We start from the raw sequence: 60,948 nt of genomic DNA, 5'->3' as shown, positions 1-60,948 counted from the left end.
AGTTTTAATATGAATCTTATTAATATTAATTTTATTTGAATCTCATTCAAATAATTTCTCTCATAATATATAGTTTTAATTTACAATTAACTATATATTATAATGTATCAATATACATATAATCCCTTAAGTAATTTGAACAATTCAAATTCTTCCAAAACATTGATCCTCGTTTTACCCGTTATGAGCTAGCAAGGGGACCTAATGGACCTACAGATCAGAAGCTCCAACGATGCAAGATTAATTGGTCAAACTCATTGATCGAGTTAATCAAGATTCGTTAACTACGGGTCATTCCACTAAAGACCCGCAGTTGCACTCTTCTCACTGCAGAATGTTTTCGTGTCCATGGATATACGACCATTAATGACGAGTCAATCCTTCACGAGTGCTCGTAACTCAAGTTGGGTCAAATTACCGTTTTACCCCTAAGTTACATCTTACTCCTTAAACACCACTGCTCCTCTAATGAACAACCCGGTTATGGTCCAACCAATAACCGGAAGTCCCTGTCAGCCAATGAGAGGGCGGGACCCCTTGTTCAAGTCCCGGAGTCAGCATTTAAGGGAACACTCACCTACTCCCCTAAAGTCGGGGAGGAGTGAATTCCATCTTGTGAAGTTATGTTCCCAGCTCCTCACTCGGTCTCGTCCCCAAAATGGTAGGAATGTTGAGTCGGCGACTCGGGCCACTCTCACCCATACAGATCAAAGGACGAGCCTTCACGGGCAGGAGTCCATAACTCACTCAGGATTGAGAATGAGTTGCATGGTCATCCTAAGAAATAGCAACCTATTAGTTAACGGTGTTACATCTAAAGATTGCCTATTTCGTGGTCCGGTCTTATACAAACTCATTGTATAGGATACCCCCACTCGCATGTCTCCACACAAACGACCTGGATCGAGTCGTCTATAACTTTTAGAGAGTGGGCCGTATCCATAGTGTTGCCAGGATAAGGTATCCAGCTTTGTCCATATACTATAGACCCTTTAGGTTATTCACGGGACATTATCCATTCATATATCAGAGGTATATCAAATATATACCCTGTATATCAACTATATACCCAGTATATATACTGTCCCGATTACATCATAAATAACCTTGGATGTTTAGTTTATTGGATTTTGGATGATGCAAAGCTATGATTCAACAACAAATTTATTGAATAAAACTTTATTAAATAGACATTTGTTTTTACAAAATACAAACTACGAGTTTAGGGCAACACACACAACAAGATGCAACCTCCGATGATTCTAAACATTGTAGTTAAAACTCAAATGATCAGACACCAACCAATCGGATTTGCAAGCTGGAGCTCCTAAGACCTCAGATCTGTATTGATCGACTTCTTTCGGCACTCATCCAAAGATAACTCAAGCTTTTGGTAAGGGTCAGTAGGTAACAACCATCTTAAATCTCTTTTTTAGCTTGATTAGAGTATTATGAAGTGAATTATGGCCCTCTTAATCGTCTCTAGTATTTTTAATTAAATTAGAATTGTATTATTCTATGTGATGGTGATGTGTTCTGAAATCTTGTTGTGAAGGATCTGAAAACATCTATGGTAGTAGTGTTTACATAATTCTAAAGAGTAGGGGTCTTGAAGAATTCAAGTTTTCATATTGTAGTTTATGCAATATGTTCTTTGGTGTTTGGAAATCATAATTGAACTCCAAAATTGGTTGTGCTATTGAAAAATGGATGCAATTGAATCACGAAACCTGTAAGCTGAAAAGGCCCGTTGGTTGGCTTAGAAAGTTTAATTGCTATAGCTTAGCTTGATTTTTTTCACTTTCCTAACTTTGGCTTTTTATATCATGCAACGCATTAGAGACATTTGGAAGCAAGTCATTTTTGTTGTTTCAACTTTCAGGTATTTTTCTTTGAATTTGAGATGTGTTAATCCTTTTCTATCGTATTTACTAACAAGCAAAATAGTGGAGCCGGAGAGTCTTTATTTGGGATATGAGCAGTGATTGCCAAATCCACTTAAGGTGCAGAAACATTGATCCATGTTCAATGCAGCATCATTAGCATATATTGGTGATTGCATCTACGAGGTGCGTTTCGGGCTCTTAAACTTTTTGGAATTGATATCCTTTTGGAATGTAATGTTTGTATTTGATGTCTGAGTTTGGAAGCATTATATTGAAATAGATAGCAACTTACATGTCTAGAATTATGTAAATATATGAAATGTGAAGTTTGGTTGTCCTCATTGGCTTACCCAATACATCTTATCGATCTATTTATATCTTTGCTCATTGGAGTGGTAAAGTAACAAGATTTTGGTCTTGAAACAGGTTCAATTGACAACATTTCGTTATTTTCAATTATAAGAGTCATGTCCTTTTTCTTATTGGCTCTTGTGGCTATCTTTATGGAAGGTGTCAAGTTTACTCCTACATACCTTCAATCAGCTGTGAGTAATTCATGAACTGAAGTTCTATAGAAATTTTCTTTAGTTTCATATCTTGCTCTTCAATGGTAGTTTCTATCATTATTACAAGGATTGAATGTGAAACAAGTATATACTAGGTCTCTTCTCGCTGCCCTTTTCATTCATGCATAGCAAAAGGTAAGATTTCAAATTTCATGGGTTCTTTCTATTATTTGCAAAGCTCATGAGTCTTGAGTTGTCTGCATTTCAATTTTTAAGTTTCTTTTCTGCCTACTGCTTATATCTCTTTAGCATAAAGGGCTTTCATTTATATGAACATAACTTTTGGGAGGGAATTGAAGATCTCTGTTGTTGTTAGTGTGCTGTTGATATGTTGGAGAACTTATTTTTTAATCTTTTTTTATTTTTCCTATTCGAATTTGTTTCTGATTCGGTGGGTGTAATATTATTAGCCCTTATTCTTTTGTCTTATTTTATGTTGTTTATTAGTTTTTATTGAATAAGACAATTATTTTGTTTACACAACTAGTTCTTAATCGGCTATAATGGTCGACTTATTATAATAGAAAACTTTAATTATGTTGGGGGACTCATACCTTGTTGAGGGTAGATTAGGACATGTATGTTGTCAACTATTGAATTAAATAATTTGATGCCACACCAGAAGTGCATAGTGCCGAGAAGAAATTGACGAGGTTTGAACTGAATGAACAACTTTTGTTGAAATATTTGTATAGGCTTACTTGCAGAATTTATTTGAATGTTGTTACTTAATGAAAGATATTAGTTTATGAAATTTTTGTGTAAAATGTTGTGAATATTGCTAATCAAACTATGATAAAGAAGAATTGATGTGTATTGTGGTTGATGAATTATATTAGAGGTGTATTAAGATTTGTGATGGTTAAAATTATGTTGGAGGTGTTATACTTATATTATTTATAATTTTTCACATATAGTTCAATTTGAAAAAGTCGTATACTTAAGCCGAATTCGATGAGGTACTATGAACCGCATTTGTTACGAACTACGCTTAGTTGGGTCATAGAGATAGTAAATATAGTTTTATTACTTAGCTTTTAATATGTGTAAAACCTTGAACATCTATTTCAATATACACTAGTGCTAGTATGACCTTTTGTTGGTACTTTTTCTTATTCTAACTATCATTTTGCATCAGTCTTTGAAGTTAAAACGTTTAACTTAATGACTCATAGTTTTATATAAACCTTATTCCAATTATGTTCTTTCTATTTGCTTGGACTTGTGTCTTGGACATTAGGTTATATTTAGATATATTGTTCGAAATGATATTTCTATTGAATATAGGGATCTATATTAAGATCCATGATGAGTTGGAGATAATATTAATCTTCATGAAGGATTATATTACCTCTCAATTGTGCAGGTTTAGGTGCATTCTTTTTCTCCCAACTTGTGCATCACTCTCAATTGAAGGTGATGTACATGTACATCTCAAACTCTTATATTTCACTCAATAATTCATATTTGTCTTCTTTTTCATTACTAAAGGATGTAGAAGAAGTGTACGTAGGTTGATTTTTGTTTAATCAATTTTGTTGTGTTGGAATCTGTATTTGCAAAGATTACTATTGTGATAGGCTCCTTGTTTTTTTGGATGGTAAGCAGATTCTATGGTATTCAGCATATGTGATCAGATGGAAGGAACATATTGAAGAAACTAATAGCAATTAGGCAATTAGCAACCAGTTTAAATTGTGTATTCTCTGTCCATTTCAATCTCATATTTTGATGTGTCTGAGTATAATATGAAACTTTTCTTCTACAGAACGTGCAATATCCAAGCTTACCCATACACGATAAACCATGGCGTGTACATCTTTATTTTTCAAGTTAGATCATCAAGGTAGTTGAGGACTTAGAATTCTCTCTTTTGTATTAAAAAGTGGTGGAGGGATTACGTCGAAGTTAGTTTCTTTGATTTTCATTTTCAACCTTATCAAATTAAAGTTTTTTTAGAGAGTGACTTTCTTACTTTATCTATCTTTCGTTATTCATTTATCTAATTTGGGTATTGTTTTTTTATTAGGTCTTTCACGACCCCAAAGACGTCGACAATTATGAATGCAACTAATTGATGGATGAGCTTCGTTGTCGGGGTTGGTGTGTAGAGAACATGTTTAATTCTGTAATTTTGTAATTTGTGTTTGAGAATACTATTATATTCTAAATTAACATATTAGCTTCCTTGTTCATGTTTAATATAGTTCAACTTTGATATCTAAATTAATATATTTGCGTGTTCGATCGACAATTTGACTATATGATATTTCTATTACGTGACATCTGCAATCAAAATTAAATACGTTTTCTGTGACTCTTTTTTTATTGTCACAAAATGAAATCATTAGTGACATTTGTAAACCGTCACAAAAATATTTTTTAGGACAATTATCGACCGTCACTAAATATTATTTTCGTGACGTTTAAAATCCGTCACGAAAGAATGTCACGTGACCTTGCCTCCCCTGTTGAAGGTCTTTTTGTGACCTTGTATCATCGTCACGAAATCATTTTTTGTGACGCTTTATGAATGTCGTGGAAGTCTATGTCTTTCATGACGGTAATTAACCGTAACGTGTATTAATTTTTGTAACGTTTTTAAAACGTCTCGTATACCTTTCGTGATGGACGTATACGTGACGGCGTTAAAAACGTCACGAAAGATTTGTGTGACGTTAAAAAAACGTCACGGTAAACCGAATTTCTACTAGAGCTCTCTCGTTAAAGTTTTCCTCTCTCTCTAAAATTTTCTCTTTATAACTTTTCTTTCAAGAATTTATCGTCCTCTCTCTAACACGTCTCTCGCTTTCTTAAGTCTCACTACTTTTCTTTTACGATCTCTAATTTGTCTCTCTTTCTCATAGGTTTATCACTCTCTAAATTTTCTTCCTAATATTTCTATAACTTTTTTCCCTATCTTAATTATTTCTTTCTAACACATCTTTAACTTTCTTCTCTTTATCTATATTTTCTTTTATTTTACTCATATAATTCAATTCATCAAGGTATAAATAACTTCTCTTCAAGTCTTTAGATTCGAATTTCCATCTCATAATTTAAATAGTAATACTTAGGAAAAACCTATCTTTCTTAAAATCTCTTCCTCTCTCTAACATCTATTTATCTCTCTAACTTCTTTTTATTAAAAAATAAAAGTAGTTATCAAACATGGTTTTTAAATTTTTAAAACAAAAAATCAAAAGTATAAAAATAAAGAAAAAAAAAAAACAGACATTATCGAACCATTTAAATGGTTACAATTTAGTCTCTAATATTAAAAAATAGGTTAGATTTAATAGAATTGTGACGTGGCAAATCCATGTTTACAATGAAATGGCCAGTTGTACGATTTAATAAGAGTTGGTTGAAATAATCTAAACCAGTTTAGGATTAATAAACAGAATAATTATATATAAAAAAATACCTCCTCCACCTCGACTTTTTTCAGTCAGGGCATCCCGCCACCGACTGCCTTCTGAGTTATCCAACCCAACTCCAATGCTGACGTCGTCGTCTCCGGCACCGCCTCCATCTTTGACAAAAACCTCGTAGTTCCACCAACATTTCATCCGTAGCATTTTCAAAACACAGCTTTAATTAAAAAGGCCAAGTTTTTATTGTACACATGGATTTGCCACTTCACAATTTTGTTAAATTGTAATCAATTTTAGACTACAGGAACTAAATCGTTACTTTTGAAAATTTAAGAACTAAATCGTTACTTTATTCAAAGTTTAAGGACCAAAATTTTAACTAATAAATTACAATGCAACCTATAGCCTGGTCTAATCGATTTGTGTGTACTTTAAATGATACCAAGAGAGATTTATCATTAATATGATGATGAGAATGGAAATTAGAAAATGGTGAATTTTCGACACTATAATAAACTATAGTGGAGAATAAACAATGATATTTTTCAATAAATAGAGCTTGGCATAGCAGAAATCAATAATAAACCACTTAAAATTTTTTAAAAATATCAAATGATAACAACAAGAACATATTCCAAACGATTAAGGTATATATCATGAACTAAAAAGTCGGAAGTTCCACATGTAGATTATGGGGTGGAGTGAAAGATCCCGTGCTATGCATTTATGTACCGTTGATTCTCAACCTTTAAAATACATACATCAAACCAATTTTTATATGCTCTTTACAATCATGTAAGAGAGAGACAGCTATTTTCATTTCAATTTTGCTTCCCAAGATTGGGACAACAGCATGCGATTGAAAAGATTTGAGCACAGCTTCCAAATCTCACATCTTGTAATACCTTTATCAACATTTAATCAAAATATTAATTACTAAATTTCTTTAATGATGGAGGTTCCAACTTATCCTTTATATATTTTAGTGTAATACTTTAAAAAAACCAGGAAAAGAAAATAAATTTTACCCTGTTTTGATTCCTGTGAATTCACCCACTAATTTTAACGAAAACAAAATGTAGAAAACAAAAAGAAGAAAATAGAAAAAATTATTAATTTAAAGAAAACCAAGCTTTACATGATCATGCACAAAATCGATCATTAAATAATCCAGGTATAACTTACCAATTTTAAATAAGGAACAAGTCAGAAAATTCTTGAGAGATTGGATAAAATTTTACGTGCTAACTTTTTATATACATGATCTTTCCCATTATAATATCTTAGACAACTTTATTAATTAAAAATTGGTGCAATTTTGTATAATAGAAAATTGTCAGTTTTCTGTCATCGACATGGAATGATGAATCATGAGTAGCCCATGTTTCTCCCTACAAATTGCAAGAATTTTGCTGCCTTGTTGATGGTTGTACATTATATATTTCTGCACACCAAAGACAGGGAATTTGCTAGTTTTTCAATATTACACCTCCAAAATAATATAAATTTAGCAATGTTTATTGTGTTTTCTCTTTTTTTTTTCTCTTTTTATGAAGGAAAAATTAAACTACGTATGATGATTGTTTTTTTTTGTTTCTTATTCCTTTTTTTTAATTATATAAAAAATGTATTGGATAGCTATTTTTTGTTTATTGTTCTCTCAAATGTTGAATTATTAAAAAAAAAAGATATTAAAACTTTACATTGTATATTTGATTTTTTGGTATTTATTATGGAACTTTTGTCACGATGATAAAGTAATTTTTTATTTATATATTTGAAAAAATTGGAAATAGGAACAAAGAAATAATAAACCAAATTTTGTTGTAATTTTAGGAAAGTTTCTAAAAAAAATGAAAAGAGAAAGATGACTAAACACTTGTATTTCTTAAAAAAATAAAATTGTGAATAAAAAAAAAGTAGAAATGTTACATACTTAGACACACATAGTCATCCATGGAGCCAAGATACTTCAAAGATCTTCATCTTTAATGCTTCAACTCGAAAAAGCACATTAAAATTAATTAATAACTCCAAATATGTTCATGAATTTGACATTGACATTGATATAAAAGGTAAAATAGCATTTCTACAGTACCGGAAAAACAAAAAAATTCGACAAAATATAAAAAAATATCAACAAGACATCACTATTAATTAATAACTCTAATTTCAAGAGTATTAAATTTCATGAACATATATTTATATGTTCATGAATTTGACATTGGTATAAGAGGTAAAATAACATTTTTATAGTACTGCCAACAAAGAAAAAAAAGACAAAATATAAAAAATATCAACACCACATCACTAGTTATCATAAATATAATATTCTTTTAGAAAAAAAAACATGAATATAATATTAATATTAATAATATTAACTTATTTAAAAAGAATGAAATGTTCCTTTGTTAATTTAAATATTTGTTATGAATTTTTTATTTTTATATATTTTTTTAAAAAATATTTATTACATCTATATTTTATGGTATTTCTAAATCAATATTTTCATAAAATTGAAAGAGAAAATTAAAAAGAAAACCATAGTTTTATTAGAAAAATTAAGTATCTGAATTAGTAAATTTATGCTAATATCTTTTAATTCATTCAGAAATTATACAAAATAATCTTATAAAACAAAACTTATAAATTTTTATTGATTTAAAAAAACATATAAAAACTATTTTCTTCTTTTAATTCAAAATAAATAATTTATAATTGTTATTTTGTAAATTTGTAAATTTACGTTGTAAGCATTATTTCTTTAAATAATTATATCCACAAAGTATCTACAAACAAAATAATATAATAACAATATAATATTACCATTTTTATTTAATTTATTTTTTAAAATTGACTTTTTTTTTCCTTATTATCAAATTTAAATGAAAATTAATAATTTTTAAAAACTTTTAGTCAATTATTTTTAAAAAGTTTATCTCATAACAAAATTATTCCTTATAAAAGAAAAAAAGTTGAACTTATTATTTCAAACTTTATTATTATTTATTTATACTGAAAAAACAATCATACTTCCTGTCCATAAAATAATATCAAAAAAAAAATTTAATATCAATATACTTAGGATCTGATGTGTATGAAATTTCAACTCTCTCCACAAAACAAAACGTCAAACAAAGAATATAAAATAGTTACATTGAAATAATGGGTGATGAAAAATATATGTAATCTACCCAAGATACTTCTTCCCCAGTGGGATACTTTGCAAATTAAATATATATTTTTTTCTCTAGAAAATAGAATATAAGATAAATAATTATATAATGCATATGATATAACAGTCAAAAAAATGAATGAGATCCACATTATCAGGAACTGCGAACCCTTCAATTTCCTCTCAGTTTCTCACCTTGATTATATATTATTCATGTGCATATATCCCAATATTGCCCTTCACTTTCTCCCCATTTCTATATATACAAATTTTGGAAAACTGCATTTGTTAGTATATATGCGAAGCATTTGTACATGGGTCTCATTATTTCACTAAAATATTACGTAATAATAGCATATCTTAATGGTCAAGACATTATCTTGTTGGAATGTAAACAAAGAGCATGATCCATGATATATAAATGAGGACAATTAATATCTCTATTGGTTTGAGAACTTTTGAGTGAAACCAAAAGTAAAGTCGTGAGGGGTTATGCCAATTGTTGATGCGTGGATTTCGGTCCTCCGATTCTCCTCCTCGCACCCACCAAACTTGTTGATCCAGGACAAGTACCTGCAAAACCAAATCGAGCTAAACCGGTGTGACTCTAGTCACACGAGCTCCGATGCTTAAGTTAGCAAGAGAATAACGTAAATGTAGTCCACTTTTTAGATCCCCCTTACCTCTAAGGCTGAATCAATACTTATAGCGTGAAGTTGTTCCAGAACTTTCCTTAGCTAACCCTAATTCACCGTTGCAGGGCCTGGGCGAAATCGTCGATCGAAGATGGGGGATCGCTGGCTGGGCCGTGGGCCGAGCACGGCTCGGGACCGAGTCCCGGGTCAGGGCCGAGCCCCAGGTCGGGACCGAGCACCGGGTCAGGACCGAGCCCTTCGTGGCTCAGTGGGCTTCCCTCCGGTCGCTTTTCTCTTTTTCTGCCCCAGCGTTAGGTCATTCTTTGGACCAGCCCGTTACGTCACGGGCCGATCTCCCCCAATCAGACTTCAACTCCTTGTCTCATTTCGAGTCGTTTTTGTTCTCCATAACACCAATAGCGGACAATATCGTACTATTATGGATATACTTAGGTTACGAGAATTTTTAGAGTAAAATTTATTTAGTCTCTCTACTTAAAAGAGTTTTTAGTAAGTGTCCTTAAAATTTCAATATATTGAAGACTAAGTCTATGAGGGTTGTTTTTTTTTTTTTTAGAAAGTGTAAGTCTATGAAGTTAACTCCTTACACCATGAAATGCTTTGAAATAGAAATTAATCCATTACATAATCTTTAAATAATATAGTCAGCATGCCACATAAGCACTAAACTAATGTAGATAATGTCATAGGGATGATGCAGGTTTCGTTTCAAAAATTGTCACTTGCATTGTTCCAACTCAAAAAATTTCTCCTCTTTTAAGATCTATAAATAATATTAAAAAAAACTTTTAAAATAAAAAACTTAACACCTGTCTGGTATCAAGGGACGTGTTACATTAATGACAAGACAACAATATGTATGGTAAGATTAATCCATCATTTTATAAAGTTAAACCATTAAGAATGAATAAACCACCATTCAATCCAAAAGTTTAACCTGATGAGTTGGGTAAATTTAATTCATATATTGGATATTTAACACTCTCCTCACTTAACACAAGACCTCACATTCCAATACCATGTTAACAATGAATAAACCACCACTAACCCAAAAGTTTAAGCTGATGGGTTGAGTCAATTTAATTTAACACAAAAATATTCAAATATTTCTATATTTGGGTGAGACGACAAGAAAATGGAGTTGAGATTGAAAAAAAAAAACTCCCAAACTTGATATTATATTATATGAGAGAAAACTTCAAAAGTGATTCTCACTTTCCCCATGCTTTTGGTACATCAAAATTTACAAACTCTACATTATTAAAAAAGCAAAAGGTAACCCAAAGAAAAGGGTTTAAACTTTATACTTAAAGAAACACACACAAAAAATGAAGACAAGAGAGAGTGATTATTATTATGCTATGCATGGCAAGTTGGCTCAGAGTCCTCCAATTCAATTCCCTCATCAGCCAACCTCTTGTCCTTGTACACATACCACTTTGCACAAAACAAAAACGCCACCAAATTCAGCACACTCAAAATTGCCAAAAGCCAATAGAAATCATAAAGCTTCCCTTTGTTCAGATTGTCTGGAATCCATGGCTTCCCATTTGCAGTCACTTTCTGCACAATTGTGACCAACAATGTGCTGAAGAAAAACCCTAATGAAAGTGTGCTTAGAAATAGCCCTGTGCTCATTGTCTTCATCCCCTTGGGACACTCTCTCAGGAAGAAATCCAACTGCCCCATGTACGTGAATGCCTCACCTACGTAGGGTCGAGTTGGAGGAAGAGATAAAATTTTACATTCTAACTATGTATGTATTGAATTTACGATAAGGTAAATTAAGGAGAGGTAACTTTGACTCACCTGATCCCACCAATAAAAATTGTGGTGCCAACCAGAACACGCTCAATGGAACTTCTTCCAGTGGCTTCTCCACCAACCCATTTGCCTCCACCGCCCTCAACCGCTTTATCTCGGTCAGTGCAGCAGCGACCATGGCAAGTATCGATAGAACCAAGCCGAGCCCGACCCGCTGCAGTGGGGATAGGCCTTGTGGGTTCCTAAGCAGTTTTGCTGTTATCGGGATGATGAAACGGTCGTAAATCGGAACAGTCAAGAGGATGCTGGCCACGAAGAAGACGGTGAGGGAGGCCGCCGGAATTTGGAACGATCTTCCGACGTGTCGGTTCATTGTGGTGGCTTGTGACACGGAGAAAGTTGTCATTTGGGCGTAAATTGTCCAGAAAAGAATGGTGGTTGCCCAAATGGGTAACATTCTAATCACTAATTTTACTTCCTCTATGTCTGTTAGGGTTGATATGTTCCACTTGTTTACCACATTACCAAAAATTTCTCCATCTTTGATCGCTGCCTTGTCCAAAAACCTGCCCAAAAAACATGTTCAATAGGTCTTTTTTATTCGATTAAAAAAAAATTGTCCAATGTGTTTTTCTCTTTTAACTATTGAATTGGATGTATGATTAAGAAATAGTTACAGTATAAAATCGTCAGCTACATCGTGGGCTAGATGTCGAAGAAGAGTCCATGTTCTAACATTTTATAGTGAATAAAAAATATCCTTGATCTATCTTGTCCAATTTTAGGTAACTTCCAAAAGTAGAAAATGTTTTTTGTCCCAAGCTTGTCTGCTAATTACTGTTGGTTTAGGATATAGTTTTTGTTTTTTTTTTCTCTCTTGGAGCATAATACGTGGCCAAAGGTACAAATTGGCTTGGATTTTTTGGCCTGTATGTAGGCAAACGTATTGGAAATGGCCACAACTATGTAATTGAAAGTTAATGCATGATTATGTAAATCATATTTTCGATTACATTATACCAACTACGTTGACTATATTTCATTAAATATCGATTGTATTATTATGATTTTTCAATTTTATGCAATAGGTTTGCGTTCATTTATTGAGAAATTCTACATCCTAGTATAAAATTAAAGAAACAAATCGAATAAGTTTTTTCTGTGTTAAATAAAGATATTATATCGGAAAGTTAATATATCAACATAGTTAACGGTTAAAGTATTAATAAGTCAAGTTTATAAAAGTAGAAAAAAGCCAACCTAAATTGTTTGGTGCGGGGGAGCTTCTGCTTCTTCTTCTCAACTCCATTGTCGACATTGTCGTCGATATCGAACAACAACAACGGATCAGACGGCAAATCCAAGCTCCTCTTCTTAAACGCTGCAACGAACACGGCGGCGATCTGCGTCAACGGGCTGCCGGCCAATTTCCTAAAACGGTACCGTCTAGTTCCCGACAGGAACACGACCAAACCCAACACAATGGCACATGCACATATCCCATAACCCCATTGTCTGCCCACGTTGTCTTGAATGTAAACGAGAATTGTCACAGCTCCAAGTGAGCCGATGCTTATGAAGAAGAAGAACCAGTTGAAGAACTTGCTCATCTTCACTCTCTCCTCTTTGTCGGCATCGTCGAACTGATCGGAACCGAAGCCGGAGACGCTCGATTTTAGGCCGCCCGTGCCGAGCGCCGTTAGGTATAGTGCTAGGTAGAGAATAGCCAGCTGCTTGCCGTTCGCCGGAATGCATGGGGTGTTGGTGAGTTCCGGTGAACATTTTGGAGGTCGGAGACTTGGAATTATGGTGGAGATTGTCAAGATGGTTACACCCTAATGCCACAAAATTTAGATAAATTCTCAAACTAGTTTTTTTTTTTTTTGGGAGGGGGGGGGGGTTAGAAACATTATGTATTATTAAATTATTGCCGGATAAAACTTAAGCCGTAATTAAAAAATTAAAAACTTAAGTAATAGAAGGGAAAGTGAATCTTACAGCTGCTTGAACAGTTGCGAAAATGGAAATGGTAAGATACCTTTAAGAAGAAATAGATAAAACAAATAAGAAAATAATAAATAAATAACCATGGAAATAATAAACTTAGTAAGAAGGAAAATGAAAATATATATAATAAATAAATTTACCGGCCGAGAAAAGTGTCGGCAACAAAACCTCCGAGCAAACAGAGCATGAATGAAGTGCCGAGGAAGTTCGTAACGTCGTTAGCCGCAGCCGCATTCCCCAGATGCATTGTTTCCGTCAAATACGTCACCAAGTTCACGGCGATCCCCAACGTCGTCAGCCTCTCCACGGCCTCAGTCCCTGCCAAAACGCAGCGTTTTAACACCATTATATCAACCAAAAACCACGTTAAAACAACCGCGATTTCACTATTAAAATTTTGGGAAATAAGAGAGAGATATGCCAACGATACAATGCAGATAAGTAAACATCTAAATATTATTTGATACTGGAAATTTCTGGATCTACCACTTAATAGAAAACGAGAGAAGAGTGAGAGTGGGGACGGACCTAGAATCATGGCGGCGGCGACCCAGCCACCGGTTTTGGCCCGGGAGGCGGGGTTTCCGGTGTAATCCCAAGCATCTGGGAGAGTTTTTTGTTGAGGAAGAATGGTCATGGTCATGGCGTGGCTTTGAGGTGAGGAAGAAGAAGGAATTTTAATTGAATGGATATGGTATTTGTATTTGTATTTGTATGTGGTGAAATGGGATGCAGATTCTGAAGGACCTTAAGACCCTTTTTATATGGAAACTTCATTCCGCTTGACGTTTCGCCACTAATTCTAAATTATATTATATTATTAGTCTTTAACAAATTATTCTACTACATCTATTCTATTTTATATTATTTCAATTTTCAAGTTTCTATTTAAGCTATATGATGATTCTGAGGGTTTTTATTTTATTTTATTGTTATTTCTTGGGGGGTTATACTTTATTGTTGTTATTCCAATGATACAACAAAAACAATATATTTTTTCGGAAAACAATGTAGTTTTGTCTTGGTAAAAGAAAATTTTAATTAACCTATTTAATTCAACTGCACCTCTGATTATTATTTTTTTAAAATTTTATAATATTGCAAATATTATTTTAGATTTGGATCTACCATCTTTCAGAAATGTTGGATAATTTTTTGGTATTTAATTAAAATGATGTCGTTGTTATTTAATTGAATTGTCTGGTGGTTAAATATGTTAAATTTGTTAAAAAACTCTTTAAATCTTTTAAAGTTTTCGATATAATGTTTTCAGAAAAAAAAAAAAAACTTGTTACAGAAAGTTAATATTAGATCCAAAGATCTCTGCCACATCAGCATACTAGCGGCCAACTCATCGCCCATGTAAGCAAAGCTGGCAAGACACAAATCTACATAATATTGTTACCAATCCAAATTCTACTTTCTCACAATTTCACCATCTTTGGAAGGTTGTTCTCGCTTTCTTTTGATAGTAATCACTTATATATATATATGTGTATATATAAATCTAGTAATTACTTTTTATTCTTTCGTTACAGCTGCATGCCTTACATTTTTTTTTAGTAAACTTTACATTTTTTTAACTAATTACATAGTCGTTCACATTATGATTTTGTTTTTATAAATAATTTCTTTTAATGTTGGCGATGATCTCTACATTAATTTTTTCCACGATTAACAAAGCGTGAGAATTATTCATATGAAATTATTATGTTATTGACATATTTGACACCTAAACATGCAATCAAAAAAGATTAGATTTTGTTGATAGCAACTTGGAATTTTATTGTGTCAACTAGTATTGTGTGACATGTTCCTATCTTAAAATATGTTAATAAAATCAAATGGATTCGGTGAATATGCGTTTGAGAGCGTTTGATATATTTGTTCTATAAAATTATTTTCGAATTTTGTGATCCAAATAATGAAAATTCTGAAAACAACAATATTTTTATATATTCAATACTTTCAAGGTTTTAATTTGAAGCTGTAAAATTTAGAATTACATTAAAAAAGTAAAGAAAGAAAAAATATTGATAAATATATTATTTCATGTTATAAACTGATTTCATTTTTGTTAAAATTAAAATATATAAAATATAAAATATTATAAATTATACAACATCATAAGATAACAATTATACAAAATTTGTAACAACAATGTTAAAAAAAATTAATAAATATTATTTTAGATTAAATTAAATATTTAGTTCGTAACTACGGCTAATTTACAATGAACAATTTTTTAAACTGAGATTCATTTTTCAAATCTATTATCAAAATACATATCTGAAAACAAATAATACAACCCTATTTTTCATTAAATCCCTTATTTTCAAATTTTTGTTTTCTCATCATCAACCAAACGCAACATAAAAAGTTGAGATCTAAATTCAATGGAGGCCATTTTGTATATCAGCATGGTTTTTTAAACATAGAGTTTTGAAGCAATTATCTTGCATATGTCGATTTAGACCACTAAACCTAATTAATTGTCAACCTCTGTATAGTTCAACTGGTTAAGACACTTATTTTCGACAAAAAATTTGTGAGTTTGAATCTCCACCCTACTTATTGTACTAAAAAAGATAAAATTTATTATTATTATTATATTTTAAACTAAAAAAAGGTAAACTCGATTAATTAATTGACAACAAAAGTATGAACTACATAATTAGCCTCTCCCTCGAGTAACGCCTATAATTACTTATTCTTAATTGTCTAGCACATTATTCCAACTCAGCTAAAATATTAAATAAAGGAAGATGTATTAATCATAATAATTAAACTCCTATTCAAAGAAAAAAAAACAGTATCATATTTTAATGACCTTTTTTTTAGCATTAATTTTACTTATTTTTACAAGTCAAAACCTAACGAAATTGAAAAAATTATTGCTTCTCGAAGATAATAATTACCTTACTTTATTTTTTAATATAATAATATGTAAAGGTGTGGATCCGAAATTACACTCTTTAGGTACCTTAATGCCAAAGCGATCATGGTTCAGTCGTAATTGACATAATGTTCAATCAAGAGGTTGTGAATTCGATCCCCCACTTTACATATTGTACTAAAAAAAAAAAAAACCTAACCCAAATCATAGATGAAGCCTCAGGTTGGGGTATATTTAGTTTTAATCCTAGCTTTTCATTTAAGGTTTTAATATTATCTTATTCCATTTTGTATCTTAATCTCAACCGTTTATTTAATTTTAATCCTAACTCCCCATTGCCTGATAATTAAAAATTAAAAAAAAAAAACACAACCTGACTCAATCCGAAGATATTGAGTTGGATTGATCATCCAATTCAAAACTTGACAGTTCCTATGTATGGCCAACCCGAAAATACGGGTTGGTCCCAAAACTCCTCATAACTTAATCCCACCCAACCTGTGAACACCACTAAACTACACCAAGGTTCAATGGTAAAAATTAAATCCTTAACTTCTCATTAATAAAAAATTTTAAAAATTAAACATTTAAACTTTTAGGTAAGAAAAATGCATCCTAAACCTTTGAATGGTGAAAACTAAACTCTCAAATTTCAAAAAATTGTACCAATTTTACTCTATTTCTCTCTCATATTTTCTGCTTTCTCTCTCTATATTCCTCCTCTTTTTAGGTATATTTTTTTTAATTTATAAAATTTGAAGTTTAATTTTTACTATTAAAAGGTAATGGTAACAACTACCACATTTTAAATAGTTTGTATAATTTATTTAAAATTTATAATTTTTTCATATTTCAATGAAGAATTTAATATTTTAATTAATTGAATTAGACTCGTGTTATTCATTACTTTTAATAGATAAATTTTTATCGCGTGTCGGAAGCATACGCTGACAGTGGATAATGTTATAAATGGAAATGTAAAAACGAGACGACACGTCGACCACGCTGCAAAGCTCTCTCTTTCTCATGCAAAGTGAAGGACACGTAATTTGACTCAGTGAGTCGGGTTGGCTACAAATGGAAATTAATAATCCTTTTTTGTAAGGAAATGAAAAATAATAAAAAATAAGTTTGACTTTGTGGTTTGTGCACATATCTGCCGATCGCCATAGCAATAATTGTTGATTCATTGTGTTAAAAAAAAAAATTGTTGATTCATTGGAATCAAATTATTTAAACCCACATTTTTCTTATTAAATTAAGAACATCATGAGCCTTATGGTATCACCATAAAGTCTTGTTCAAGTTTTTAGATTAATTTAAACCAAATTTCTTGTGTTTCTCGGGCGCAAATATCTTTTATAATAAGAAAACTAAATAGCTATCCATCCTGAGTTATATATAAAAAAAAATTATAATAACTAGAGTATTTTCTAAATAAATAATGTTGATGCAGAAATTTGATTTATTGGAATTCCGCTAATATTCGCACCAATCTTCTAGAATAAAGGATGGATGAGACATGCAAAACAGAATAACATTAGGATCGGAATAGTTGAGTATAAAGTGTAGGGTATTGTGAACATATCTCTAAGGTTTGGCTTACCCTTCTACTTATAGAAGTGGAACCCTAATCCCTTTAGGAATTACCAAAGTTGAATCTTAGTGTGCATAGGAGATCTCGACTTCTGGGCCTGTGCGTTTTGTAATGCGTCCAATGTCGAATCCAGGGTCGAGACAAGGTAACCTCAGATCGGGTTGCACGGGGGTCGGGAGAGAACCATCGAGAAGGCCTTGGCGTCGAGGTCTGGTCGGTGCCGACCTCGAGTCGGCTATGGCCGGCCCGGGTCACTGGGTTTTGGCCCCTTTACCTGGTGAGCTCGCTCCTCCTCCAACCCAACTCCTGTCTTTTGCTCGTCCAATCTGATATCGTTTTATCTTCCTATAACAAATAAAATTCAATATTTCAATAGATAAAAATGTTCGTCACATAGTTGAGACTTATATTTAATCATATCACTCATCTATAGTATATATAAAAGGGGTTATAAGGAGAAACTTTATCCTCATTATGTTGATGGCAATTTTGTCATTCACTCCCTACTCATTTTTTTATATAATTTATGTATTAATAAAGGAAGTTATTAAATGTGGTCATGAACGTGCACATCTTATCTTCCAAAAAAGTAACTGTTTGTAATTTTTTTTAAACAAAATGAACTTTATTAAAGACCATCTAGAATTACGTGTATAGAATAATGTCCATTGGTATCACTAGGAAAACAAGTGGGAAAAAAATTATCCCTTATATTAACAATCCAGAGAAACTTTTCTGCCGCTTGAAAATATTAATAATCCGAGAGCCATATTTATTTCACGCCAGACAAATTCCCTGAACAAAAAACTATTATAAAATTAGAAAGACAACCGTAAACCATTTATATTATAATAAATATAATCATCTTGATTCGGATATAATTAATTTTTAAAATGTCCCATTTCAAAATGAAGAAATTAAAATTAAAATAAAAAAAATCAAAGGAAAAGAAAGTTGACAGAATATATTGCCTATGTTCCTCTCCTTGCTCTCAAGTGTGCTATTCTATTGATCTCTTTGAATTCGTGTATTTTTTTGGAATTATCATTGTTGAATTTTCTTCTCTCTACTTTCGTTTTTTTTTTCAGGAGAAGATTTGTTGGCAATGAATGGAAAGGTAATCATCATCGAACTGTAGATCAGAGCATGGACAAAATTAGGTCAGGGAAAGAATAATTCCATGAAAATTGGGTTGATTCTTTTTTTTTTTCCGATGTGAAATTCGCAGAAGAATTAGTAGGTGCGTCACAAGGTCGTCATTGGCTAAGGACGAATATGAACTACTTCGTAGGTGGATTGCAGGATAATGTAGAAAGGATATGCCCCTGATAATTTGATCAACCACGCCTCTATAACCCATAAATCTCTATTATCATTTCAGATGGAAGAACCAACGCAACTGTGACTTTAAAAACTATGCTCTCAGCGTCATCATTAATCCAAGGTAGTATGCCTTTCCATTTTTAACACCAAATCTTTCTAATTTTGTCTGTTCTTCATTCTTTTTTCAGTTTTTTTTTTCAGTTGTGGTTCCAATTTTTCAAGTCATCAAAACTACATTTACCCTTGAATTATAGAGGAGACAATTACCCAACTCAAAAGAGAAAATTTTTTAAGTGATTTAAAAAGTTTTATCTGAAGTTGTGATTAGGTAAGTGGGAAGAGATAGATATTGAATATTAAAAAACCTTCCCCATCAAAACTATCGGCTTTAGCCTCTCTCTCTTTTTTTTTTTCTTTCCTTCTTTTCAAACGTTTGTATTTTAAAGATTACTTGCTTCCACCCTGGTAAGATCATTTTTAGAAAGATTTAAATATTGATTCCTTAGCACTCATCTTTAATATTTTTTTAGAAGCTATACTAAATAAGAAAATCTATTTATAGATTAGATCAAACGAAAATAATATACATTAGATGTATTTAAAAAATCAATTTGCAAACTATACAAAATCTAAGCCTTACATTTTATATGTTAGTGGGTGGAGATAGAAAAAGGGAGAGAAAATTAAAGAAATTTAGAGGGATGGGAATAAAATGAGTTTGTATTTGAATGTCAAAATTGCTCCAAGTAAATAGTAATAAGATGATAAATTTCACGTGCATCGCACGTGTTACTAACTAGTTATTAAAAATGGAATTATATATGTTTTTTTTAGTTGAACCGAGAGCGGAGGATTCAAGCCTCTAATCTTTAGGAAAATACTCAATCTCTTAATTAGTTAAACTATGCTCCCATTTGAAAAACATAAAAATGAGACAATAGTAAAAAGGTTTAGCATGAAATGCACAAAGAAGAAATATCTGTAAAATTACAATATAATTGATTGAATTTCTTGTCTTCAGAAGCTCAACCAAGACAATTGTTAAATAGACATTTAAGAGAATAAATAAGGTAATTTTACACATATTGACCTTCATGATTTTCTACTAAGGAAATAATAGCAACCGTAAAATGAAGAAAAAGATTCTAGATAATATGGAAGGTTTGGCTGGAACAATTAAGGCGATAGTTGGCAATGAGGAGAATGATTTGAGGAAGATTATTCTCCAACTGTATGGTCATATCTTTTACTGATATGGGCTGAGATTGAATAAAAACAACCCGTTAATGGTGGCAATAAATATTGCCTATTATTGACCTGGAAGTTAAGGTACTGCTGATGTGGCTGTTGCTTGGTGTTCATATTTGCATTTTTCATTTACAAATAGTAAGTTAAATGAATGTCTTTTAGTATCAATTGTATCGTGTTGTTTAAATTAGAATGTTTTTACTTTGCCTCCATCATGTATTTCTCACATACCTTATGAATGAACGGTGTTTCCCTTAAAAAAAAACATTGTATCCTTATGTATATATCATCCCATTCTATTAATTGCTCCAATTAAAAGTTTAAACGTGCAAATTTGTTCTTTAAAAAAATTTTCAAATATTTTTTAAAAAAATGTTCGAATCTCTCACTCTTTATTACTAAGAAAGAAAGAAAAAAAAGAGAAGACGAACGTACATGCATCTCCTTAGGAACGAAGTCCTTGTCTATAAGTTTACTTGTTGAACTTTTAGAGTAAGATTCCTTTAGTATTTCTACTTAAAACGTTTTCTTAAGTAAGTCCCAAAAGTTTCAAGATTATTTCTATATGTTAATCTTTATATTTTAAAAAGATTCTAATGAGTTTATGAACTTTTAATTTTGTATCAAATAAGTCTATGAAGTGTTTAACCATGAGGTTTAATGCTTACGCCATGAAATGCTTGAAGTATAAATTATTCCATCACATAATCTTTAAATAATACCGTCACCATGCCACATAAGCATTAAACTAACACACTTAATATTGTAGGAATCTATGCAAGTCCAGTTTCAAAATTGTTGAGGCATTGTTCCAACTCAAATAAGTTCTCCTCTTTCATGGCACAGTAGTAAGAGGCTTGGGTGTTGACACTCAAGATTCAGGTTCGAGTCCTCCTGTGTCTAGTAGTAAAAAAAAAAAGTTCTCCTCTTCCAAGGTCTGTAAATAATAATAATAATAATAAAAGAACTTTAACAAATAAAAAGTTAACAACTGTCGGGATAGCAAGGGTAGTACTTTAATTACAAGACAACATGTATGGTAAGATTTATGGAACTCCACATATTATATATAAAAAAATTATTCAATGTTTCTATATTTGGATGAGAGGACAAGAAGATGGAGTTGAGGGAAACAAAAAACACCCAAACGTGATATTATATTATATGAGAGAGAACTTCAAAAGTGATTCTCACTTTCCCATGCTTTTGGTACATCAAAATTTACAAACTTTACATTATTAAAAAGGCAAAAGGTAACCCAATATTAAAAAAGGGGCTTAAAACTTTTATACTTATACTTAAGAAACCCACACAAAAAAAAGAAGACAAGAGAGAGTGATTATTATTATGCTATGCATGGAAAGTTGGTTCAGAGTCCTCCAATTCAATCCCCTCATCAGCCAACCTCTTGTCCTTGTACACATACCACTTTGCACAAAACAAAAACACCACCAAATTCAGCACACTCAAAATTGCCAAAAGCCAATAGAAATTGTAAAGCTTCCCTTTGTTCAGATTGTCTGGAATCCATGGCTTCCCATGTGCAGTCACTTTCTGCACAATTGTGACCAACAATGTGCTGAAGAAAAACCCTAATGAAAGTGTGCTTAGAAATAGCCCTGTGCTCATTGTCTTCATCCCCTTGGGACACTCTCTCAGGAAGAAATCCAACTGCCCCATGTACGTGAATGCCTCACCTGTAGGGTCGAGTTCGAGGAAGAGACAAAATTTTACATTCTAACTGTGTATGTATTGAATTTACGGTAAGGTAAATTAAAGAGGTAACTTTGACTCACCTGATCCCACCAGTAAAAATTGTGGTGCCAACCAGAACACGCTCAATGGAACTTCTTCCAAGGGCTTCTCTACCAACCCATTTGCCTCCACCGCCCTCAGTCGCTTTATCTCGGTCAGTGCGGCGGTGACCATGGCGAGTATCGACATAACCAAGCCGACCCCGATCCGCTGCAGTGAGGTCAGGCCTTGTGGGTTCTTAAGCAGTTTCGATGTTATTGGGACGATGAATCGATCATAAATCGGAACGGTGAAGAGGGTGCTGGCGACGAAGAAGACGGTGAGAGAGGCCGCTGGAATTTGGAACGATTTTCCGATGTGCCGGTTCATTGTGGTGGCTTGTGACACAGATAAAGTTGTCATTTGGGCATAAACAGTCCAGAAAAGAATGGTGGTTGCCCAAATGGGTAACATTCTAATCACTAATTTTACTTCCTCTATGTCTGTTAGGGTTGACATGTTCCACTTATTTACCACATTACCAACAATTTCTCCATCCTTGATTGCTGCCTTGTCCAAAAACCTGAATATGCCCAAATTAATAACATGTTCAATAGGTCTTTTCAATTCGATTTAAACAGAAAATTATTTGAATGTATTGTTCTCTTTTAACCATTGGATGCATGATTAAGACACAATAATAGTAGTATAGTATAAAATCATCAACTATATTGTCGGCTAAATGTTGAAGAAGAGTTGTGTCCAAACATTTTGTAGCGAATAAAAATATTCTTCTCTCTTGTCTGCAAATTGAAAATAACGAATATAAAAGCCTCAATTATGGGTAACTTCCAAGAGTAGAAAAAGTTTTTTGTAGCTTGTCTGCTTCCTGTTGGTTTAGGATATAGTTTTTAACTTATTATTATAGAGCATAATACGTGGCCAAAGGTAGAATTTGGCTTGGATTTTTTGGCCTCTATGTAATCGCAAGTTTAGTGCATGATTATCTAAATTATATTTTCGATTACATTATACCAACTATGTTGACTATATTTCATTAAATATTGATTGTATTATTATGATTTTTCAATTTTAGGAAATGGGTTTGTGATTTTTTTTTGTTAAAAAATTCTACTTCGTAGCATAAATTTAATAAAACAAACAATTAAATTTTAAATGTGAAGATCCATGGGATAACCATTCGTTTTTTGTTTCATTTTTTAAAAATCAAACCTAGAAATGTTACTTCTACCTTGTGTCTCATTATTTTGCTATTTACTTTTAAAAATTTTCTCAAAATTTAAGGCAAAATTTGAAAATTAAAAGTAGTTTTTGCTTTTGGCGATTGGCAAAAGATTCTTTATAGGGAAAAACCTACCAAAAGAATTACGATTAATAAGTAATATTCCATACGTAGAAAAAACCAACCTGAATTGTTTGGTGCGGGGGAGCTTCTGCTTCTTCTTCTTCGTAGCTCCATCGTCGACATTGTCATCAATGTCGAACAACAAAAACGGATCAGACGGCAACTCCAAGCTCCTCTTCTTCCACGCTGCAATGAACACAGTGGCAATCTGCGTCAACGGGCTGCCAACCAATTTCTTAAAACGGTACCGTCTAGTTCCCGACAGGAACACGATCAAACCCAACACAATGGCACATGCACATATCCCATAACCCCATTGTCTGCCCACGTTGTCTTGAATGTAAACGAGAATTGTCACAGCTCCAAGTGAGCCGATGCTTATGAAGAAGAAGAACCAGTTGAAGAACTTGCTCATCTTCCCTCTTTCCTCTTTGTCGGAGTCGTCGAACTGATCGGAACCGAAGCCGGAGACGCTCGATTTTAGGCCGCCGGTGCCGAGCGCCAACAGGTATAGTGCTAGGTAGAGAATAGCCAGCTGCTTGCCGTTCGCCGGAATGCATGGGGGGTTGGGGACTCCCAGTGAACATTTCGGAGGTCGGAGACTTGGAATTATGGTGGAGATTGTCAAGATAGTTACACCCTAATGCCACAAAATTTAGATTAATTCAAAAACATATTTTGGCTGAATAAACTTGGTTTTTTTAAATTCTCAAATGAGGTCCTAGTTTTTTTTTTGTTAAAAAATAAAAATAAATAAATAAAGAAAATTAGACACAGTAAAGTAAATCTTAATTACCGTGGCTTGAACAGCTGCGAAAATGGAAATGGTGAGATACCTTTGAGAAGAAAGAGATAAAATAAATCAGAAAAGAAAAACCATGGAAATAAATAAATTGAGTTAGAAGGAGAAAAAAAAGAAAAAGAAAAGAAAAAAGGAAATATAATTAATTAATTAATAAATTTACCGGCCGAGAAAAGTGTCGGCGACAAAACCGCCGAGCAAACAGAGCATGAAGGAAGTGCCGAGGAAGTTCGTGACATCGTTGGCCGAAGTAGCATTCCCGAGATGCATTGTTTCCGTTAAATACGTCACCAAATTCACGGCGATCCCCAACGTCGTCAGCCTCTCCACGGCCTCAGTCCCTGCCAAAACGCAGCGTTTTAATATCATCGTCAACCCAAAAAAACCCACGTTAAAACAGGCCGAACAAAGAAGGAAGGAGAGAAAAATACCTTTTAAGTACTTATTAACTACCGTTCAAGTTTTTACGAATAATAAAGCGAAATACAAAAGAAAGTTATATTTTTTTTTCCAAAAAAATCACAAAACTATCATATTTTTATTGATGGTGAGGAAGAGGAGCGTAAAATTCAAGAAGAGGATAATCTCTCAAACAATGGTATAATTGAAGTGTTATAAATGCTAAGCTTTCTTTTTTCCTTTATATTTTGGTGTTTGTTAATAAAATTTTTAGACCTGCCACTGAATATAACAAAGGAAGAAAGAACGAGAACGGGACAAACCTAGAATCATGGCAGCGGCGACCCAGCCACCGGTTCTGGCCCGGGAGGCGGGTTTGCCGGTGTAGTCCCAAGCATCTGGGAGAGTCTTCTCTAGAGCTTGAGCATGAGCTTGAGGGAGAATGCTCATGGTGTGGCTTTGGGCTGATGAAGAAGAAGGGAGTTTGAAATGGATATGATATGTGGCAAACTGGGATGCAGATTCTGCACGAACTTGGACCCTTTTTATAGCACAACTTCATACCCGCTTGACGTTTCACCACTAATTTTAATTATATTATTATTCTTTTAACTATTTATTTTATTACTTATATTCTATGTATTTTATATGTTGGAAATTTCAAGTTTCAATTTGTTTATTTAAGTTATCATAATTTTTAGGGTTCTTTTTTTCTGTGGGGGTTTATACTTTATAACAGTGGTTGTTTTTCCAATGAAAAACACAAAGAAATATACCAGACATCTTGTAGAATAATATATATATATATATATATATATATTTTTTTTTTGGAAAAACAATGTAGTTTTGTCCTCGTAAAAGAAAATTTTAAATAACCTATTGTTTTTAGTACAGCGATTGAGGATAAAGGATTCATATTTGTTTTTAGTCGGAGATAAATGTCTAAACTAATTAAGTTATTCTTAAATGATTAACTTAATTGAAATACATTATTTTACTTCATTATAGAACATATGTGAATAGATACCCACAATTCCTTTAGGTTACATATCCTTATTAATCCCTCCCATGAACTCCCATTATTCTCACGGGTTATAAATTTAGAATTATGTAGTAGTAGTTTGTTGTTGTTTTTTTTTTTTAATTTTTGAAACAAAGAATTATGTAGTCTTGTAATATATACTATTGTAATCCGATAAATAGTAGTTGTTGTGAAGCTTTGGAATACGCATATAAATAATGGTTGTAGCTTTGGAATACACAATAAAGTGAGAATCATACCTTTTTCTTTTAAATCCAAGAATATTATTGTAACACAAATACTAATATAGATTCAACAAGAATATTATTGTAACACAAATACTAATATGGATTTTGAATCTATCGTGGTTTAGGAGCAAGTTTAACAATTCTTCTTGATATTTCATTAAACTTATATGGTCGCCATTTAATTGATTAGTTTGATGGCTAAATATATTAAATGATCTTTTCAACTTTTTAATCTTTTAACCTAAAGTATGGAAGGGATTATCTTCAAAGTGATGATATTACTGAAAGACAAGTAAACTCAGTTGATATGAGCATAGTTCAATTGGTTAAGGTACAAAAAATAGTGAGTTCAAATTCCAATTCTAGATATTATATTAAAAAAATAAACTCAATTAATTAATTAACAAATAAATTATTATTATTGTTTTTTAGAAAGCGACCCACCATTCATTCAAAAAGTATGTGAGAAACATAAAATATAGGGAGGCTAAGTAAAAGCATTCGAGTTCAAAGAGATGGTGGAAGTGTCCTAATTACAAAACAAGGTCGATTTTGTGAACAAAGAAGAACATCGGTTTTTATGTGTCCTCCCACATATTTGTTATTGATCTAGGAATGTCGGTGAAGATGCGATTGTTTCTTTCCAGCCAAATATATCAAAGAATCGAACAAAACCTATTACACCAAAGCACATTTCTACTAAAAATGAGATTGTCCGGTCTGACAGAAAAAGTTAAATTATGAACTAAATAACTACTCTCTCTCGAGTATCGCCTATTCTTAGTCTAACGCATTATTCCAACTCAGATTAAATAAAAGATGATGTATTAATCATAATAAATAATATTTTTAGAAAATTTAAACAGTATCATATTTTAATGCATGTTTAAATGCCCAAAATACCTATTATTTTAGCAGTAATTCTACTTATTTTCACGAGTCAAAACCTAACCAAATTGAAAACAATATTTGCTTCTTTGAACATAATAATTGCGTTACTATTAAGAATAATATATGAGCTTTAGCAATTAATTAATAATTATAATAGTTTAAAGCTCGATTTTAGAGTCGCAATTATTTGCGGTCTCTCCAGTTCAATATTTTAACTAGTTGATTCATGTTTGTATTAACAATTTTTTAAATAAATTAATTTTTATTGGATGTCGGTTGAAGCATATGCTGAGAGTTGATGATATTATAAATACTAAATAGAAATGTAAAAACGAGACGACACATCGACCACGCTTCCCAGCTCTCTCTTTCTTATGCTAAGCGAAGGACACGTATTTTGACTCAGTGAGTCGGATCGGCTACAAATGGGAATTAATAATAAATTTTTCTTTTAAGGAAATGAAAAATAATAGAGATTTTCGTTATTTGAAAAATAAGTTGACTTTGTGGATTATGCACATATCCGCCATTGCAATAGTTGTTGATTCATTGGAATGATAATTACATGAGATTCGAATTATTTAAACTTAAATTTCTTTTTTATTGAATTAGGAACATAGTAACTTTGTGATATCACCTACTACAAAGTCTTGCATTTGAGTTTTTAGGTTAGTTTAATACCAAAAAACTTTAATGTCTCTTGAGTTCGAGCCTTGGAACGGGTGCGAGTGCACCCCCGATTATAGAGGTAAAAAACTAAAGAACTACTGATTCCAGAACATTATCCTTAATGTATCTCCTCAAGATGGTGATTCTTTTAAGTTGGCCGAATCTCATTTTTGGATAAAATGTTAGTTTGAGCATTTTGGACTCTAATACCATATCAATATTCATGAGTTCCATCTCAAAATGCTATGAGAGAAGTGACCGATGTCTATTATAAATCATTATTGTTAAGGACCCCACATTGAAAAGAGAAGGGACCTAACAATGGTTTATAATAGACATGACTACTCTTCTCATTGCCAATTGGTTTTGAGATGGAACCCCATGAATATTGATAATTGTCATGTCCCTTATCTTTTCAACCTTTTGATCGAAAATATATGCTTTAACCAGTTCAACTACGTTTAGATTGACTAAAATTAATTCAAGTTAATCTTTCAATATACAAAAGTTATATATAGACGTGTATGTATAGTATTCTTAATCTTTACCTATGATTTTACAGTCCTTAAAATTAAAATTGTTTTGATTGAAATTTTCAAGTAGCACATTGTGATATGTACTGATGTAATAATAGAGAGACTTAACCTAATATAGCATATAATTTGTGGCTAGGGTTTTGCATCTGGTTCATATATGGACCCATTAAGAAAGTCTTCTTTTGCCTATTTCCCATTTGAGTTTACTAACACGTTTCTCTTGTAGACCAAAATATAATAAATTAGTCCATTATATAAAGTCCAAGTCTAGAAAATAAAATTGAATAATAATTATAAAAGAAGACTAGAAATAAAATTATTTCATCTAATAAGTAATGGGTGAAATGTCCTACTTAATTCACAATATTTTCTCTAACATGCATATTAAAAAGATGAGCAAATTAGAGACCTATAGCAAATATTTAAACGCAAGATATTTTACTTCATAGTACAATGTTAAAAGATCTATTAGTACTTGTGGGTATGACGGAGTGATCTTAGGGTTGAATATTGATTCGTAGTGAATTCCAATTCCACTTGTATTAGGTAATTTGGTGGTAAAAAAAAATGGTACAAATAATAAGAGAACTGGTCCATTGTCGTCCTCAAAATACCAACACATTAAATATGTATAAGCTAAATTAAATGTATGCAAAATAGAATAGCTAACATATATGATTACCCTTTTAGGTTAAAAAAGCAACCTCTTACCTAATTCTGTCCATTTAATTTACATTAATTAGATTGTTAACCCTTCTAAAAAGAATTTGGTCACAAGTGGGGAAAAAAACCCCGTAAGCATATTCTAAACGTCTTAAAAAAACATTGACATCATCGTTTTTCCACACGCATCTAATTTAAAAAATATTGATATCATTGTTGAAAACAACCAATCTAACTCTTCTATTTTCCTCATTCTACTAAAAAACCAAACAGAAAAAACAACAACATTGAACATTAAACTAAGCATGAAACTAAATAAAAAAAATGTCCTACAGGTGAAGAAGAGAATTTCTTGGTAATCTTTCATGTGCTCCAAGAGCCACATCCAAAACCAAAAAAAAAAAAAGGATGATTTAAAAAAGTCAAAAGATTGACCACTCAAAACCAATGGGCTTCCATTGATTTGGCCCCTAAGAGACCATATTTTCCTTAAAAAAATAAGAGCTAAATTAGCAGCTGATGGAGAGAAGTTTGCCACTTGTGTTTAATGTTAGTTGCCTATTGGTAGGTCTTGAAATAATTTATCGTATAAATTATGATAGCCACAAACATAAACAAATTTTTAGCATGCACATATATGAAATTAATGGGCGGCAAGAAATTTGTCAAAGGGTATAATAGGAGATGATATGATAAGCGATGGGTGATCAGGAAATATAATAAACGTATGAAAATAAATTGGTTTTTTCTTTAATCATTAGAATCACATTAATAACTTAATACTTTCAGCCACTTTTAGTCTAGGTAATATATAAATAGTAAGCACCCCTTCGATATATATAGCAAGTAATGTATTTGAAATAGTTCTAAAATTTACAAGTTTTAGTTTGACAATTCTTAATATACGTTATTATACGACTCTTGTGTTCATTTTGATCTATTCGTTTGTATATGTCTTTTATGTCTATGTTCCTATGATATAAAAAATGTGAGGTTCAAAATAATAAGTTTGGTAATTAATATATCTAGAGACTTTATTCAGGAAAATCTCTTCACACCACATACATAACCCCTTTGGTGCAACGTTATTGGACTACTTTTATGGCACGTATGGCTGGAAAGAAACAATAAAACCTTTGTAGATTTCTCTTAAAAGTATCTTTAATCTTTGGGAGGATAATATAACCATCATGATATCAACGTTGTCTTCAAAATCCACTCCTTTTTTGTAATTACGATGTTGTATGTATTTCTGTCGAAGCTCTTTTTCTTTTTAAGTCATCTCCGTCTTTTTTTTTTATTCCTCACATATTTCTAATGAAATAATACTTTGTTAAGATATATATATGATGTAAGAATAATAATACAAGGTTTATTTTTTTGAAAGGAAAAAGAGACAAGGTTTATAATATATATACTTAATTGAAGTGGGAAAAAGGTGATTTTTGTAAATAAAAAAATGGCAATGATTGAAGGTTAATGAGTGCATTTAATTAATTAATAATTGAGTTGATAGAGAGAAGGGTTTGGAGGGATGGATAAGGAGAAATGGCTATGCATGATCTGAAGATGTGCTGGAAATTAAAAGGGCAAGTCAAATAGAGCTGGATAAGGCCTTGGGGTTAGGGTTACCTAAGTTCTTATTTTAAAAAATTAATTCTACTTAATTAAGCTAATACAAACATGTATTATTGTAGGGCACACGAATTTTTAGGTTAATTTTTTTTAGGGTAATGCTGAGTATGAGAGAGATTGTGCTTGCAATGTGTGATGTCATTTGAGAGAGATTTGGAAAAATGTTCACGGTATCGCCGAGTTTACTTGTACCCAACATTTCTCCTTATCCCTCCCTTCAAAGTCTTCAGATCATGCTTACAATGTGGGATGTCATGGCCATTTTTCCTTATCTCTCCCCCGAGATCATTCGTGTAGTTGTAGCAAGTATGATATTGTTCACTCTTTAAATGCATGTCTATATATACGTTCACTTTCTAGTTTTTACTACAAATTTTCATTAATTATAAACACGTGTATATATATATATATATGGTTGTCTATTGAGAAGTTTTAGAGTAACATCTTGCTCGTCCCCCGAGCACAAAGCATGTCATTGCTCACCTCCTTGTAATGACTATTAGGCCCACAAATCACTCTTATTCAATCCTCCGGGACAACGATATCTTGAGTACCCTAAGTATCTCCACATTAATGGTATGATACTATTCGCTTTGAGCATAACTCTCATGGATTTGCTCTCATACCATTCGAGATAATTGTCCTCTCTTATATACCATGGATCACCCCCTTCCCTAGCCAATGCGGGACTTTGTTTGCATACGTACATTGCGACTCCAACATAGTATATATGATCGGTAGCAATAACATTTGTCCTCATAAACATTTAATGTTGAATTGATCATAAATAATCACATTTAAGAGATGACTGAGCTCACAACTTTTTACTCAAATGTTTGTAGATTTCATCTAGATTATGAGTTTGCATACTTTAACCCATATGTATTTTCCTTTAAAAAATTATCATAGTCTTCTCAAAACTAACTATCAACATGTTTACACTCAACGACATTGATGGTTTACTTTAACCGAATCGTATATCCATTATTTTCCAGAAACACCCTTTATTCAGTAGAATTCAACGAACCACATGTCATAACCGTCGTTGACAAAGGCATGCAAGGGTTAGCCAAGTAATTTTATACTCGGGAAGAAAACGCGTGATAGGTTTAATAATAGTATAAATATTGTCGAACCAAGTAATTTTATAATAATAATATTAAACAAGCATGATTACCAAATATGAACGTATGCACACATACATTTATATATATGTATGTATTTTAGGCAGCTGAATATATATGGTAATGTTTTTCAGGGCAAAGATGAGTATGAGATAGATTATAATATGGTTGGCCATGAGTGACGTTTGATAGATATACAATAAAAGCTTTGGCTCTTTCTACCCCGTGAATGATAGAGGAAAGTGTTGGGAGATGATTTGGTTTATATAATTTTTTACGTTTAAATAAATTCAAATGTTGACTTTAATATATGTTATTATAGTCACAAAACAATTCAAATTCGTATTAAAGAAATATATAAAGAATCTATAAGCTACTTTACAAAAAAAAAAAAATGATGGATGCTGATGTCAATAATCACACCTTTAATTTTCTATGAGATGATTATTTTTATTCTTTTTCTTAAAAAATAAAAAGTTAAATAAGTAAGAATATTTTACTCCTAAATTCTCAGTAATATGTTTAACATTAAATTCTTAAATTCTCTAGTTAATTAATGAAAGATTAAGATTTAGTTACGATAAAGATAGTATTATTTTCATATATATATATACTTTATATACAAAATGGTACACTTATAGTACTATATTGAAGATGAAGCTAATATTTCATACTACATATATGTCATGTAATAAAATATTGATCATATAATATTTTATGAGATCAATGTCTTTTGTGTACCTATATGTAATTACTATTTAGTACATATTATTCATTATATGACAAAAACAATTTTAGTTCGTTGATTGATATATAATGTGAAAAATTGTTGATATATAAGCATAGTTTAATATAGCGAATATTGTTAGATATATTGATCATATAATAATATGAAATCAATGTATTTTGTGTGCCTATATGTAATTACTTTTTACCAATGTAGCCAACTTTTAAAATTGTTGTATAATTATTGAATTTTTGTACATTATAATAATACCAACAACAACATAAAATATCTCTTTACTTAATTAACTTTTTACTTAATTAACTTAATACTAAATTATTGATTTTTTTAGTACAATAAGTAGGATAGGAGATTTGAACTCATGACCACTTAATCAAAAACATGTGTCAATTATTACTGAACTAAGCTGATGACATCTTAGTTAGAGGCAAGTGTTAATTATCGTTGAACTAAATTCAGGTTTGACACTAAGTTATTAATTAATATATATGAGTATATATGTATAGCTTAACCCATTAATGAAAAGAAAAAAGAAAAAGATAATGTCATGCCAATTTTTTTTTAAAAAAAAAGCACACCCAAGTTCCATAGCTTAATTAAATCTACCATCTCGAAGGGATTCGAACTCCTGACTTAGTGGTTTGTAACCACATTCTCTAATCCTCGGCCAAACCTCTTCTCCAATAGATCTCTGTTTTGGATCTATTGGTGAGATAGGTATACATATTGTTGGATAAGTTTTTGCAAAAATAGTTTGAGTAAACTAGAATAGAACCAACAAAAAGTTTATTAATTTAAAAGTATATATTTTACTCCTAATATAATTATTTATGCATAATTAAATCTTTTAATTTGATTTCACTTAGATTTTTTTTAAGAAATTTCCAACCATTTTAAAGACATCATTGGCTTTAATTCTAATTTTAATAAAATAAAAATAAACCATTGAATTTCTATTTTAAACCCAATATGTAAACATAGATGGATACATCATTCATCTTTAAAATATTACCTTACCTCATAATATAACTATTTATATGTAAACATTCCTTTTTCACCGAATCTTTTTCACAAGTTAAAAGGCATACCATCAAAATAATTCGAATCAATTAAACTCGAATGTTACGAAATAATTTAATTAGATATATATTCTGGCTTACATAACTAGAGTCATTATACATCAAATATCTTACTCTTGGTCGAAATATCTTTTAACATGGCTGACCTGAAAGAATCATTAACGAAATATCGTACCTTTATGCATGCATTTCCATACAAGTGTTGTGTACAAGTTCTGGCTAGGCTACATAATTTAATTATATTATTATGATTTTTTTTTGGGGTCAATCATAAAAAGTATTTTTAGAAATTTTACTACCATAATGAATTGAAGTAGTATGGTATATCTTGCTTTAGCCCATTTCTACTTCTAATCCTCTTTCTATGATTTAAGTTGGTTTCCAATTTGTCAATTTGAACATTCTCAACGGATTAAACTATCTATTTCAAACTAAGAAGTTCCCAATTTCCACTTCCCTAAATTGAACTAAAAGAAGAAGTTGGTTTCAGTTTGCTTGCAAAAAGCCCAAATGAGACTTGAATTGGCATCGGAGTTGGGCTGAAACTATGTCAACAAATTGAGAGATTGTAACAAGATTGAGTTCTTTCTTTCTGCTTCTGATTGCTGCCATATATATTTTAATAGGTTTTGTGTATGGGTTCAGCTAGACGAGTCCTAACTTTCAGTCAGCTCATATAGATTTATATATTTTAACTGATTAAGATATTAATTTTAGATCAAAAGGGTGTGAGTTTGAATCTCCACTCCACTATTGTACTAAAAAAAGCTAGCATGTTTAGAGTGAAGGGATGTGATTCTCGGAGCGGAAGCAGATCTTCGTTGCTGATTTTCGGGATACAAAATCGAAATTTAAAGAAGAAAAATACAAAGGAAATTCAATACATTTGAAGAACGTTTCTTTAACAAATTTCCAACGAACACCACCACCGAGCCTTCCTCGCTATCCTCTGGGTACGAGATCGTTATTGTGGGAGAATTTCTTTGGAACGAGAGGGAGAGATGGAGAAAACTCTTGAGAGAATTGGTGGGAGTTTTCCTTGGTTCTATTCTGTTCTGTAACGGGGTTCTTCTCTTCTCCAACACCCTTGAAGAAGAAGAGGGATGGCGTGGGGTAACTCCCCACGTCACAAAACCTCTCACTCCCCTGCAATTTTGCAGGGGTAATATTAATAATAATATTAATATATATAAATATATAATATATATAATAATAATTATAATATATATATAATAATTAATATATATATATAATTAATTAATATAAGTAATTATTAATCCAATTAATAATTAATAAATATATATATACATAAATAATTAACACTTAATTATTTATTATAAAATTAGAATCTTATTCTAAAACATTTCTCTCGTATAACCTATAGTTTTAATGTACATCTTATGCACATTATTTTTAACCTATAGTTTTCATATGAATCTCATTCATATTAATTTATTTGAATCTCATTCAAATAATATCTCTCAAATATATAGTTTTAATTTACAATTAACTATATATATTATAATGTATCAATATACATATAATCCCTTAAGTAATTTGAACAATTCAAATTCTTCCAAAAATTTGATCCTCGTTTTACCCGTTATGAGCTAGCAAGGGACCTAATGGACCTACAGATCTGAAGCTCCAACGATGCAAGATTAATCGGTCAAACTCATTGACCGAGTTAATCTAGATTCGTTAACTACGGGTCATTCTACTAAAGACCCGCAGTTGCACTCTTCTCACTGCAGAATGTTTTCGTGTCCATTGATATACGACCATTAATGACGAGTCAATATTCCTTCACGAGTGTTCGTAACTCAAGTTGGGTCAAATTACCGTTTTACCCCTGAGTCACATCTTACTCCTTAAACACCACTGCTCCTTTAATGAACAACCCGGTTATGGTCCAACCAATAACCGGAAGTCCCTGTCGGCCAATGAGAGGGCGGGACCCCTTGTTCAAGTCCCGGAGTCAGCATTTAAGGGAACACTCACCTACTCCCCTAAAGTCGAGGAGGAGTGAATTCCATCTTGTGAAGTTATGTTCCCAGCTCCCCACTCGGTCTCGTCCCCAAAATGGTAGGAATGTTGAGTCGGCGACTCAAACCACTCTCACCTATACAGATCAAAGGACGAGCCCTCACGGGCAGGAGTCCATAACTCACTCAGGATTGAGAATGAGTTGTTTGGTCATCCTAAGAAATGACAATCTATTAGTTAACGGTGTTACATCTAAAGATTGCCTATTTCGCGGTCCGGTCTTATACAAACTCATTGTATAGGATACCCCCACTCGCATGTCTCCACACCAACGACCTGGATCGAGTCGTCTGTAACCTTTACAGAGTGGGCCGTATCCATAGTGTTGTCAGGATAAGGTACCCAGCCTTATCCATATACTTATAGACCTGTAGGTTATTCACGGGACATTATCCATTCATATATCAGGGGTATATCAAATATATACCTCGTATATCAACTATATACCTAGTATATATACTGTCCCGATTACATCATAAATAACCTTGGATGTTTAGTTTATTAGATTTTGGACAATGCAAAGTGATGATTCAACAACAAATTTATTGAATAAAACTTTATTAAATAGACATTTGTTTTTACAAAATACAAACTACGAGTTTAGGGCAACATACCCAACATAGAGAGTGTTTGGGACGTGAGAGCTTGGCTTTCTAAGCTCAAATCAAACAAAAAGTTGTCATCACTGCTACAAATTCGGACTTCAATGACAATTAAAAATTATCACTCATAATTCATGACAGTTATATAGCTATTATGGATCAAGGCATCAAAGAAAAGAATAATAGACACTTATTTAAAACTTGTCATTAATACAATTACAACGACAGTTATAAGTTAGTCACGAATTGTGATATGCTATTCACGCCTCCGTAAATTATCTTTTGAAACACAAGCTTCATAAAGGTGCACTCCAAACACAATTTTACTAAATTTGGGCTACCCTAAATCCGTCACTTCAATCCTAGATTTACCAAACCAAAATTTAAGAAGTCGAACCTACACAATAGGAGCCCCTCAATGGCGGTAGGGTGGTTTGAATGGTCTCTAACCTCAATAAAAGGAGTAGGTGTCGAGCTGTGCTCTGGCTCACAACCCATATTCTATTGAGATAAACAATTGATCAAGAAAATGATATTTGTGGGTTTTGGCTCCGATTATATGTTTTTAAGGGTCATTTGATAACAATTTGTTTTTTATTTTTGGTTTTTCTATGTTCTATTTTTAGTTTTTAGTTTTCTGATTTTAAAAAACAAAAACCATATATGCTATATGTTTTGATAACTAATTTTTGTTCTTTGTTTTTAAAAAACAGAAAACCAAACATGTTTAACTATTTTTAGTTTTTTGTTTTTAAAAAGTTAAAAAATTGAAAATATATATTAGAACAAGAAAATTATATGTTAGGTAGAGATGATAATATGGTGTGGGAGTGGAGTGAGGCTGTCCTCTCCTATTCTCGTGCTCGTGAAAATTTTTAGTACTCCGTTAACCTCGGTTTTCGGTCGAGGAATCGAGATCCAAGTTAAAGAATCCTTATTTGGGGATAGGGATAATTGTGAGAAAACTTACCCATTTTACAATTAATTTTAGTTATTTTTAGCATTTAAAAAATAAAAAGTGTATAGAATATATATTAATTATTTTTAGAATTATTATTTACTAGTATAAATAATTAGTTTTAAAAAAATATTTAATATTTTATTCACAATTTAGTAAATATGTCAATAAAATATATATTAATTACTTACAAAATATATCGGAGATCGGGTCAGGACATGCATTTTCTATTCTTGGAACGTGGACCCGACCCGAGGAGAATTTTTGTCATCCCTAGACACATGGGAATACAAGTTTAGAGAGAGAAATAAATTTTTGAAAGAGAAATTTTAGAGAGAGAAAGAAAAATACTAAAAAAAAATTAGTGAAATAGAAGTTAAAAGACAAAATAGAAATATTTTGAGAAAAAAAGAGTAAAGTTGAGAGGAAAAGATACGTTAAAGAAAAAATAATAAATTAGAAACGAAAGAAACTTTTGAAAACGAAAAAGAAATTATAGTGAGGAAAAATTTAATAAGATTCGAAATATAGAGAAAATAAATAAATACAAAGAGAAATAAAAGTTATAGTCAAACAAAATTGTACGAAAAAAGAAAATATGAGGAAAAATAAATTAGGAAGATAAATAAAAGTTATAAAAGACAAATTTTAAAGATAGAAAAATTTTGGACAATATTAAAGTTTTAGAGGGAGAAATGAGGTTGATTTGTTAAAAAAAAGAAAAAAAAATTCCTAGAGATAAAAAAATTTGAGGAAGAGAAATAATGATAAATATTTAAAATAGTAAATTTTAGAGAGAGAAAAATAAAATTTTTAGAGAGATTTTATTAAAAAAATTAGAGTGAAAAAGAAATTTGTTAGAAATAAATGTGTCAAACAAAAAAGTTGCATATTAAAAAGAGAATCAAATTTTGAAGTTTTTAAAAACTTTTTTTTTTTTCAAATTTACCTAGAATTTCATGATGGTTTTTTTTTTTAAAAATAGAAAATTATATGGGTTGTGAAACATTTTCAAAAACTAAAGTCAAAAACCAAAAAATAGAAAATAAAATGGTTTATTTTTTAAGATTGCAATCGTTTGGTAACATTCTCGTTTCCATTTCTTGTTCATGTTTCTCTTCTTTTAGAAACAGACATGTTTTGGTAATCAATTCTGTTTCTCGTTTTTAAGTTTTGAAAAACGTTTCTAGAAAAGGGACCATTTTTTGGAAACTACGAAAAGTAGTTTCGTTTTTTATCCTTTTTGTTTATTTGTTTTGTGTCTAGACACTTTAGAGGCTAAATAAAATATTTATCTCTAATTATGAAAAAGCAATAAATGACTTGGTGGTGCATACAAGCTCCATTATACATGAAGTACAGACTTCCACCCATGCTAAGCAAACTACCTTTTTTTTTTCTTTTTTTAATATTTTATATTTTTTAATATAAAATGGTATGAAATTTTATTTTAATTTAAAATTATTATATTCTCTTGAACAAAAAAAAATCATATTTTCAAATTAAAAATATTTTAAAATTTTACTTGAAAGTTTATTTTTATTTAAAACTATTATATTTTTCTTAAACAATTTTTTTTTAAATTAAAAATATTTTAAAATTTTATTCTTTATTTAAACTAATAATTTATGCATGTTTTTATATTAACGGTAAATTATGTTTTCTTTAATAAATTATAAATTTGTTTTTTTATGTTTTATATTTTTTTAACTCAAAATATTTTGATAATTTATTCTTTAGTTAAAGCTTTTATATTTTATTAACAAAAAAGTTCTATTTTTAAAATTAAAAATATTTTGAAATTTTATTCTTTATTTAAATTAATAATTGATATTCTAAATTATATATTTTTTAATAAATATTATTCTTCAGGTATATTTTATATCTTTTTATATTATATTTATTAAATTTTATTCTACTAGAAATAAAAATTAGCTAACCTGAATAAGGTATAAATTCTCGGTCAATATCAAGAAACAAGAAACATAAATGATTACCAAATATATTACTGTTTTTAATTTTTAAAAAAATTGAAACAAGAAATAGGAACGAGAAACGAAAAACAGGAAATGAAAATGCTACCAAACGAGTCATAAAAATCCTAATCCCCAACCTAAAATTTCCTTTCTTTTAATAACTTATTTTTTGTCTTAAAACCCATCTTTTTTCCCCTACTTTATACCGATTTAAACCTTAATGCATCAACTAATTTAACATTCACGCATAAGTGAACGCTCTTGCTTGTAACTTTTTCCTCCCATGCGTAAAGAAAATATATAATTATGAATGAAATAGTGTAGTGAGATTTTAACTAAATGGAAATCTATATCTATAATATATTAAAAAGATAGCATCTCTAGAAAACGATTTTTGGACAATGATACCCTTATATTTTTTTTATTAATTACATTATTACCATTAATGACCACTATTACGTGCCACCTCTAATTTTTTTTAATTAATTACATACTTTCCATTAATGTTCACTATTATATGCCATTTTTACCGATTTACCCTCGCTCCGTATTTATAATAGAAACGTTAAATTAAGACATTTATTTGCATTTGGACTTTTCATTTTTTTCCCTATTACTTTATTAAATTTGGTGGCCACTACCCATGATTTCATATGTTTTCAGTTATAAATAATTGAAATTTATTAGATTGACCTTTTAATTCATCTTATGTTACTTATTAAAGATGGGAAAAATGTATAAATATGGTTACATTAACAATTTCCATATCCGAATTTGGTAATTGAGGAGCTTTCTTTTTGGTAATTCAAATTCTCAAATTTGGTAAATCAATATTCTTAGATTGCAAAAGATGAATATAGTGATTGACGACCTTAGGCTTTTCAAAAGGGTTGGATGTTGGATCGGTATGGCAACCCTAGAGGGGGGTGAATAGGGTTTAATTAACAAAATATAAACTTTTTAATAAATTGGCCCAATTTAAACAAAAATAATACACTTTTTGAGATATGCAATTTTAACTAAGTAAGATAAAATACATTCTAAGGCAAACAAGAGAAATTTAAAGCAAACAATCAAATTCTAAGATTAATTGTAAAAATAAATAAGAGAGAGGGTTAGAGAAATTTGACACCGGGAATTTTTATAGTGGTTCCGCACAACTGTCCTACTCCACTTCCCAAGCACCTCTTGGGTTGTAAATTGAAATTCTGACTTTTTCCACGGTAGGAGTCAAACCGGTACACTGCTCTTCACAAGAGCAAAGACGATCCTCTCTACGGTGAGGATCACACCGTTACAATGAGTTGAAGATTTTGAAACACACACTTACAAACTCTCAAATAGAGTAAATATACAAATTTGAGCTCACAAAAATTTCAATCCTTACAACAATAAAATTTCTCTCACAAATAAGATGGAAAGAAAAAATTGAGAACTTGGAGAGATTAGCAAAATGAAAATTTTGAAGTTATGGAGGATTGAGAATAAGAGAATTGTTGTTTGATTTTGAATGAAAAGTTTAGTTTAAATAGAGGGAAGAAAATGGTAAAAAAAATCAAGTTTAATTTTAAACCATTAAATCTTAATCATTAGGAATGAAGGGTTGAGATAATTTTGAAAAAGAATTAAGTATAATATATATATAATAATGATAAAATAAAAATAAAATATATATATATATATATATATATATATATATATATATATATATAAAAGTGATGTGACAAGTTATTTTAATTATATATATATATATAATATATATATATATATATATATATGTGTGTGTGTGAGAAACGGTAACTTTTCAAATTTTTTTTTTTAAAGTGACAGCATTTAATGTGAAGTGACATTTTTTTAACAAAGTTACCAACGGTAACTTTTGAGTTTTTTTTTTTTGAAATTTTTTTTAATCTTTTTTTTTCAATATATATATATATACTTTAAAAAGAAACTTGTCACTTGTCAGCTTACGAACTGTCCACGTCATCTTCTCGGGTATTTTTCCTTCCAATTTGTTTCGATCGTAACTTCTCCGTTTGAGCTCCGATTTGGATGATCTTACAGTCGTTGGAATCGTTGTAACGAGCTCTACACTGTGGACACTTTAAAATACACAAAATGTCAATAAATAAAATTAAGTTTGTTATCATCAAAACATTAATTAATTAATTAATTAAAATTAATTAATTTGAGATTAAGGCCAAAAAGCCAACAATCTCCCCCTTTTTGATGATGACAAACTTCCAAAGAAAAATTCATAGACATCATAGTAAATCCAAAATATCATACTTACTTAAAAATGATTCAAAGATTAATTTCTCCCCTCAATTGATACATCCATGGATTAATAAACCAATAAATCATGAACATTTTTAGAACAAATTTTTCTTAAACTTCTCCCCCTTTGGAATCATCAAAAAGAACAAAAAAAAATAATTAATAACATAAAAAGCTCCCCCTAAAAATATGAACACAATTTTGCATAAATGCTCTCCCTATCAATATGCATTTAAAAAAATAACATATACAAAATCAAGATGCATCACAACGAATAATACCAAGCTCAAGCCTAATTTTGCAAAAGCATTCTTCATTTAAAGGCTTGGTAAAAATATCCGCTAATTGATTATTTGAACTTACAAATTCAAGAGTAATATGACTGTTTTGCTCATGCTCTCTTATAAAGTGATGTCTAATATCAATATGCTTAGTCCTAGAATGATGTATAGGATTTTTAGTCAAATTTATGGCACTTGTATTATCACAAAATATAGGCACATTTTCAAACTTTAATCCAAAATCACAAAGAGTTTGTTTCATCCAAAGAATTTGAACACAACAACTAGCAACCGCAATATATTCTGCTTCGGTAGTTGATAAAGCAACCGAATTTTAATTTTTACTAAACCAAGAAACTAAGGAACTACCAAGAAATTGGCAAGTCCCACTAGTACTCTTTCGGTCAAGTAAACTACTCGCAAAATCCGCATCGGAATATCCTACTAAATTAAATTCAACATTTCTAGGATACCACAAGCCTAAATCAATAGTTCCAAGCAAATATTTAAAAATTCTTTTAACGGCATGCACATGAGATTCTTTAGGACAAGATTGAAATCTAGCACAAACACATACACTAAACATAATATCGGGTCTACTAGCGGTTAAATAAAGTAAAGAGCCAATCATACCTCGATAAGTCTTTACATCCACACATTTACCTTTCTCATCCTTGTCAAGCTTAGTGGATGTGCTCATAGGAGTTTTGGCAATTTTACCTTCATTGAATTTGAACCTTTTGAGCAAATCCCTTGTGTATTTCTCTTGACTTATGAAGATACCATCCTTGAGTTGTTTGATTTGGAGTCTAAGGAAGAAGCTAAGTTCTCTCATCATACTCATTTCAAACTCATTATGCATGCATTTAGAAAATTCCTCACACATAGAAGGATTAGTAGAACAAAAAATAATATCATCCACATATATTTGCACTAGAAGCATATCATTTTCTTTAAACTTAATAAAGAGAGTAGTGTCAATTTTACCCATTTTAAAACCATTCTCAATAAGAAAATTACTAAGTCTATCATACCAAGCTCTTGGAGCTTGTTTTAAACCATAAAGAGCCTTTTTCAACTTACAAACATGATTTGGAAAATCAAAACTTTCAAAACCCGGAGGTTGTTCCACATAAACTTCTTCCATAATATAACCATTTAAAAAAGCACTTTTCACATCCATTTGGTACAAAATAAAATTCTTATAAGAAGCAAAAGCAAGTAACATTCTAATGGCTTCTAATCTAGCAACGGGTGCAAAAGTTTCCTCATAATCTATTCCTTCTTCTTGACAATAACCTTGAGCTACAAGTCTAGCTTTATTTCTAATGATATTTCCATTTTCATCCATTTTATTTCTAAAGACCTATTTAGTCCCAATTATAGAAGCATTAGAAGGCCTAGGGACTAATTCCCGAACTTTGCTTCTTTCAAATTGATTTAATTCTTCTTGCATAGCTAAAATCCAAAATTCATCACTTTCGGCATCTTTAAAATTCTTTGGTTCAATTTGAGAAACAAAAGCAATGTTATTAAACATATTAAGGGAAGAACGAGTTTTCACACCTTATTCGGTATCACCAAGAATTAAATCTTTAGGATGGGATGGAGCATACTTCCACTCCTTAGGCATGGATGAAAAACCGTCCACCTTATTTTCGTTGATGCTCACTTCTTGCTTACTTGAAGCAATCTCTTTGCTTTTGTCACTAACAAGTAAATCTCCAAACTTTATTTCTAAAGAATCACTACAAAAAGAATCATTAGAAACAACATTGAAAGATTCATCAAATACCACATGCATAGATTCCTCAACTACCAAGGTTCTTTTATTGAAAACTCTATAAGCTTTACTAGTAAAGGAATAACCAAGGAAAATACCGACATCCGTCTTAGAATCAAATTTTCCAAGTCTCTCTTTGTTGTTCAAGATAAAGCATTTGCAACCAAAAACTTTGAAATATCCAATATTTGGAATTTTGTTATGCCAAAGTTCATAAGGAGTTTTATCTAAAGATGGTCTAATTAAAAATCTATTTAAAACATAACAAGCGGTATTAACGGCCTCCGCCCAAAAATAAGAAGGTAAACCATACTCATGTAACATTGACCTAGCAAATTCTTGCAAAGTACGATTTTTCCTTTCAACCACACCGTTTTGTTGAGGAGTTCTTGGAGCGGAGAAGTTATGAGAAAATCCATTTTCTTCACAAAATTTTTCAAAAGCATTACTATCAAATTCTCCTCCATGATCACTCCTAATTTTAGAAATCAAAAATCCTTTTTTATTTTGAACTCTTTTGGCAAAACTAGAAAAACTTTTCAAAGCATCATTCTTATGTTTTAGCATCAAAACCCAAGTAAATCTTGAAAAATCATCAACTATCACAAAGGCATAATAATTCCCTCCAAAACTAGCAATTCTAGAAGGGTCAAATAAGTCCATGTGTAATAGTTGTAGGGGTCTTGTAGTAGAGATCATATTTTTAGATTTGAAAGAAGACTTGGTTTGCTTACCCATTTGACAAGCATCACAAACTTTATCTTTTTCAAATTTAAACTTGGGAAGACCTCTAACCAAAGAATTCTTGGAAATATTTGAAATTAAGTGCATGCTAGCATCTCCTAGTCTTCTATGCCATAACCAAGAATCATCATGCAAGACCGATAAACATTTATCACTAATAGGACAATCATTCAAATCAATAGTATACACATTTTCATCTCTATTTCCAACAAATAAAACTTTTCTATCACTAGCATTTTCAATGATGCAATTCTTTTTATCAAACACAACTCTAAATCCTTTATCACACAATTGACTAATACTAAGTAAGTCATGTTTTAAACCATCAACCAAAAGTACATCTTCAATCAAAATAGAAGATTCATTACCTATACTACCCTTACCTATTATTTTACCTTTCTTGTTATCACCAAAGGTTACAAAACCTCCATCCTTTTTGGAGAAAGTGACAAACTTGGATTGGTCTCCCATCATGTGCCTTGAGCAACCACTATCCAAGTACCACTTACTTTTCTTGGAAGCTTTCAAACAAACCTACAAACACAAAAATTTAAATTTGATCCTTTGGTACCCATACTTGTTTGGGTCCTAGAAGGTTAGCATTAACAAACTTGAGGATTCATTTCATTTTTGCATTTTTATTGAAAGCATAAGATTTAGACAAGTAACAAGAATAAGATTTATGTCCATACTTGCCACATGAAGAACAAACAATATTATGCAATGAATTATCTTTTACAACAAATTTATGCATCCTACTTTTATTGGAGAAAATCTTTCTTGGAGCATTGTGAAACTTTGCTCTTTGAGAAAAATTTCTTCTAGTAGTTTGAGCATATCTTAATTTAAAGCACTTAGATCTTATATGACCTTCAACACCACAATAATGACATATAGGCACAAAGTTAATTTTAGCATGTTTAGATACAACTTTAGGAGCAACAAGCTTAGGCATATTAGGAGATGCTTTAACAAAGATAGTTTTAGAACTTGAAGGAGTAGAGCATTCATCAATATAGCCTAAACCTTTTTTATCACCATAAGGTTTACCTACTTCAATAATCTTGTCCAACCTTTGAGCACCTATTGTTAATTCTTTAATAGAATCTTTAGCCTTATCAAGTTCCACTAAAGCATTTGATTCATTTTTCTTAAGCAATTTAATCAAATTATCTTTTTCACAACCATCATGCTCAAGAAATCTAATTTTATCAAGTAATGTATTTTTCTCATCACAATCAAGAACATGCTTATCACAAGAGATATTTACAACATCATGCTCATTTTTCTTTAAGCAAGCAATATCATCAAGTAAAGACTTATTTTCACTAGTTAAGACATTGTATTTCTTTTTAGGCATATCATATTTAGAACCAAGCTTTTCTAAATCATTTTGCATATTCTCAAAAGCTTCAAACAACTCATCATAAGAAAGGGGATCAAGAGTTACCTCATCATCTTGTTCATCCTCATTGTCACTATGAGCCATGAAGCAAAAGTTAGCCACTTCTTCATTCTCACTTTCACTTCCACTTTCATCACTATCATCCCAAGTAGCCTTCATTGCTTTCTTCTTGGATTTCTTGGATGATTTAAGAAGGGACAATCGATTCTAATATGACCCGGTTTTTTGCATTCATAACAAATTACCTCATCCTTTTTGCTCTTTTCACTTTTTGACTCTTTTTGGTTGAAGAAATTCTTCTTGAATTGTTTCTTTCTCTTGATGAAATTTTTATACTTACGTGAGAAATAGGCCACATCATCTTCATCAAGAGCATTCTCACTTTCGGAGTCAACTTCCAAGGTGATGGCCTTTAATGCTATGCTGTTCTCTTTCTTTTTCTTCTCATCCTCCATGTTTTTCTTGATCTTTATCTCATGCGTCATCAACGAACCAATGAGTTCGTCCATGGAGAGAGTCTTGAGATCCTTTGCCTCTTGAATGACGGTGACTTTAGGCTCCCATTGTTTAGGCAAGGACCATAAGAGCTTCTTTACCTTCTCAAGATTTGAATATTCTTTTCCAAGATCTTCTAAAGCATTGACAATGTTAGTAAATCTAATAAACATATCGGAAATAGCTTCATTTTCATCAATTTTAAACATTTCATATTGATGAACTAACATGTCAATCTTTGTTTCTTTTACTTGACTAGTTCCTTCATGAGTAATTTCTAATTTATCCCATATATCCTTAGCGGTTTTACAAATAAACACCCTATTATACTCAACTTCATTCAAAGCACAAAACAAGCATTTAATAGCTTTAGCATTTAAAGAACATGCTTTCTTTTCACTTATTGATCATTCTTCTTTAGGCTTTACAACTCTAACACCGTCAACATCTTTTGTTGGAATTTTAAATCCCTCTTCAACAACATCCCACAAATCATAGTCAATAGAAAGCAAGAAAAATTTCATTCTATTTTTCCAATAACTATAATTATTACCATTAAAGAAAGGAGGCTTAGTAATAGATTGACTATCAGTAAAAGGGATGAAACCTAAAGTTGTCATAGCTCAAAAAACAATTAAGTTTATCAAAGAAGAGCAACCTCGCTCTGATACCAATTGTTGGATCGGTATGGCAACCCTAGAGGGGGGTGAATAGGGTTTAATTAACAAAATATAAACTTTTTAATAAATGGACCCAATTTAAACAAAAATAATACACTTTTTGAGATATGCAATTTTAACTAAGTAAGATAAAATACATTCTAAGGCAAACAAGAGAAATTTAAAGCAAACAATCAAATTCTAAGATTAATTGTAAAATAAATAAGAGAGAGGGTTAGAGAAATTTGACACCGGGAATTTTTATAGTGGTTCCGCACAACTGTCCTACTCCACTTCCCAAGCACCTCTTGGGTTGTAAATTGAAATTCTGACTCTTTCCACGGTAGAAGTCAAACCGGTACACTGCTCTTCACAAGAGCAAAGACGATCCTCTCCACGGTGAGGATCACACCGTTACAATGAGTTGAAGATTTTGAAACACACACTTACAAACTCTCAAATAGAGTAAATATACAAATTTGAGCTCACAAAAATTTCAATCCTTACAACAATAAAATTTCTCTCACAAATAAGATGGAAAGAAAAAATTGAGAACTTGGAGAGATTAGCAAAATGAAAATTTTGAAGTTATGGAGGATTGAGAATAAGAGAATTGTTGTTTGATTTTAAATGAAAAGTTTAGTGTAAATAGAAGGAAGAAAATGGTAAAAAAAATCAAGTTTAATTTTAAACCATTAAATCTTAATCATTAGGAATGAAGGGTTGAGATAATTTTGAAAAAGAATTAAGTATAATATATATATAATAATGATAAAATAAAATAAAAAATATATATATATAAAAGTGATGTGACAAGTTATTTTAATTATATATATATATGTGAGAAACGGTAACTTTTCGATTTTTTTTAAAGTGACAGCATTTAATGTGAAGTGACATTTTTTTTAACAAAGTTACCAACGGTAACTTTTGACATTTTTTTTAATCTTTTTTTTGAATATATATATATATATATATATATATATATATATATATATATATATATATATATATATATATATATATACTTTAAAAAGAAGCTTGTCACTTGTCAGCTTACGAACTGTCCACGTCATCTTCTCGGGTATTTTTCCTTCCAATTTGTTTCGATCGTAACTTCTCCGTTTGAGCTTCGATTTGGATGATCTAACAGTCGTTGGAATCGTTGTAACGAGCTCTACACTGTGGACACTTTAAAATACACAAAATGTCAATAAATAAAATTAAGTTTGTTATCATCAAAACATTAATTAATTAATTAATTAAAATTAATTAATTTGAGATTAAGGCCAAAAAGCCAACATTGGACAATTAAAGTTACCATTGTTCGAAAATTTTACATACAAAAGGTGACAAACAGAAAAGGGGAACCATTGAGAATCATGAAATTGATAGTGATCGACACAAATGTAATTTTTTTATTGAGCAAATTAGTCTTTGTCGTCCAATTTTTAATCTCTCCCACTTATCTATAATAATTTTCCACAATGCAAGGAGTTTGTGTTCAAGTCAATCTGTTTAACGACTTGATCGAAAAGTTTGGAGACATGTTGGAAGAGGGAAAAACATATGCGATCAATGATGGAAACATCAAACCAATTGATGTGAGATACATGAATGTTCATTCCAAAATCGAGATATCATTATCTCAAAACAGCGAGGTGAAAGAAATTGAAGGAGAAACATTCTTTCTCACGAAACAAGATTTTTGCAATTTTGAATAAGTTCTCGATTATTAGGTACCTACCTAAATTTTTGTAAAGACATTTTCATAATTATTTTATTATTTAATTAGTTGAAATAATCTTTTTTTTCAGATGTGATAGGTGGAGTTGTACAAATAAGACCTCTAATTAATTTTAATCTCTATTTTGCAAGATGCCAAAAAAGAAAAAAGTAAGTATTATCAAAATTTGGTAGTTGTGGAAGATAAAAAATACTACTTTTTAGTTTTTTAGTTGAGATGGACAAAGCTGGAGGAAGTGATCGTGCACGCAAACAAATCATTGTTCAAGAAATTTGCACTGTTGGTTCAATGGCTTGCAAAAAACATGAACAAGATAAAGAGGAGAAAAAGACAATTGAAACCCAAGAGAAGAACAAGCGTGCAAAAATAACGGGAAAAAATTAGATGTTGATTGTTTGAGAAAGCTATTTTACATTTTATTTTGAATCCATGTCATGATATTACAATGTCGCTGTTGATTTCTTTCATAGTTTGAAGTTTTATGTTTTTTCAGTTCAAATGCAATGGAATATCTTACAATGCTTTCAATTGTTTCTAAAACTCATGTTATAACATTATTTTGCATTTAACAAAAACAAAAAAAAAAGTAAACAAAGCAAAAAAATGAAATAGATTATTAAAATAAAATTTTGTTATTATTTATTGTATTGACCAAATAAAAAAATTTTCAATTCGGGAGGAATATATTAAATGAATATTTATGAAAAAACCCATAAAGACATAATATTTGATGATCTATCTCCAATAAAAAAAAATTAAAAGAAAGAAAAGAAATGAAATGAAATTATATTTTTATTGTAAAATGAACTTATACTTAATTTTTGTTTCTGAGGATCTTAATTTTTTCTTTTAACCACTATTAAATATATAAATTTTAAAAAACAAGTAGAATTTTAAAAAATCAATCAAATCAAAGTAATTAAGCTAAGCTGTAATATTGAATTTTAGTAGTGTAGGTTTAAGATGGTCCACCATTGAATCGAAAAAACGCAATAATTAAGTATGTAACATAATATTTCTAAAATATTAGAACAAAATAATATGTCGGCAATTATATAATGTAGGATAGGAATACTTTAAATATCAAGAGATAAATTCCAAAAAAGAAAAAAAAATACAAGAAAAAAAAAGACACACCGACATGGTTGGATTTATTAAAATTAAACAATTTTCTTATAAACCCAATAAAAAGTACATAAAGAATAAAATTAATTTATGTAAAAATAATATTTTTCTATAAGTATTTTTTTAAATAACATTGAGGAATAATGTATGACAATTGTTTGGGGAAGAGAATACCTTGGACACGTGGAGGACTCCTATTGGTGCTCCAAGATGACTCATGAGTCATGCCCAGCTCGGACGGCCGAGATCACCACCACTAGCGTTGACAGATGCTAAGTATGAGGGCCGAGGTGAACCTGGCCGAGGTCCGACCTACCGGGAAGCTCGGTGGGGGCCGATGTAAGCTACTGTCAGCGGCGTGATTATCGGGTATAACTGTCGGTCCCGAGATTACCGGGTGTAACCGTCGCGAGATTAGCGGGACTACCACCCATAAGTAGAGGACTTCACTCCACGATCAGGTACGATGATTTCTGACCTCGAACTAAACTGGGAATCCAACCTATACTGACTTGATCGTCGGAGTGCTCATCTTTTTGTGCAGGTCCGCTCAAGTATTCAGATCGATCCGGAGGCCGAGTTCGAGCTGCAATCTGAAATACACTGTTGTGCATATCCTTGCATAAACATTTGGCGCCGTCTGTGGGAACGACAATCTAAGTCATCCCAATCCTTTTAAACCAATACGCGAGCGAAAATGGTTCAACCAGCAAACTCGACCAATACGGCAGATCGAAGGACTCTAGCTGCCAGCGATGCCCACCAGAGGGAGGTCGGAGCAGTAGTGGTAGAGGGGCAAGGTCACGACGGCCTAGCAACAGAACCCCTCCGCAGGTCGGCACGAATCACCACGCCTGTCCTACCACCTGCGCACCCCCCAAAGACATCCAAGGCCACCCGTGGCCGAGGTGGAACCTCTAAGAAGGGCGCCGGGGGTCCAGCCCCGGCCCCGACAAGTGAGAACTTGGACGCACTCCAGAGAGAAATGGAGGCAATGCGCACGAAAATGCGGTCCATAGAGGAAATGTATAACGAAATGATATTAGCTGCAGGCGCAGGGTCCCGATCTGAGAACCGAGTGACGTGCGTTGGCATACGCGAGCAAAGGGGTTCCCACCTCGGCCCAGTCGAGGAGGAACATCCCGAAGACAACGAGAGCGAGGGACACACTCGCCAGAGAGGAGACCTCCGTGAACACCTCAACAGAAAGAGAGGCTCATCTCTCCGAAAAGGACAGTCACCATCCCGCTCACACAGGAGCTCCAACCAGCAGGCTGAATCCTCTCGCAACCCAGTAACTCCTGCAGGAGTGATTACAAGGGAGGAGTTTGACCAGCTGAGGGGCCAGCTCGACGCTCAGGTGGAGGCCTTAAAGGCCAAATGTGAGCAGAAAGAAGGTCCACTGAACGATGGCGACTTGGGAGAATCGCCCTTCACCTCGGACGTTTTGGAAGTACCGATCCCTCCGAAGTTCAAAGCTCCTACCGTGAAACCTTATGATGGGTCGAAAGACCCCAAGGATTACGTTGAGGTCTTTGAAGGCCTCATGGATTTCCAAGCGGCATCAGACGCAATCAAATGCCGCGCCTTTCAGATCGCGCTTACTGGCAGCGCGCGATTGTGGTATCGGAGACTGCCAGCTGATTACGCTTGTTTACATGCGTAAAAAGAAGGTTTTAGATGCTGTTTTTACTATGTTTCAGCTTTGTTTCGGATTTTTCTCGATCGTTTGAGTTCCAATTCATGCAAAATTCATATACTATGGTTTGTGGATGGTTTATATTGTATTTATGACATTTTAGGACCATTTGTGAGTGCAAATTAATCAAAAGAAGCAAAAAGACGGAAAAACCATCATGGGAGGCGCCAGGCGCCTGGGAAGCCTGCAGAAAAACTGGTTTTCTTCCAACTTTGCCCTTAATGAAACGCGTCTTCCAATGCGTTTTGGTGGTTCCAACCGATGCATACGTGTAGAAGAAGTGTTCCACTATCAGTTTGAGCACGATTTGGTCAGTCAAAAGAGTTGGAAATGAGTGATTCACCATCGTTTTAGGACCTACCTAACCAATTCTGCACAGCTATAAATTCCAGCAACTTCTCCACAAAAATCATCAAGCCTTGCTTCCTTCTCTTGATCATTTTTAGTGTTTCTTTGTTGCTTTCTAAGTACTTTTGAGTTGCTTTCATTAGTTACTTTTCGTTTTTAAATCCCAAGCACTTTACATTCTTTTATTGAGCTTTGTTTTGTTTCCATTTGTACTTAGTTATTTTCTACTTATTCAAATATATAAAAATCTAGCACTTTGCTTATCTTCTCTTTGCCTTTGCTTTATTTTTAGTTAAGAGAGTTGTGTTTTGGAGGAAAGAGCACGTGACACTCTCCCTTGCTTGAAAGAGAAGGGCGAAGCTCTCAATCCCGATAAAAACTCTCCATTAGTTAACTTTTGTTTTTCACACATGCATTCCACATTCAACCATTTTACTTGCTGTATTTTCTTCAATATGTCTTTCTAAATTCCCGTCTCTAGCCCGGTTATGGATAGTTAGCCTTTTATGTCTAAAAAGGGTTGCTAAGAAGTAGTGTTTTTACTTTCCATTCATTGCTCAACATGTTTTCCCAAAAAGTTAGGATTTAGAGAAGGCCACTGTAAGTCTTAACAAGTCAATACTGAAAAGGTTGCTTATTTGCATTGTTGAGTGGTTAAACCGAGGAGAGGAGCGCCTTAGACATAAGGGTTCCGCTTAAGTAGCCTAGACATAGGACCTTAACCCGAGGTTGCGACTATTTCCATCCTAAAACTAAGATATATCTCATAATAGACATATTAGGGAATGTCTTAGGACTTTGAACTTGCTTAGACATAAGTAAAGTGAGAAGCGTAGTCGTTAGTTTCTAAAGTAAAATGCATATTATCCTTAGCATGTCCTTGATTCTTTGTTGGCTAACTTGAAGTAAATCGGGCTAGGTTTTATTATTATAAGTCCAAATCCCAAATCCAAAACCATTATTTGTGACCACTTCCCATTTTACAAGAATCACTCATTTCAACATTCACTATTCTTTAAAACTTCAGAGTTTGGAAATTGTTTAGAAGTCCTTGAGGATCGATACTTGGATACTCCATCCATTTTATATTACTCTGACAGGTGTGCGCTTGCATCTATATAATTGTTACCACGCTTAGTGTGTGCGTTCAGCATAAACATCTCAGTCAAGTTTTTGGCGCCGTTGCCGGGGACTTTAGTTTTAAAATTATTTTAAAATTATTTTAGTTTTTATTTTTGTGAATTGTTGTTGGGTGTAATTTCCATCCACCGTTTTTTTTCTATATTTTTGGTCGTTTATCTCACAAGGGTAAGTAAAAGTGCATGAGCACAAGATTTTTTCTTCTATCCCTTGACCCTGAGATTGAGCGGACCCTTCGAAAAACTCGAAAGGAGCAAAGACTTCGAAAACAACTAGAAAAGCAAAAAGAGAGAGAAGGTGAAATCAGTCCTGAAAGTGAGGTAGAGAGTACGAGCACATCAATGGCAGATATTCCACCTCGTGATCCGGTTGATCCACCTGCTGTTAACGGTAATATGAGGGATCATGCGAGAAATGATGAATTCAACCATATCCAGATGGCGGACAACAGAGACGTGGCAATGCGAGAATATGCCGCCACGGCTTTTCAGAACTATGATTCAGGGATAGTCAACCCTATTCCAGCCCACGCAAACTTTGAGCTTAAACCAATGATGTTTCAAATGTTGCAGACAATTGGACATTTTGGAGGGCAGGAACATGAGGATCCACATGATCATCTGAAATCATTCATTCAAATTGCAAATGCATTTCGATTACCTGGTATAACAGACGATGCTCTGAGACTAACACTTTTTCCATTTTCTTTGAAGGACCAAGCTAGAGCATGGCTCAATGCATTTCCACCGGGATCCATCACCACATGGGGGTCGTTAGTGGAGAAGTTCTTAACAAAATTCTTCCCACCTACTCGCCACGCTGATATCAGAGAGGAGATCATCTCTTTTAGACAGTATAATCGTGAACCTGTTCACGAGGCGTGGGAGAGATTTAAAGAACTAATCAGGAAATGTCCGAACCATGGCTTGCCGGCATGCATCAAGATAGAACATTTCTTTAGAGGCTTAGATCATCCTACTAAGATGATGCTAAACAATGCTGCCAACGGAGCCTTTACAAAGAAGACATTCAACGAGATAGTTGACATCCTAAATGACTTAGCTTCACACAACGAACTATGGTGTTCGCAAAGATCTAGGGCAGCACCAAAGAAGCAAGATCCAGCTGGAGTTTTGGCTCTGGACATTGCGACCTCGATGCAAAAAGAGATGGTTACAATGAACCAAAGGCTGAAAGAGATGGCATTGGGAATAAAAAATCCATTAGCCACGCCGATACAACCTGTGCAGTCGGATTATTGCACTCCTGCCCCTGTTTGCCAAGTCAACGATCTCATTTGTTCATTTTGCAGTGAAAACCATATCTATGATAATTGTCCACATAACCCTGCTTCTGTTTTTTATGTAGGACATGGGAACAATAGGAACTTTAACCCATATTCGAACACCTACAACCCAGGTTGGAGGCACCACCCTAATTTCTCATGGGGAGGTCAAGGAGGTTCGAGCGGTTTTAATCAAGGGCAGAGCCAACAGAACAAGCAGCTCTATGTTCCACCTACACAACAATACATCCCACCACCGCAACGGCAGTACAATCAGAGAACACAGACTCCACCAGTTCAAAATAACAACTCAAATCTTGAGAATATGATGAAGGAGTACATGGCCCGAACCGACGCAGTGATACAATCCCAAGCGGCATCAATGAGGAATTTCGAGACCCAATTGGGACAGCTCGCCAATGAATTGAAGAATAGACCACAAGGTTCTTTTCCAGGCCATACTGAATTACCAAAACGAGAAGGGAAAGAACAGTGCAAAGCTGTCACCCTCAGGAGTGGACTGGCATATGATGGACCAACAATGCCAACAACAGATGTACAGATTCCGTCCACTGAACCAATTGTGAAGATACCAGAAAATCCAACAACACCAGAAAAAGAAAATATTAGAAAAGGTAATGAGGACACCCCGAGTGTTCCTCCACAGGTACAGCCTTCTTTTACTCCTATTCCCCCGTTTCCACAAAGATTAGTTAAGAAAAATAATGATTCCCAGTTTAGAAAATTTTTAGATATTTTAAAACAACTGCATATAAATATACCATTAGTAGATGCTCTAGAACAGATGCCAAATTATGCTAAGTTTTTGAAAGATATAGTTTCTAGGAAGAAAAAAATAGGAGAGCATGAACTGGTAGCCATGACAAAATGTAGTAGTGAAGCTGTAGGCAGCCCGCTACCCATGAAATGTAATGATCCTGGCAGTTTTACCATTCCATGTTCCATAGGAGGAAAAAACTTAGGTAGGGCATTATGTGATCTAGGCGCTAGCATTAATCTTATGCCATTATCAGTTTTCAAATCTTTAGGCATAGGAGAAGCTAGACCTACTACGGTTACCCTCCAACTAGCAGATAGATCTATCATAAGACCTGAGGGAAAGATAGAAGATGTTTTAGTCCAGGTGGACAAATTCATTTTCCCTGCGGACTTTATCATTCTAGATTGCGAGGCAGACTTAGACGTTCCCATTATTTTGGGAAGACCATTTCTAGCCACTGGGGATACAGTTTTTAATGTAAGGAAGGGAGAAATTACAATGAGGGTAAATAATGAAGAAGTTAAATTTAACGTTCTAGATGCCATGAAATTACCAGGAGACTTTGAAGAGTGCTCTGCTATAAATAGCTTGAATCCTATTATGTTTGATGAGTTTTATGACTCGTTAGTTACAGAGATTGAAGAAGAGCTTGATAAGATAGCAGAAGGACCAGAAGATGTGGCTAATCCTATTGAAAAAATACAAAAAGAAGAATGCAAGTCGTTACTTCCGTCCATAGTGGAACCACCCACGTTGGAGCAGAAGCCATTGCCGTCGCATTTGAAATATGCGTATCTAGGGGATAACGACACTTTACCAGTTATTATAGCTTCCAATTTATCACCTACTAATGAATATTCTTTATTGCAGATTTTGGAGAAGCACAAAAAGGCCATTGGATGGACGATAGCAGATATCCGAGGGATAAGCCCGGCCTTTTGCATGCACAAAATTCTATTGGAAGAAGATGCTAAGAACTCTATTGAGAGTCAAAGGCGGTTGAACCCGAAGATGAAAGAGGTTGTAAGGAAAGAAATTCTTAAATGGCTTGACGCCGGTGTTATATACCCAATATCCGACAGCAGCTGGGTAAGCCCAGTACAGTGTGTACCAAAGAAAGGGGGTATAACCGTGGTGGCCAACGAGGAGAATGAGCTCATCTCAACCCGAACTGTGAGCGGGTGGAGAGTTTGCATTGATTATCGCAAACTCAACAAGGTAACAAAGAAAGACCATTTTCCTCTCCCGTTTATTGACCAGATGCTCGACCGTCTGGCACGTAAGGATTTCTATTGTTTTTTAGATGGATATTCGGGTTATAATCAAATTACTATTGCTCCAGAAGACCAGGAGAAGACAACATTTACGTGTCCGTATGGTACGTTCGCTTTTAGGCGAATGCCCTTTGGACTATGCAATGCACCCGCGACTTTTCAGAGGTGTATGATGGCCATCTTCTCTGACATGGTAGAAAATATTCTAAAGGTTTTTATGGATGATTTTTCTGTTTTTGGAAATTCTTTCGACGCATGTTTAGTTAATTTGGAGAGAGTATTGGAGAGATGTGAACAAACAAACCTAGTCCTAAATTGGGAGAAGTGTCATTTCATGGTACAAGAGGGTATTGTTTTGGGTCACAAAATTTCCAAGCAAGGAATAGAGGTAGACCACGCTAAGATAGACATCATTTCAAAGCTACCTCCTCCTACAAATGTCAAAGGGATTAGAAGTTTTTTAGGGCATGGGGGATTTTACCGCCGCTTTATAAAAGACTTTGCTAAAATTTCTAAACCCTTGTGTCAATTGTTAGAACATGATAGACCATTTGTTTTTTATGATGACTGTTTAAAATCATTTGAAATGTTGAAAGTTGCTCTAAGTTCAGCTCCTATAATTATCGAACCTAATTGGGATTTACCTTTTGAGCTCATGTGTGATGCCAGTGATTATGCAATAGGAGCTATGTTAGGACAACGTAAAAACAAGATCTTGCATCCTGTGTATTATGCTAGTAAGACTCTGACCGGTGCACAACTCAATTACACTACTACTGAAAAGGAACTGTTAGCAGTTGTGTTCGCCTTTGATAAGTTTAGGTCTTACTTGATAGGCACAAAAGTCATTGTTTTTACTGACCATTCTGCTTTAAAATATTTATTTGCTAAAAAAGATGCTAAACCACGTTTGATACGGTGGATTTTGTTACTTCAAGAGTTTGATATTGAAGTTAGGGACAGGAAGGGTACTGAAAACCAAGTTGCTGATCACCTGTCTAGATTGGAATCCCCGCTCTGTGATGATGAAACTGTTATACGTGAACAGTTTATTGACGAGCAACTCTTGCGAGTTGATTCAGTTCCGTGGTATGCCGATATAGCAAATTATTTGGTAAGTCGAATAGTTCCTTATGAGTTCAACAAGCAACAGGTAAAGAAATTTTTAAATGAAGTTCGATGTTATCGTTGGGATGAGCCTTTATTATATAAGCTAGGACCTGACAATATCTTACGCAGGTGTGTCGCACGAGGCCATATTAGACGCTTGTCATATGTCTCCATATGGAGGACATTTTGCAGGACACAACCGCAGCCAAAGTTTTGCAAAGTGGGTTCTTTTGGCCCACTCTGTTCAAAGATGCACATAAATTTGCCCAGGTTTGTGACAAATGCCAACGGACAGGTAATATATCTAAACGCCACGAAATGCCTCAAACCCCGATCCTGGAGATTGAAATATTTGATGTGTGGGGTATAGATTTTATGGGTCCATTTCCATCTTCTAATGGTAAGCTTTATATATTGTTAGCAGTAGATTATGTTTCGAAATGGATAGAAGCCATTGCAACTGCTACCAATGATTCCAAAGTTGTCATTCGTTTTCTGCAAAAGCACATTTTTACGCGTTATGGAACCCCGCGTTGTCTGATAAGCGATGGAGGGGCTCATTTTGTGAATAGGTCTATGCAAAAGTTGCTGACTAAATACAATGTGCGTCATAGGGTTGCAACAGCATATCATCCTCAGTCGAATGGGTTAGCCGAAATATCTAATAGGGAGATAAAAAACATTTTAGAAAAAACTGTAAATCTTAACCGTAGGGATTGGTCTTTTAAGCTTGATGATTCACTTTGGGCATATAGGACAACATTTAAGACTCCCCTCGGCATGTCCCCCTATAGGCTAATCTTTGGAAAAGCATGTCATTTGCCTCTTGAGCTAGAATATAAAGCATTTTGGGCTACTAAGAAATTAAATTTTGATTTGTTGGCTGCAGGTGAAGCGAGGAAGTTACAATTGTTGGAATTAGAAGAACACAGGCACTTTTCTTATGAGAATGCTAAGTTGTTTAAGGAAAAAACTAAACAGTGGCATGATAGGCGTCTTCGGCCGAACAATCTTCAAGAAGGTGATCTGGTTCTGTTATTCAACTCTAGGTTGAAACTTTTCCCTGGAAAACTTAAGTCTAGATGGTCTGGTCCCTTTCAAATTTTTAAAGTCTACCCATATGGGGCAGTGGATCTAGTTGACTCTAAGGGAAATGTTTTTAAAGTAAATGGGCAGAGACTTAAGCCGTATTTTGGAGAACCAGTGGATAGAGGAAAAACCTCTATTCAACTTTCAGGTCAATAAATTTTTGCGAAAAATGTTTTTTCCTTCTTATCCGTTTTTGAAAGAACAAAAGTAAAGGAAGGAAGTCTTTGTATCTTGTATTTTCTCTTTGTTTCATTATAAAGATTTTCTTATTAAGAGAATGTTTTTAAAAAACGTTGAAAAAAAATAAATAAATAAATCACGCAGGCGCCTGGCGCCTGCCCTGTTTTTCCAGCATTTCGAAAACTCTCAGGTTCGAGAAGTCGTGCAACATATCTACAACTTAAGGGCTTCATTGGATTTTGCGGTTTTACCTTCATGGCCTCCAGCGCTAGCTGCTATCCTTGGTCATCCATCTCCCAGCACTGACACTGATCCTAGTCCACAACCTCCGACTTCATGAAGGGGAGGTTCCTTCTTTGCTATTTTTTGTGTTTTCTTCTTTTGGTTAATGACGTAGTTTGCATATTCTAGCATTACTACGCATGTTTTTTTTGTATTGATTATGTTTCGAGCTCAGTTGAAGCATGAATAAATTAGTATCGTTTATCTTCTGGTCACTTAAAGTATGCCTTCACTTAACCTTAGTTTAGCTTTTCACATGCCTATTTTGAAGCATCTGTGCTGTGCATGTGATTTCATGTCGATGATGATTGTAAGAGATGGTTGAGTTTTCTGTTCTATGCCTGACTAAGCTTTGAGCTATTTCCTTTGTTTATGTGATAAACTCATTTTCTTTTATGTCTTCTTGATCTTTACAGACTTTAAGCTTTTTCTTTGCCCCTATATAGGAAGTCCTTGTCCTTTTTACTGTTAAGCCTTTTTCATCCAATGCAAAAGTCTTTTCCCAGTGAGGACACTGTCTCTCTTAAGTTTGGGGGGGACAGTCGTTGTGAGTCGTTGTTTCAGAAAGATAAAGTGTTATTTATATTTGAAAAATCATGCTATTTTCTTTTGAAAAAGAGTCAGTTGGAAAAACAAATGCTATTACAAAAAGAAAGTGTTGAAAAGAAAAAAAAAAAAAAAAAAACTTGCAAAAGAGTAAAAAGAGTCTTTGTCAAAGAAAATAAGAGTGGGGAAAAGACTTGTGTTAGAAAGAAAAGAGCGGTAAAAACAATGAGAGTTAAAGAAAATGTATTTATGATTCCCGAGTCCTACTGTAGACACCCATTTAGTTTTAGGTTGGGTGTTGACTTTGAAAATAGCAGTAAAGATGGTGATAAGTGACTTCGTGTTTCTCATTGTCGTCGTTTTATGACCTAGCTGTTAGTTCAAAGTCTTTCTACGAGTATCTGTGGTTGAAACCGATGTTAGTGTGTGGAAACCTCAGGGGCTAGTAGCCGGTCTGTCAGATGTAAAAGTCTTAGTGTAAGGAGGGAGTGTGCAGATTCCTTAGGGGTATTTGAAAACGTTTTCTGTTTTTGAAAGAGAAAAAAAGATTTTGAAAGAAAAAGTTTTTATCATTTCAAACTTGGTTTATAGTGACTAAGTTTACAAAGGCAATAGAATGGTAGGCTTTGACATCTTTTCCCTGAGACAATTTATGATTGAACATCTCGGTTGCTTTTGCTTTTCCTTGTCCATGTGTTAGAAAGCTGATTAAAGTTGCTAAGTTTTGCTTGAGGACAAGCAAAAAGTTAAGTTTGGGGGTGTGATTATGCTTGTTTACATGCGTAAAAAGAAGGTTTTAGATGCTGTTTTTACTATGTTTCAGCTTTGTTTCGGATTTTTCTCGATCGTTTGAGTTCCAATTCATGCAAAATTCATATACTATGGTTTGTGGATGGTTTATATTGTATTTATGACATTTTAGGACCATTTGGGAGTGCAAATTAATCAAAAGAAGCAAAAAGACGGAAAAACCATCATGGGAGGCGCCAGGCGCCTGGGAAGCCTGCAGAAAAACTGGTTTTCTTCCAACTTTGCCCTTAATGAAACGCGTCTTCCAATGCGTTTTGGTGGTTCCAACCGATGCATACGTGTAGAAGAAGTGTTCCACTATCAGTTTGAGCACGATTTGGTCAGTCAAAAGAGTTGGAAATGGGTGATTCACCATCGTTTTAGGACCTACCTAACCAATTCTGCACAGCTATAAATTCCAGCAACTTCTCCACCAAAATCATCAAGCCTTGCTTCCTTCTCTTGATCATTTTTAGTGTTTCTTCGTTGCTTTCTAAGTACTTTTGAGTTGCTTTCATTAGTTACTTTTCGTTTTTAAATCCCGAGCACTTTACATTCTTTTACTGAGCTTTGTTTTGTTTCCATTTGTACTTAGTTATTTTCTACTTATTCAAATATATAAAAATCTAGCACTTTGCTTATCTTCTCTTTGCCTTGCTTTATTTTTAGTTAAGAGAGTTGTGTTTTGGAGGAAAGAGCACGTGACACTCTCCCTTGCTTGAAAGAGAAGGGCGAAGCTCTCAATCCCGATAAAAACTCTCCATTAGTTAACTTTTGTTTTTCACACATGCATTCCACATTCAACCATTTTACTTGCTGTATTTTCTTCAATATGTCTTTCTAAATTCCCGTCTCTAGCCCGGTTATGGATAGTTAGCCTTTTATGTCTAAAAAGGGTTGCTAAGAAGTAGTGTTTTACT

The 60,948-nt window shown here is 32.7% G+C and overlaps 2 protein-coding genes and 1 non-coding gene across 3 annotated transcripts; all 3 read right to left on the bottom strand.

Annotated features, from left to right (window-relative positions):
- Nucleotides 1–10,807: 10,807 nt before the first annotated feature.
- LOC148210987 (protein NRT1/ PTR FAMILY 6.3-like) lies at nucleotides 10,808–14,138 on the bottom strand. The gene is made up of 6 exons (XM_088125711.1): nucleotides 13,960–14,138; nucleotides 13,572–13,749; nucleotides 13,423–13,462; nucleotides 12,685–13,259; nucleotides 11,470–11,990; nucleotides 10,808–11,366 (listed from the first exon to the last, which is right to left on the bottom strand). Exons 1-6 carry the CDS (start codon nucleotides 14,072–14,074, stop codon nucleotides 11,020–11,022), a joined length of 1,776 nt encoding a protein of 591 aa, XP_087981837.1. The 5' UTR covers nucleotides 14,075–14,138; the 3' UTR covers nucleotides 10,808–11,019.
- A 7,486-nt stretch (nucleotides 14,139–21,624) lies between these two features.
- On the bottom strand, nucleotides 21,625–25,307 carry LOC111023339 (protein NRT1/ PTR FAMILY 6.3). Its single transcript, XM_022300756.2, has 6 exons — nucleotides 25,120–25,307; nucleotides 24,561–24,738; nucleotides 24,392–24,431; nucleotides 23,658–24,235; nucleotides 22,292–22,812; nucleotides 21,625–22,192 (listed from the first exon to the last, which is right to left on the bottom strand). The coding sequence occupies exons 1-6, from the start codon at nucleotides 25,244–25,246 to the stop codon at nucleotides 21,846–21,848; spliced, it is 1,791 nt and encodes a 596-aa protein (XP_022156448.2). The 5' UTR covers nucleotides 25,247–25,307; the 3' UTR covers nucleotides 21,625–21,845.
- A 28,206-nt stretch (nucleotides 25,308–53,513) lies between these two features.
- Nucleotides 53,514–53,620, bottom strand: LOC148210986 (small nucleolar RNA R71). The gene has a single exon (XR_015792098.1). It is a non-coding gene; the product is annotated as a small nucleolar RNA R71 (small nucleolar RNA).
- Between the last annotated feature and the right edge of the window lie 7,328 nt (nucleotides 53,621–60,948).

The sequence above is a fragment of the Momordica charantia genome (genome assembly GCF_013281855.1).
Source record: "Momordica charantia cultivar OHB3-1 chromosome 6 unlocalized genomic scaffold, Mcharantia_2.0 BLBB01000006.1, whole genome shotgun sequence".
Classification (NCBI taxonomy): domain Eukaryota; kingdom Viridiplantae; phylum Streptophyta; class Magnoliopsida; order Cucurbitales; family Cucurbitaceae; genus Momordica; species Momordica charantia.
Note: the sequence above shows the minus strand (reverse complement) of the source record. Positions and strands in the feature narration are given on the sequence as shown.

Coding starts and splice junctions, on each gene's coding strand:
- LOC111023339 (XM_022300756.2), bottom strand. CDS start 25,246: ATGAGCATTCTCCCTCAAGCTCATGCTCAAGCTCTAGAGAAGACTCTC. Junction 24,739..25,119: donor CGCCGCTGCCATGATTCTAG/GTTTGTCCCGTT, acceptor GCGTTTTGGCAG/GGACTGAGGCCGTGGAGAGG. Junction 22,193..22,291: donor ATTTTTACTGGTGGGATCAG/GTGAGTCAAAGT, acceptor TCGACCCTACAG/GTGAGGCATTCACGTACATG.
- LOC148210987 (XM_088125711.1), bottom strand. CDS start 14,074: ATGACCATGACCATTCTTCCTCAACAAAAAACTCTCCCAGATGCTTGG. Junction 13,463..13,571: donor GCCGACACTTTTCTCGGCCG/GTAAATTTATTT, acceptor TTCTTCTTAAAG/GTATCTTACCATTTCCATTT. Junction 11,367..11,469: donor ATTTTTATTGGTGGGATCAG/GTGAGTCAAAGT, acceptor GACCCTACGTAG/GTGAGGCATTCACGTACATG.